This window comes from Magnolia sinica, chromosome 3 (genome assembly GCF_029962835.1).
Source record: "Magnolia sinica isolate HGM2019 chromosome 3, MsV1, whole genome shotgun sequence".
Lineage (NCBI taxonomy): Eukaryota > Viridiplantae > Streptophyta > Magnoliopsida > Magnoliales > Magnoliaceae > Magnolia > Magnolia sinica.
Genome location: NC_080575.1, coordinates 120,088,941 through 120,161,029, shown reverse-complemented (window position 1 = coordinate 120,161,029; position 72,089 = coordinate 120,088,941). Strand labels below are relative to the sequence as shown.

Sequence of the window (72,089 nt, the reverse complement as noted above, 5' to 3'; positions counted from 1 at the left end):
GGCTCATGTTAAGCTCAACTCACTAGCCTATAAAACGACAATTTTCAAATTATAATTGTTAGGTCCCTAGCACTCAAACACAACGGAATATAATATAATGCAATTTGATCATGTAATCCATTTTAAAAATTTCTATTTATGATAATATTAAATTTCTACAATATATATATATATATATATATATAAACAATCTAAATTATACTTGCATGCAATGTGCATGAATGAGATGTTTGTGATACTAATATGTCGATGCTGATTTCTTAAAGCAAGAAGTATCTCCCTTATCTGCTCTGGTACCGGATAATTAAGATATCCCAACACCTACCTTTAGTAGGTGCCAAGGAAGACATATACAATCCACACAAATGAACCACATGTGAGGATAATATAAGAGAATAGAGTGGATTTTTGCTCTCTCGAGGATGTCTAGGGCTATCTCTCTCCTCTAGAATAGGATTATATAAATAGCAGAGAGGGGGAGGGGGATTTTAGGAGTGCACTAGTATGGTGTTTCGTCACTCTATAGACTTCGATGTAACCTACTATAAAAGAAGCCCATCAATTTGCCCCATCCATGCATATACTAATAATTTAATCCATCCACTATAATGGCATATCCACCAATGATCGTATCCCATTCCAATCAAAAGTTGACCATCAGATCTGGGCCATCAGGTTATCATTAAATTTGATTAAAATAAAAGTTCAACGGTTAAAAACCTCTGAAAACCGATTAAAACATTCATAATGCTAGGTTTAATGGAAAAATCACTTGATGAGTTTTTGATATATCTAAATCAAATGCATAAATATGTTCCTAAGTAAACTAGTGGATTCTTTGTTAGCTCATGTAAGAATCAACAACTCTTGATGAAAGTACTCACCTATATATACTTTATTTCCCTCTACATGAACCTCGTCCTCATAGAAAGAGCTAAAGACGACTAGTCAAGATCATGAACCTTACATGTCTTCAGGTCATCTTTCATGCGTAATCAATGCATGATTTCATGATCACAGTACAAACTAATGAGCCTCCAAACTGTTGACTTGATCTCTATCTATCAATGTGAGTGCCAAATGTCCGAACATGAATCATTTGTTCATGTCACACTCTTGTGTAAGGTAAAGGCAATGCATAAACTGACACCAAGTCAACTCTCGATAGTGGAGACTATCCATCTTGACCCAACTCAGTTCTCTCACATAAGATGATTGTACGTCTCATAAACTAATGCTCACAGGTGTGTCTCACATGCTTGTGATGGTCATTGTCTAATAATGTACTGAGATCCATGAACCACGACTATCCTAGGTCATTGTCCACCATGTTTAATGTCAAGTTCCCAAGGACTCCCGAGGAATTACTCATAAAAAAAACCTAATAAATATAAGATGAGCAACACTAAATCCATCCAAGTTATATTGCATGTCCAATTTAGGACCCAATGTCACTATGATTAACGACTGAGATACGTCCAATTACATCCACGTGTCTAGTAGATTAGGGCACAGATAGTTTTCTAGTTCCAATGGGGGTTAACATTGCAAACTTCTATCTTTCTATATTATTTGTTGTGTGAACATTTTCCAAGGCATTCATCTCCCGTTGCTGCCACTTCAAGACAACCAAACACATATCAAACCTATTGTACAGTTTGCATGCACAAATGTCATCCAGACTCTTCATTCCTTGGGCTACACCACTAATTGGGCATTAACCCAAAATTACATTTACGAGACAATCTCAACCATCTAATCAGTGGACTACTTTCTTAATATTTATGAGCCATGACTCTTGAGTGTCCATTCCTACAAAACTGAATAGATAACTAGTGCTATGCACTAGAGAGTGCATTGTGGAAACTGTATTAATGGATTTAGATTTAGATTTAGATTCGGAGATAACATGGCAATAGGTGTGGTATGTGTTTGGCTGTCTTGTAGTGGCAACAATGGGAGATGAATGCCTTGGATAATGTTCACACTGAGCTATGTTTAGATCCATTTTTTTGGATCTTAACAGCAATGGGGGCGGTGAATGAGGTTTCTATATGGTGTTATCAATGATAAGGTTGACAATTGATACTATGGGGTCTAATGGAAATTTGACTGTGATGAATGGGCAAACGATTTAAGAGGAGAGAATATGCACCATTTTTTAAGATTGTCATGCACCAATCATAGGGAAAAACATTTTTAATCTTTCTCTTTTTCTTTTTTTGATAACAGGGTGTTGGGTCTCCCCTTTTCCTTTTCACATAAAAAATCAACATGCATTCCAATCAAAATATCCTAGACACACCAAAAACATACACTTACCTTCTTTTATCTTTATTTTGAAACTCTCTCTTATTCATCTATCTTTTTTATTTTATTTTGCCTATCCGATGTCTTAAACCCTACATAATAAAGTTATGTGTTGTTTATTTTTGTCATTTTTCTTAATTGAAGTCTTAAACTTTGTGAAGCACGGCTAGATAAAATAATACCAAAACTCTGTTGAATATCTCAAAAAAAAAAAAAAAAAAAACATAAAATCCTGTAAAGCAAATATTGCATGTTGTGCGGGTAAAAGAGGGTGCCTAACCCTTCATTTTTTATAACCAAGGCCTTTATCCAGAATATACGGCCATGGACCAACCACAGGAGTCACTTGAGTTAAAGAATCTTACGATTCCTCGACCTTTAAAGTAATTCTACGATTTGTAGCTGACCGTAGATTCTAAACTTCATTTGGCTGAAAATTAAAAGTAACTTTATATCTAAGTCAATTTTACATTTCATCGATGTAATTGATAAGCAGAAGTAAAGACAACCACCGCTTATGCCACGGGCGGCGTTCACATTATACGGAAGAGTTGAAAATTTTGTAGGAGATCTTAATAGACATACATCAATCCATCTATAATATTTAAGGCTATACATATGTATTATATACTCTAATAATTACGATTAGGATCATTCTATTAGTATTTTTTTTTTCCAATGATGGTGACCTGACAATGCGGGCCTTGTCCAAGTATGTTCTATGGACGACAAACAATGTAAGGGTGTGAAACTTGTATTTCTCCAGAGGCCCTAGACTAGCCCCAGCCAGCCAAACCCAGCCAGATGCTAATATATTAATGATTTTAAGACTTGGACCTGGGCGGATCTATAGGGTTCAACACTATAAGTCACCTAGATGAGTCTTCAAAGTTGGCCCGGTTGAGCCCTTGACTCCGGTGGGTAAGAAGTCAACAGGGACCAAACCAATCGATCAATTCACTTTAGGGCCAGTTTGGTTTTCCTATTTCTTACGTAATGCAAAGCAAATGAGACATCATTATCATCCCAAGGTGTTTGTTTAAATTGAAATTATGGCCTCTAAATCAAGAGTCAAGATAAAAGGAATTGTAATAAATACATTTTTACATTATAAAATTATAATTTTTACCGGTGAAACAAATTGTGAGAACAAATTTATCATTGCAGTCAAATGTAGAAGATGCTTGAACATAATTAGAATAGAGTAAATATTAACCATTCTAGCCAACTACCGTTAACGTTGTAATTGGAAAACAAACACCCCGATAGGCCTTTTTTTAGCATGGTTATATGGACTGGGCAGTTGGCAGTTTCACCCAAACATATCTGGCCTAAACACTCAACTTGTGCTTAACCTAACCCACAAGTGCTGAAGCTTAACCCAATCTCAAGTTGAAAGTTGAGTGCCGGCCATCGCTTCCCACCCAAGATTTCTGATCAAGCACCGTTTGGATGTAATGGTGCAACGTGGGTGGGGCTGAGTTGGGTTGGTTTGGGTTAGGTTGAGGGTCAACTCAAGCCCCATCTGACTTCAAGAGGACCCAACTTGTAGCCAGACCCAACCATAATTCCAACCTGAGGTTCTCAATCATAACCTAAAATGAATTCATCCATACTTAACCCTAAACCAAGCTGATCCAACCCAAATGCATGTGATTATTTCCAACCCAATCTAACACTATCTGTATTTGCTCAGCCCAAACCCAATCTGATTTCAAATTAGGTTAGATTCCAATCCTAACTGGCAGGCGTGGCAATGGGCGAGCTCATGCCTAAATTATGATTGGTGGACCAGTATTCGGCTTGACCTATTCAAAATTTTGAATTTGCTTGGCCTGTGTGCCTGGCACACTTGCCAGCCTTACCGGTTACCCGCTTTTGCCTAGCCACGGGGTTTTATAGCTGTCCATCCATTTTGCCCTATCATTTTAGGGTATCAGCCAAAAATAAGGTAGATCCGAGGCTCAAGTGGTCCCCACCATAGGAAGCAGCGGTGATAATAACACCTACCATTGAAACCTTTCTAGGGCCCACTGTGATGGTTAGTTTCCATTTAACCTGTTCATAAGGTCACCTAGACCTGGATGGAGGGAAAATATAAATATTAGCTTAATATAAAACTTCTGTGGCTCTAAAAAAGTTTTCAACTATAAGTACTAATCCCCAATTTGTGGTCCACTTGAGCATTGGAACTGTCTCATTTCTAGGCCTGTGCCCTAAAACTACAAGGAAAAACGGATGGACGGTATGGATAAAACCCATACATCACGGTGGCCCCAGGGCACCCTACATGGGCACAGTCAGGTTCGAGTTGACCCGATGCCCAGTTACAGCTCCATTTGGATGCTCACAAGAGCGTGTACGTTGTTTTTCAGATTTGTTCTTCGCATTAACTGAGAAAAATAGATTCGCCATGAACTCAAAATAGTACCGTTAAGCAAGGATAGGCTGTAATTGCTAAAAGTGAACAGACGGATCCAATCAGAAGATGATCTTTTCCTAAGGATGGTTATAAACAAAAATGAAAAACCTGTCGACGATCGTGTTATGGCTTGTCAATCCAACGGTTCACGTCGCCTGGCTTAATGTTACCTACCGTTGTCTATACATGGTGATCGCCACCTGATAGATGGTCTTCATCATCCGTCCGTGAGATACCCCCAGGCACTGTACGACATCTCCACTTGGCACAGACACGCGAAAACACACGTGAGTAAGTTCCAGGCCATTAATAAGGTACTGGTCGAAAAATCAGACTGGTCCCCGATCATGTGAGAGTCACATTGTTTGAAAAAAAGCGTGTACTACGTGCTGACTGGAAAGGCGAGATTTTCTTTTTTGATAATGATAACAATGCATCCTACCTGATGAATGGTCCAGATTTCAAAAGAGTGTTCCATGCTGCCAGATGTGCCGCGAATCCACCTGTCCATCTAACGCGAGCGCGTTCCCGTTAGTAATTCTCGGATCTCCTCCTTCGTACAGAAAATCCTCCTTTCTCAACGGCGGGTTGCTTTCCTCGTGAGAGTGTCCGTCCGTGTGTTTGTTTGGATGGATTTGCAGGGTCTTACTCCCGCCTTAGAGCGGTTATGGATAGAAGAAGTCCGTTACCTTCACTCTCTCTGGCGACACGGCCCACCTCCAAACAATAACCCTAACCCTAACCCTAACCCTAATCTCCGTCCATTGAATTCCACCTCCTTCAAGAAGGAGAGCCAAGCGAGTAAGACAGAGAAGAGATTGCAGAAGAAGAAAGAGAAAAGAGAGAAGAGATTGCAGAAGTTAAAGCTAGCTCGGCAGCAATCAGATCTACAAACCCCACTCAATCGTGTCGATCGGACAGTTTCCGAAATAGAATGGCCCGTCCAACCTCCCCCGCCTCAGCAGCCCCAGACTGGTTGGGGCGATCTCAAACCGCAGCCTGCTGGCGCGACTACCCGACTTGCCACTGCCGAAGAACAGGCGAAGTTCACCGCCATCCAATTGCAGCGGTGGGTCTTGAAATCCTGCCGGGATTTCTTTAAAAAGGAGGGTTCGGATGGGGAGAGCGAAGATGACGAAGAAGACGATGATCTGATGGATGATGATGAAGGAGACTGTGGGAACTTCAAGTTCTTTTTAGGGCTGTTTACGGAAAATGGAGAATTGAGGAATTATTATGAGAAGAATTGGGAGCAGGGGGAGTTCTTTTGTCTGGTTTGTGGAGGGATTGGGGAGAAGATTGGAAAGAGATTTGGGAATTGCGTTGCACTGGTTCAGCATTCGACAGCTATTGCCAAGACAAAGAGGAGAGGAGCGCATCGAGCTTTTGGAAAGGCCGTTTGTCGGGTTCTTGGTTGGAACATGGATCGGCTTCCCAGCATTGTGCTGGATATCGGAGAGCCCCTTGGTCGCTCCTTGGCGAAAGCCAGTTCCGAGGTAAATGCTTCTGTTTCTGCCTAAGCTGCTTTCTGTATAAGTGGGTGTGCCTTCCTGTGATCCAGACTGTTAGGCTGGTGGGCCCCACTGTGGATGGACGATGCTCCAGAGACCCTAATCATAGAATCCAAATTGTCTGGTAATTGTTCTGTAAATGGGTGGTTAGGAATGTTGCCTAAAACACAAAACCCCCCACAGTTCCTGTTCTGGATTGAGCATTCCTAATTATGGGTCATTTGCGATCCAGATTGCTACTTTTAGTGACCCAAAATAGTGGCCCTTTATTCTTTGTATTGATTAAGTTATTGCAATTTTCTATTCACAATGTAGAGATTTATACTTATATTTATTTGGTTATAGGACTAAGCATGCAGGGCTGTAATAATAACATTCATCATTTCATATATAAATTGCAATGTGATTTCATATAGAAAACTATATTGTGTATGCATTGGAGTGACACACATATTCCTATCTCTGGCGTACTATGTACCAAAGTGACCCACGATCCAGGTAGCCTTGGTGGTTAGAAAGAAAATATGGCCAAATGTCCATAGGCAATGGGAAAGACAGCCCACCAAACCAATCAGTTGGATGACATTATTCTATGGAGAAGATTGTCCATCTTGTTGCCACCCAAGGTGGGGCTCACCACATCAATCATCTTAATCACTGAATGATGGACCTATTTGCTCAAAATGCTGGCCAGAATGAAAATGCTGGTCATTAGGCAGTGTATAATGTGGAATACCTCTTTTATCAGTTATATGATGGGTTAACTTCTATGAGAAGGTTCACCTTGTGGTGAAATGATGGTGGATGACAATGTACGTTCTGCCTATTAATGCTTCTGTTGACTCCTTCCTGGTCTGGGGTTGGACCTGGGCTTGGCAAGGACATATCATAACGTTCTTGATCAACCAGAAGACCCCCCTAACACACCCGCGCAAGGGTCTGGAAATCTCATCAACTGCTGCTAGTGGTGCTGCTTAAACTGGCTCTGTGAATTTCATCTCGTGGTGAAATGATGGAGAGAATGACGATGTACCTTCGGCCCATTAACAGCGTTGAGCAACTTTGTTAGGTTTCAGAAGGGCATTACTACTATCTTCATCAGATGAGAGTTTTTTTTTTTTTTTTTTTTTAACCCCTTTCTTTCTTTCTTTCTTTCTTTTGATTTTTAGTTGATATAATAATTTCATGCTTTCTCTCTATGCATTCGGGTGAAATTTAAGCTTATGCAATACACAATGCAGGAGGGTGTGAAGGAAGATGGTGTCAATGATCAGAAGGAAGATCTTCAGAAGGAAGATACAGAGTCTGTGGAAGCAGATATGGAGAACTGATGGGTTGTACAGTGAGATGAGTATCGTAGGAGTTTTTCATTGTTAACTTCTTGGGGCATGACAGAGGATGTTCTTGGAAGCGATATATTCATTTGTTGATGCGCCGCTTGAGTTCGTGACTGCTGTAAGTTATCAAAGTAGCTCAACTGTTAGTTGGTGAGTAAATAATGTTGGGTCTAATGTATTGGACACTAGTTTGTATTGCAACGACTTACTGAAGTAGTTGACTCTTAATTGGTGAGTAGTAGTACTGTAGGCATAAGCTCTGATTATCTAAAAGGCATTGTACCTAATAGGTCTTGTGCAGTGGAAAATCAAATTAAGGAGGCATTTTCCTATGTATTTTTATTATTATTTATGCAAGTGACTGTTTCCCTTAAACGGTGTATTTGTGTCGTTTTGTGTGAAGTGCATACCTGTGGATTGAGTTTTACATCCCATTCTATTCTTTCAATCTTACTTCCTGTTACTTTGGAAAATGCATCTAATGAGATCTCACTGAAACCAACTGTAGACAATTCATAAAGAATAAGTAATGACCTACCCCATTAATCCTGGATAGATATTTATGGAACTCTATAGTAGTTGATCTTCATTGTCATCATCATTGTCATTGTCTAATTGTTATCCCAACTAACAGGCAACTCTACAGTAGTTGACCACTTGCTAAAGTTCAACTGTATGACAGTGGTTTTTCATTCCTTCACTACTGGCTGACAACTAAGATTGCTCTCTCTAGTATTCAGCCTTACAGCAATCAAACTTCAGATAAACCACTTAAAAGGCTATTCCTTGCGCAGGATTGGGCTTTTATAAGGCATTGTTTTAGGAAGGCTGGTTCAGTCACATCAAAAAAGAGGAACTTCCTAATGCTCGTGTAATTATGAAAGATATTGAGATGTTCACGTCTGTCCCTAACAATTGGTCTGAATTTATTTATTTTTAAAAGTTGATGAGCGTATTTAGGGTGATTGATGGAGGTGTAAGATGTCAGATGCATACAGATAACAATTAAAATAGTTGAAATGTGATGTCAAACAACAGTCCAAAAATATAATATTAAAGAAAGTCCAAAATATGTTAAAGATACATGTCAGTGGCAATGTGGATCAAGAGCAGCAAGATTATATTTGAAAAAAAAATAAATAAATAAATTAAAGAAAAAAAGTAAAGAAGAAGAATAAGAAGTAAGAAACACTAGGGCCTACAGTCTAGATGCCCAAATTGCGATGCAAAACCAAAAACAAAGCCTTCTTGCGGTTCTTCCCCCAAACTGGGGGGTTTGAACTAGCTTGAGTCTTCTATCAGTTGCCAGCAGAAATGTTTGAACAATAATCTTACATCTTATGGGGTTGACCCATTTGTATCTTTTTCATGAAGATTATATCCAAAAGTACTGAACTGGTGTAGGATCTTCTTTGCCTGCAAAACCATGCAAATTTATGACATGTCAACACCAAAACCTTTTTAAGATTACCATGTAAGGAGGATTTCTTTTTCAAAGAATTTGATGAAAGCTTTTGTGCGTGTGCACGCATATAGTTGTACTAATAGTGTGCTTTTTAAAAAGGTGACCGAACATTTGATTAAAATATTAAATAGTGTGACCACAAGCAAGTTGTCGGATGAGTCAGCTGTATGTTGTCAAACGATGTAAAGTGTTGGTGCATAACTCCCTCATGCAGTCATGCGACTGGAAGGTTTTGAAACAAGAGCAATGTATTCTCCCACATTACGATAGCCTCAGAAACACGTGCATCGCAACCAAGAGCTTAAGCTATTTTTCATGGGTAAAGTGTCCAAGAGCATTTTACTATCGGCAAGTACGCCATGCAATGGGGACTTGGAAGAGGTTATTTGAAATTGTGGGAGCTTGTAAGCCTCCATTTTATGGGAAGCAACAGCAATTGCATTAAACTCGATGGTGGTGGTTTATTGTTGTTGTTGTTGTTGTTGTTATGGCTGCTCATTCTCATTATGGGTACAAGGTCCACAACTTGCAGTGATTTGTCAGCCAATGGCATTGTCCTGGACAATATTGGAACCATTTCTTGTATTTATCAAGTATTTTAATGGAATATATTACTGTTATGGTTCCACTAATCTAATCAGTGCCAGTGCTGAAGTGAGCCATGCTTTGAAAAGATGTATCGGGGTGAATAGTGAATCTGAGTCAAAATTGTTGGAATGTATGCATTTTATGGTTTGTTTATTGCTCATTGTTATTCTTTATACATAGAATGGATATGATATGGATAGATTCCTTGGGAGACTTCGTCAAGGTCTTTGTATCCCTAAGAAATGTAGTACAAGTTCAATGTGTAATATATTGTGAAGCGTAGGACAAGTTCAATGTATAATATATTGTGAAGCATAACTCATTGGCGTAGATTATTATCATGGCCAAGATAAGTCAAGATAGCTCAATCTATGGCCTATTAGGCATGATAAATTGGGATAGCTCAATCTACGAGCTATTAGACGTGGTCCGACTCTTTTGTGTATGATGTCTCCTTATTGTGGAATATTGTACCCACATTGTACCCACTGGTGTGTGTTCATGTTTACACATTGATTAGATTTAAGAAGTCAAATTGAATTTAACTGTCTCATATTAGCTTGCATTTCCTATACTTGTTAGGTTTATCCTTGGACTTGAGAGAATATAGGGTTTTAGTGAGGATTTGATAGATTGCTTTAATTCACTAACATAGCCTCTTAAGTGGACCATATAAATTGGGTTGTCGATCCTATTCTCATGGGGATTAAAATTCTCAACAAAGGATTTACGACCCTTGTGAGTTTAACTTTCTATCAGGAATCAAAATGATCGATTAATATGATTGGCCAAACTAATTTTATAAATTGTTTTAATTAAATAATTGATTATGAAACTATGATGTGCATTGTTGCATTGTTTTACAAAACCGATTGTTCATTTTTTTTTTTTGGATGATCAATCATGGTTGAGGGATATGATAGGCATGGGACAGTGAGCCTTAAGGTGGTATGTAGAGGATATAAGAGCGAATTCGATCTAGTCGGTAACACTGAGTTCGATCAGGCCATGACTGTAGGGCCCACCTTGATGTATTTGTTGTATATCCAAGCCGTCCATCCATTTTTCCCACTCATTTTAGGGCATGAGCCCAAAAATGAAGCAAATTCGAATCCCAAGTGGATCACACCACAAAAAAATAGTGGTGATTGAAAGTCATTGTTAAAAGGTTGTTGTCGGCGGGTCCTTACACTTGCTCCGGTGGTAGACTCTCAAGAGTTTCAACTCCTGGTCAACAGTTTGAGTGCCCATAGGTGGTGAAATCACACTACGGTGTGAGTGTGTGGGGGTGTGTGTGCGTGTGTAAAAAAAAATGAAAAAATGAAAAAAAAGGTTGTTGTGGGCCACAAAAGTTTTGGATCAAGTTGATATTTATGTTTACCCTTCATCCAAGCTTTTGTGACCTTATAATAAATTGGATGGCAAATAAACATTATGGTGGGCTTTAGGAAGTTTTTAATGGTGGGCGATCAATCACCACTCTTGTGGTGTGATCCACTTGAGATTTGGATTTGCTTAATTTTTGGGCATCAGCCCTAAAATGAATCATCATAATGGATGGACGGTGTGGATTTATAACACATACATCAAGGTGTGCCTCAAGGTCATGGCTTGACCTAACTCAATGTCACCTTGGCCAGACCAATCCACTCCCAGAAGATATTTTTATAATATAGCATGGGACAAGGTGATCATATACATTCGTGTAATGTGTACCTGGAATTATCTAAACTTGGATGGTTAGGCAAGAATATAATAAGTGTTGCCTATAATTTAAATAAACAAAAAATAATTGCCCTAGATGGATCCCTATATGACAAGGAGAGCTTGATGGCAAAGGATAATAAGTTTATAAACATATGAGAGTATCTTAGGGAATTCAATACTGTTTTTTCCTCGAGGAAAACGTCATTGGCACATAGTTTAGAAATGTTAGGGTTGCTAGTTAGAAAGTTGGAGAGAGAAAGAGCGAGCACCAATTGTCTTCTGTTATCGGTAAAAGTATAGTTGGTTCTTATTCATATATACCTAAAAGTAGATATGATGTATTTAGTTCACTTTCGCCAGGAGCAAACACTTTTAAAAAAACATGAAACACTGTTTTGCATGTGTTTTGATGCAGCATGTAGCATCCATTGGTGTTATAAGTTCATGCTTGTTTTGGGTCCTTCTCTTGCTCCGGTGGTAGACTCCTAAGGAGTATCAACACCTGGTCAAGGGTTCGAGTACCCATAGGTGGTGAAATCCCCATAGGTGGTGAAATCCCACTAAGGCGTGAGTGTGTAGGTAGTGGTGTGTGTGCGTGTGTTTAAAAAAAATAATTTGAGAGTACTCACCATCCATTGCTCAGCTGGTGTGTTAAAAAAAAAAGAAGTTTTGAGAGTACTCACCATCCATTGCTCACCTGATAAGCAGACTGGCCTGATTTTTATGCTGGATGATCATCCGACTGGGGCCCACTGTTTTCATGGTAAGTAAGTTTAGAAACATGTTAACGCTAGAACTGGCGGTGCTATTGCCCGTAAGTGATGAGATTTTTTATTTTTTATTTTTTTTCTTTTAATTGGGAACACTGAATCATTACCCCATTGTAAAAACTGGAAACCCCATCAGCTGTCCACAAACGTTTGAAACCGGCATTATATTATGTGTAATGATCCTAGCAAATGAGTTGTGATGGACACTTGGAGAGGGAGAATCATCGATCTTAACTGTCCATGTAGTCTGCTCTTCGTTGGACGCCATGCCAAAATCATACCCAGTTGAGTGATTCTGTCATGAAGACAAGTATCAGATGGTTGGATTCTTGAAAGACTAGTAGCAATTCATCTAGGAAGTCCACGTGGACTGTCTAATTTGATAATGGGAAATGGTACTATGAGGTCGATCTCATGGGAACTTCCCGTGAGGTCGAGCTGTGTGGGCCCCCACCATGACGTGTGTCGAACATCAACACCTTGCATTTGATGTGTCTTCTTTAGGTCACCGGACACCCCAAAAATCAGGCTTATACAGAACTTAGGTGGGCCATAACATTTAAAACCTTGTGAAGACATGCATAAAACATATAAAAGCACTTGGCTGGTCCCACCTATGGGACACACACAATGAATAGGCTGGATTTGTGAACCACATCTGGGTGGGCCCGATAAATGATTATGAATGTTTTAATGGGAGGGTAACCTTTCTCAACTGTTGTATGTGGTGTGGCCCCTCAAGTTATGGATTGTCTTGATTTTTAAGTCCGTGGCCTACCATAGAATGGTGCATCTGACTGATGGGATAGATGTTCGACACACATCACGGTGGGGCCCACACATTTCGACGATATGGGAAATTCCCATGAGATCGACCTTATAGTACCATTTCCCTTTGATAATTTGGATTTTGTCATGCCACTACAACGGATCAACCATTTTTTTCAAGCCAGGGGCGGAATGCGTATGGTCGTCCCATAACCGTAGATTTGGCTTCTGTGGCCCAGGTGGTGTTGACCAGATGGACAGTCCAGATCGATGAACAGAATGGTGTCTGGATGCACTCGTTTGCACACATAGGGCCACTATTTTGGAGATCTAACCGTTTATCAGAAGGAATCAACAAAGATTACCTAAAATATCCAGGTATGATAGTTGTAGAGAGGCATATCAATGGTTGGGAGTACGACTCTTTCTGAAATTCATTCCTCGTGGAAGAGAGTTCGTAGCAAAAAGCACGCACCCTGTTTTAAATGCAATTTCAAAAATATTAATTTTTAAAAAAATGTCAATTAAATTGCTATTAAACAGACCAATAAGGCCTGTTTGGGACCTTCAATTTAGAATGCATTGGAATCTAAATTACAATTACATTAGAATTAAGGTGATTCTAAATCTGCATTTGTGTTTGGTTGAAATGTATTGGTATCTAAATTTCCAGTTTGGAGGCTTGTATTTGGAGGGGGTAGGAGTTTCTTCAGTATATTCACAGGAATTACATTTGATTAACTAAATCAACTTTCATATCTCAAATTAGTATATAGATTGTAATAAGCTCATTAAAATATGCAATTTGGCCAGAAAAGAGGAAATTTTGAGTTGTAGTTGGGGTACAAATGCACTGATCATAGACAAGAAACTCATTGATGTTTTCTAACCATTCATTTAGATGTCCAATGTTTGTTCAATTAATATGATTTTAGTGTTGCAGCCGATAATTAAATTGTTTTTGATATCATCATCATGCCATGTGTTTAATGGATTAGTAGCCTATAAAGACACATTTGTTACCTTTGCGATTCTTCTACTATAAGAAAGGAAAAAAAAATAAATGCATTTCCTTTAGATTACATTAGAACCTTAACATCTTGTGTAGATATCAAAATACACCAAAAATGTATATTAGAAATACTTTTGAATCCATTTAGTTTCAAATCTAGGGCTGTCAAATGCAAATATAAAAAAAAAAAAAAAACCAGCTATTTGAATTTGAAATACATTCATTTACCACCAAATCTAAGGTACCAAACAGGGTGTTAATATCTTATGTGATCTAAGGTACCAAACAGGGTGTTAATATCTTATGTGGTTTACGAGATTTTTTATGCCTTGGCAGAGCTGATTGGCCGGGACTCTGACTTTGCATATGGTGCATGCATTTACTCAAATTAAAATTGGGTAAATTATGTAATCTCAGGGCTGCAGTCCCCAAATCAAATTGGTTGAGAAATCAGAACCTTGGATCTATGGAGATTGATATTTTTTGTTTTTAATTGGCCATTGAATTTTCATCAATTTGATAGTAAGCTAACCAAGTGAGCCTAATTTTTTGCTCATGATAAATCTAAAATAGACTCATAATTTGGAGAGTTTATATCTCCAAGTAATTTAAAGGTACTTTTTTTTTTCTCTTAAAATACTCACACCCACACCACATGGGTGCTCGATCCCAGGATCTGTGTTGAAGCAGTCTGCATACCACTGAGCCATGGAGTCGGTCGGACCCAAGTAATTAAAAGATGCTTGCATATCATCTACCACAGTTTTCTCAATGATTTCTTTATGAATGTCCGGATGGGTTATTTTTGAAGCCTGTAGAAGTAGCATACAAGCCTTACTACAGTTTCATGTACATAAATCCAAACCCTCCAAATAGTGGTTTTTAATGCACACAGTCATTTATAATTCGCATCGTTGGCCAGCATGCGAGGCGTGGGTGGTAGAAGGAGCCTTGGAACTTTAGAATTTGTCAGTCTTAAAATTTTACCAATCCCATATTAGCCTAGGGTCAAACTATAGTCTAAATTATGGCTTAACCCGCAACTAAACATGACTAAGGAAGAAGGCTCAGTTAAAGGTTGGCCCTATGCTAATTGTTGTATGATGTGGTACCCCTGTGGCAGGTTTGCATAGAGTTAGATGATGAGGTAATTTTCTAGGCACAATTGGGTAGGGTGGTGGTAAAGGGTGTTGACTAAGTTTGTTAAGTTAGCCATTATAATTGAATTATAACAATGCCCCTAAAAAAAGTCTCCTATTCACAACCAAATGTCCTTCCTAGTAGGGAGAACTACAACATACAAGAAAATCCTCTCTCTCTCTCTCTCTCTCTCTCTCTCTCTCTCTCTCTCTCTCTCTCTCTTATTTTTATGGTTGTTTGGTTGAACCTACTGTAATGGAAATAGAAAATATTCGACATAAATAAATCTGTATAAAGGAACCCTACACTTAGAAAGTATATTTTCTTTGTCGGCATGAATAGATCACAGATAGTCATTGGGTCGAAGCGCATATGTTGTCATCATCTTTGAGATAATTCACACCCTTCAGTGCAATGAACCAATGCTAAAGGTAACTAACACGACTATCTCCGAGTATACATCTCTCCAGCAAAAGATATTTTTATAGTGTGCATAGGCTGCAAGAAATCTAACACCAACACCATACCACACAATATATTACGTACCTTCTCTTTGCCTAACACATAATTAGAAAAAAAATAATAATAATAAATAAAAATCAATCAAAAAACAGAAAGAGAAGAAAATCACAAGTGGCCCACATCTAATGGCGGCCAATATAAAAAGAAGCCCGTCCAGGCCAATCAGGGTCCGATTGCACCCTCCATGTGCACAAGTATATGTAGGTGTGCACATGCGCACATGCTCAGTTAAAGGTTTCCCAACCAGGTTTCTCCACGGGGTTGAGCTTGCGCGCGTATACCGGTAAATACTTGATGAGAATTTATGTTAGACATAGGTATATAAATTCATTTTCATCTCTCATTCTATCCGATATGAAACTAAAGAAATACACAAAAAGGAAAAGGCCAAACAAAAAAACTTGTTTTTACAAACTATTAAAGTTTTGTTGAAATACACATAACATGTTTTTTAAAGGAGTTTGAGTTATGTAATAGTACTACAAATATTATACAACAACAATCATAGAATTAAACCTAGATTGAATCCTTTGCAATGTTAGTTTAACTTGTGTGAGGGCCTTTACTACCTTAAGGACAAAGCAATCTGTAATTTAAGTTCGGTATGTGTCTCGCCAATTTCTTTTCTAACATAAGCTTTTTGGCTTTACTACCTTAAGGACAATGCAATTTGTAATGGAATTTAGGTTATATATTTTTCAAGTCAATTTCTTACCTAACATAAACATTTTGGATAAATCCTAAATACAAAGTATCACATTCACATTAGTTTTGAAGTTTGAATAGAGCTACATTAGTACCATAGGTACACATGCATCAAGAAAAATCTTGCTTACCTCGGTTAGTTACCTACTAGGTCTAGTTTTTCTAATGTGGGAAAACAACTTAGGTTTTGTTTGGGAGCTATTGGAGTGCTGTGGAATTCAAAACCAGAAATGCGTTGAAATTTTATAATATATTTACAAGAATTTGGATATAATTACTAAATCAACTTAACATCCGAAATAAGTATACATATGTGATATTTGATAAAATGATTGTAATAAGTCTATTAAAATACATACTTTGCCCAAAAATAATGAAATTGTAAGCCTTGGTTTGCCACAAGTATAAGATCACAAACGAAGGGCTCATCAATATTTTTTAACCATTGATTTATACGGCCAATGTTTGGACCATTTAGATCATTTTAGTGATGAAGGCGGTAATTAGATTGTTTTAAAGTATTATTAGTGTGCCACACATGTAATTTATTAGTAACCTAACAACATTTTTATTATATGTGTGACTCCCTTGCCTTTTAAAAGGAGAAAAAATGGATTTCACTTCGATCATGTTAGAAATTTTTAGTAAAAGGGTGAGATTTTAAAACACATCAAATTTGTATATTTCAATTATCTTCAAATTTATGTTGTCAAATTACTTTTGAAATCTAAATGCGCTCAAACATACATAAATTGGTATTGCCAAATGACCTTTAAGAGGTGTTTGATTTTTCAAATCCTCTTATAAATACCCTTGAATAGATAATCATTATTTACCTTTGTAATTTTAATTGTGTTCCCAGGGATAATTTTTTATTATAGATCTGACCTACCCCCCGCCTTTTTTTATTCGACCCGAACAGAACCTACCTTACCAAACTAGACCTCTACCCCTACGGACAAACCAATAAAGATAAAAATACCCTTACTATTTCTAATTGTTTTACCCTAAAACTAAGGGTATTTTTGTCCAAAACCCTCTTTTCATAACTTAAAAATCTACTTTCGTAACATAAGTTTTCGAACGTCGAAAAAAAAAGGCATAAAAGGAAAGCGTCTACCGTGCCAACTTTTCCCGTTCCCAATGTAATATCGAGAAGCATCATTTTACATCTTTACTTGAGGCAGAAAACATATAAAGAGTAGGGCCCACTGTGATATATGTGACTTATCCACACCGTCCATCCCTTCTGCAAGCTCATTTAGGGCATGATTTGAAAAATGAGGTAAATCCAAAGTTCAAGTGAACTACTCTACATCAAAACAATGGGATTTGAACACCTACTATTGGATGAAGCTAATATTTTAGTTTTCCGTTTATGAACATGTTAAATGACAAACAAATATCAATGTGGGCCGTAAGAAGGAAATAACTTTGAATGGCAGGCATCTTTAGAACCATTGTTCATGTTGGGTGGTCGTCTTGAGCTTTGGATCTGTCTTGTTTTTTTGGCCCATGCCCTAAAATGCTTTGGTAATTGAAATGGATGGACGGCCTGGATAAGTCACATAAATCGCAGTGGCCCCCACAAATTTAAGCAAGCCATTTCTAGATTGATTTTCAACGAGGAAATAATTAATGAAATAATAACTCATTTTCAGTGCATTTACATGGGGATTTGAAAAGACAAACACCTTCTTATTGTGCATGAAATACACACCATCCGTATGGTATACCATCCTTGATTTGGCTCAATCTCAAAACTCAGGATGATTTAACGGCTAGGTGAGCCAACCCACCAAATTATATCTAAAACCTGTAAATTCATGTGTCGCCCCACCTCAGTTTTAGTTGAATACGGTGATTTTTGTGTGATCCTTTCATTCCCATGACGTACAAAAGATGAATTGAATGGCTAGCATCATCATGCATAGAAACTAATGGTGCACTCCTCATCCCAACTGTTTCCTTTGGTGCAGTCCATTAGAACATTTGAGTGTTGATTTTGGATTCCACCGAACACTATACAGTATACCTGATGGACGGGTTGGATGTTATTGAAGTTCCACCCACGTCTCTGTAACCCAGTGAGTAATCTCGCTTGGGGCACGTTAGCACGGTTTTGGGTTCCTTTTCTCCACCCAATAGGGGTGTACACGGACCGAGCTAGCTCGGTTGGCTCGCGTGACTTGGCTCGAAAATCTCGGCTTGACCCGGTTCAAAGCTGAGTTCGAATCGAGTCGAGTTGATTTTTAGAGCTCGAAAATGAGTTCGAGCCAAGTTCAAGCTTGCCCCATCTCGACTCAACTCGGATCGAATCCAGCTCGAACTCGGCTCGACTCGGTTTGACTCGGTGCAAGGGTATATATACTCTTAAAAAAAAAAAAAAAAAACATACTTACTTACATTTACTCCTTTTCCCTCACCCGGCTACACAAACCCTAATCTCTTTAGCCCTTTTCCTTACCCGACGCCCCTAAACTCTAACCCGAGTTCGAGCTCCCCTCTTCGGGTCTTCCTCCTTCTCTCTCTAGTCTCTCCCTCCTCTCTCAGGCGCTCACCCCGGTCTTCCTCCCTTTGATATTGATGTTGCTCACCAAGTGTTTGATGAAATGACCCAATGAAGTGTGGCTGGTGGCAAGGAAGATATGTATATGAAACCAATACCCTTTTTTTCTTGATTTTTATGTTGCTTAGAAGGTATTTGATAAAATACCTGTAAAACCATTGCTGTTGTCTTATATACATTGATATTTTGAAGGTGCAGTCTAGGTGTTTGTGAAAATGTTGCACAGGCGAACTCGGCTTGATCTTGGCTCGAACTCGGCTCTGGCCCGAACTGCTAACCGAATCGAGCTGAGCTGACTAGTCAAGCTCGAGGATCGAGCAGAGCCGAGTTCGAACTGAGGTCAGCTAGTGGCCGAGTCGAGTCAAGCTAAGGCCATCTCGACTCGGTTCGACTTGATGTACACCCCTACCACCCATATTATAACGATAAAAGAGATAAACCATGATACACGTGCCTTTTTCACCCACGTGTTAAAGATCCAGGCCTTGTACCTAGTGGCTCTTTGTGTCCGAAAATCTGATGTGCCATAAGTATCCATTTTATATGGGCCATTTAGGATTTTCCTTCTCAGTAGCTCGTTTCCTTCAACAAATGCAATCCACCTGACATGCATGTGAGACTAATTTACGGAATAATGCATTTAAAATGACGGTTGTACCTAATGGGACTCGGATTGCGTCCTACCTTGCCCGTCTGTAGCTAGGAACAGGCAAGAGCTTTGAGTGGACACTATGATGTATGATGTATGTGTCTTATCCACACCGTTCATCCAATTTTTGGTATCATTTTAGAATATGGACCCAAAAATAAGGTACATCCATATCTTAGGTGGACCACATCAGAGGAAGCGGCGGATATATTGATTCTCACCATTGAAACTTTTCTAGGGACCACCGCAATGTTTATTTCCCATCTAACTTATTCATAAAGTTACATATACATAGACTGAAAACACAAATATCAACTCCATCCAAAATTTCCGTGGCCTCCAAGAATTTCTCAACGGCAAGAGCCTTTGATCTGTCTCATTTTTAAGCTTATGCACTAAAATGATATGAAAAAAATGGATGGACGATGTAGATAAGACTCATACATCTCCTGCCCGTTCCTAGTTAGAGACAGGTGGGGGTAGGACGCAGACCACGTCCGGCTGGATGATTCACGGAGTGGATTGGCTGGTGTACCACACACCAGTTATATAGCTGGTGTATTGATGTCAGTAAGTTTTGTGAGTCTCATTCATTTGGCGAGCTTATCTTAAGGCTTGAGCAAAAAAATAAGACAGATCTAAAGAACAAGTAGGCCACACTGCAAAAAGCAGTAGGGGGTTGAACATATACCATTGAAATCCTACTGGAGGTTATAGAAGTTTCAAATCAATATGAAATTTGTTTTTCCTCTACATCCATGTAACTTTATTAACAGATTGGATGGAAAATAGACGTTACGATGGGCCTACGAATTTTTAAACAGTGAAAATCATTATCCTTGCAGCTATTTTCAGTGTGGTCCATTTGAGCTTTGGATATGATTTATTTTTTGTCTAATGCTCTAAATGGATCTAAAAAAATGGATGAACGGTGTGTATATAATAAATACATCATTGTGGGGGCCATGTAGCTTTGATCTGCTTTGAACCGTTCGTACAACCCGAGGCTCGCACGACACGTATCTAGACCAGCTGTATAGCTGGTGTGTGGTACAACAGCCAATCCGCTTCCGATGATACCCGCAAGTCTGATAGATGGCGTGTCATGCAAGCAAGAGAAATTTACGACTGTGGACCCCACCTTTTATCCATTGGATATTCTTGAAACAATACAAACTTAGAATACGCAGTTAGACCTCCTCGTACGGACGACAAATTTCAGGACGAAAATACCCCGCCTTTCACGGAAACGGATTGGGTACGCCTCCTGCCACCCGCCCATGATGGATAGTCAGTGGTACGTGGGCCTCACCATGATGTTTACTTTTCATCCATGCTGTCCATATATTTTTTGAGATCATTTTATGGTATGAGACCAAAAAGGAGGTATATCCAAGTCTCAAGTGTACCACATTACAGGAAACAGTGTTGAATGAGCGTCAACCATTGGAAACTCAGGTGGAGCCCACTGTGATGTTTGCGAGAAATCCTCCCCATCTAAGTTCATTCATAGGGTCACAAAGACCTGGATGAAGAGGAAAAACAAACTTCAGAATGATCAAAAACTTTTGTAACCCCTGAAAGGGTTTCAATGGTAGACGTTCAATTCCCCACTGCCTTTTACAGTGTGGTCCACTTGGTAGCTAGATCTATCTTATTTTTCGTCTCAAGCCTTAATATGAGCTCGCCAAATAGATGAACGGTTTGGATATAACACAAACCTCATGATTGGACCCACACATGCAACATAGTAAAAAAAAAAAAAAACCACAGACAGTCTGGCAGAAGGCTTTTTTTTTTTTTTTTTTTACTGTGATAACTTTTTCTCCCTTACATTTTTCTCTAATACATAATTATATAAATATGTATATATAAGTATATAAAAATATTTTTTTATCTTTTAATTCATTTCTTTGTCCATGTATTCAACAAGCATATCTCCTAAATTAAAATGATTTGTTTTTTTTTTTTTTTTACACACCCCCACACACTCACACTAGTGGAATTTTACCACCTATGGATACTCAAATGCTTGACCGGGTGTTGAAACTCCTAAGAGTCTACCACCCGAGGGAGAGTAAGGATCCAAACTAGAATGATATACTTAACGTACTATATATGATTTTGGGGTAGGAGAAGTTAATTTAGCGAGGCAAACATGAAAATGAGAGGGCCAAACATGAAAATGAGCAAGGCAAGCATGAAAAAGAGCAGGGCAAACATGAAAAAGAGCGGGGTAAACTAGAAAATCAGCGGGGGAAACATGAAAAGCAGCGGGGCAAACTAGAAAAACAGCGGGGCAAACTAAAATAAGAGCGGGACAAACTAGAAAATCAGCGGGGGAAACATAAAAATCAGCGGGGGAAACATGAAATGCAGCGGGGCAAACATGAAATGCAGCGGGGCAAATTAGAAAATCAGCGGCGGAAACATGAAAAGAAGCGGGGCAAACTAGAAAATCAGCAGAGGAAACATGAAAAGCAGCAGGGCAAACTGAAACATGAGCGGGGCAAACTAGAAAAACAGCGGGGCAAACTAGAAAATCAGCGGGGGAAACATAAAAAGTAGCGGGGCAAACTAGAAAATCAGCGGGGCAAACTAGAAAAACAGCGGGGCAAACTGAAATATGAGTGGGGCAAACTAGAAAATCAGCGGGGGAAACATGAAACGCAGCGGGGCAAACTGAAATATGAGCGGGGCAAACTAGAAAATCAGCGAAGGAAACATGAAAAGCAGCGGGGCAAATAGATTGAGTGTAGATTGTTTGTGTAGAACGTACACTAGTGACGTTGGGTCTCATTTGTCCATGTCATTTCCAAGGACTCAAGCTAACAAGATATGTCGAATTTCTCTCTCCCAAATAGATTACGTTCTATGCTACATGACTTTTTAAAGGGGTAGTCCTATATTTTAGCTTGGTTTTTTAAAGAAAAAAAATGAAGTTCTTTATGATGAATAATCACGTATATAATTAATAAAATCATAGATACAAAAAATAAATCCTATATTGAAATATAATAAACTAATATAATAATGAAAATATTAGCATGCATACACCCGACCAACCCAATCAACCCATCGAGCCCTCTTGTGTTGGGCTTGGGTTGAGAATTCCCAACCCAAGATTGGGTTGGGTTAGGTCAAGGTTTAGGTATAGGAACCTTGGGTTGGGTTAGGGTTGAGCACCAACCCGAACTAACCGGCCCAACTTTCAGCCCTAATTTCATATTTGCCTTACTCAATTTCATGTTTTACCCGCTAAATTTCTAGTTTTCCCCACTCAATTTCATGTTTGCCTCACTTAATTTCATGTTTGCCCCGTTGAATTTTCAGTTTGACCACGAAGTGATTGAAATTGACCACAAACTGAATGAAATGGATTATTGACCATCGACCCGATGGAATCTTGGAAAATAACTAGGTTGGTTGGCTAAATTAGCTTCTCCTACTCTAAAATCATATGTTGTACGTTAAGTAAATCATTCTAGTTTAGGAGATATGCTTGTTAAATAAATAGACAAAGAAATGAATTGAAAGATAGAAAAATATTTTTATATACTTATATATACATATTTACTTAATTATATAGCCCACTATGCAGTATGTGTGAAACCACCTCCATCTATTAGGTCAAAACACTTACTTTCACCATTAGCTATAGGGTCCCACTGACCCTAATTCACTAGCTTCTTTTTCTTTTTCTTTTTTTGTTATAATTCCTACGACATTTTGTGGGTCCCATTATAAGGTACGTGTTATATCCAAACCGTCCATCTATTTGACGAGCTCGTATTAAGGCTTGAGACGAAAAATAAGACAGATCTAGCTATCACCTAGATCCATAGCTCAACTAGCAGACTGAGTGAAAATACCTCGTTTCAACACTTAAGGTCTTGGTATCGATCCTAAGAGCGGGGCAAGCATGAAAAAGAGTGGGGCAAACATAAAAATAAGCAAGGTAAGTATGAAATATGAGTGGGGCAAACTAGAAAAACAGCGGAGCAAACTGAAGTATGAGCGGGGCAAACTAAAAAAACAGCAGGGCAAACTAGAAAAGTAGTGAGAGAAACATGAAAAACAGCTGGGCAAACTATAAAAACAGCGGGGAAAACATGAAAAACAACGGGGGAAACTAGAAAAATAGCGGGGGAAAGATGAAAAACAGTGGGGCAAACTAGAAAAACAGCAGGGAAAACATGAAAAATAATGAGGGAAACATGAAAAACAGTGGGAAAAACATGAAAAACAGCAGGGCAAATTATAAAAACAGCGGGGGAAACATGAAAAACAGCGGGGAAAAGGCTGTTTTTCATGTTTTCTCCGCTGTTTTTCATGTTTCCCCCGCTGTTTTTCTAGTTTCACTTGCTTTTTCTAGTTCCTACTGCTTTTCATATTCTCCCATTGCTTTTCATGTTTTTCCACTGTTTTCTAGTTTGCCTATGCTTTTTCATGTTTCCTCCATTGATTTTCTAGTTTGCCTGCTGCTTTTCATATTTTCCCTACTGCTTTTCATGTTTCCCCTACATTTCAATTTGCCCCGCTCTTTTTCTAGTTTACCCCGCTCATACTTCCATTTGTCATTGCTTTTTCTATTTCGCCCCACTCATATTTCAGTTCACCATTTTTCTAGTTTGCTCCACTGTTTTTCACGGAAATACCCCTCCTTTTCACGTAAACGGATTGGGTACTCCTCCCGCCACCCGCCAATGGGATCGTCTCTGGTCTGTGGGCCCCATCATGATGTATGACTTTCATCCATGCCGTCCATATATTTTTCCAAATCATTTTATGGTATGGTACCAAAAATGAGGTATATCCAAATCTCAACTATACCACATTACAGGAAACAGTGTTGAATGAGCGTCAACCATTAGAAACTCAGGTGGGGCCAACTGTGATGTTTGTGAGAAACCCGCAAAACTTAGGTTGGGCTTGGGTTGAGGTCTCAGGTTATCCGACCTAACCCGAACTCGATCAATATATTAGTTACTTATAAATTATAATTGAGTGTGGATTGTTTGTGTAGAAGGTACACTAGTGATGTCGGGTCTCATTTGTCCACGTCATTTCCAAGGGATCACACCACGGGAAACAATGGGCATAATGATTTCCACTGTTGAAACCATAATGGGCCCAATAGTGATGTTTGTTTGTTATCAAACCTATTCATAAGATCATATAGACATGGATTAATAGAAAAAACAATTATAAGCTTGATCCAAAACTTCTATAGCCCCCAAGAAATGATCAACAATAGACGTTCAATTAAAAATTTCATTTCGTGTGGTCCATTTGAACATTGAATAAGTTTAGATTTATCGGCTTAAGCAATGAAAAAATCTGTTAAGTTCGCCATGCTGATTGTCTAGTTTGCCCCATTGAATTTCATGCTTGCCCTGCTCAATTTCATGTTTGGATTTTCTCTTTCCAACTATCCTTATAAACTTCGTGTGTTGGATAGGTTCTGACGACCCTTGACCTAAATCCTAGGTTGAAGCATTTAATCGGGTTTTCTCTTTCCAAATATCCGTAAAAATGCTATACATATGTTATATTTGAGGAGTATATAAATATGCAAACCCACTGATGTGTATTGTGTTCGACGAAATGCCTGTGTGGGCCTGATAATAACATTACTTGCTAAGTATGGTTGACAAAATGAGTTCAAACTTGGTTTTGCTAAGTGAGGTTGACAAAAAAGAAAAATGCCATCAGGATTATTGTGAAGGAAAAAAACTAAAAACACATTATAAACTCATTGTTGTGACTTGACCCGGTCGACCCCATCTGGCAGTAATGGCCATTGACCCGGTCAAATGGCCATTAACCCGGTCGACCGGGTCAGAGCTTGGCCTATCGCTACGGATTATAACCGTAGCCATAACTATAGTGCTATGCACTTTTTTTCTATTTTCTCTTTTTTTTTTTAATTTTTTTTTTTTACATGGAGAACATTTTCCCCCTTACATTTTTCTATAATACATAATTATGTAAATATGTATATATAAGTACATAAAAATATTTTTCTATCTTTTAATTCATTTCTTTGTCTATTTATTTAACAAGCATATCTCCTAAACTAGAGTGATGTACTTAACTTACCGCATATGATTTTGGGGTAGGAGAAGCTAATTTAGCCAACCAACCTAGTTATTTTCCAAGATTCCATTGGGTCGATGGTCGAAAATCTATTTCATTCATTTCGTGGTCAATTTCAATCACTTCGCGGTCGGGTTGGATCGAGTTGAAAGTCGAGTGGGTTGGTTCGGGTTAGTGCTCAACCCGAACCCAACCTAACCCAATCTTGGGTTGGAAATTCTCAACCCAAGCCCAACCCAAGAGGGCTCGACAAGTTGATTGGGTTGGTCAGATGTATATGTGCTAATATTTTTGTTATTACATTAGTTTATTATATTTCAATATAGGACTTATTTTTTGTATCTATGATTTTATTAATTATATACGTGATTATTCATCATAAAGAACTTCATTTTTTTCTTTTAAAAACCAAGCTAAAATATAGGACTACTCCTTTAAAAAGTCATGTAGCATAGCACGCAATCTATTTGGGAGAGTGAAATCCGGCATATATTATTAGTATGAGTCCTTGGAAATGACTTGGACAAATGAGACCCGACATCACTAGCGTACCTTCTAAACAAACAATCCACACTCAATTATAATTTATAAGTAACTAATATATTGATCGGGTTCGGGTTGGGTCGGCAACCTGAGACCTCAACCTAAGCCCAACGTAAGTTTTATCGGGTTGGTGTTTGTATAGCCCTTTATGTAGGTAGCCCTTTGCACATGTAGGTAGCCCTTCACGTGTCATTAAGGGCCCTTTTTACTATGTAGAGCATCTAAATTGCGGGGCAAACTAGAAAAACAGCGGGGCAAACTTAAGTATGAGCGGGGCAAAGTAGAAAAATAGTGGGGCAAACTTAAGTATGAGCGGAGCAAACTAGAAAAACAGCAGGGCAAACTGAATTATGAGCGGGGCAAACTAGAAAAATAGCAAGGTAAACTAGAGAAACAGCGGAGCAAACTGAATTATGAGCGGGTAAACTAGAAAAACAGCGGGGTAAACTGCATTATGAGCAGGGCAAACTGAATTATGAGCGGGGCAAACTACATTATGAGCGGGGCAAACTAGAAAAACAGCGGGGCAAACTAGAGAAACAGCGGGGCAAACTGAATTATAAGTGGGACAAACTGGAAAAACAGCGGGGCAAACTGAAATATGAGCGGGGCAAACTAGAAAAACAGCGGGGCAAACTAGAGAAACAGCGGGGCAAACTAAATTATGAGCGGGGCAAATTAGAAAAACAGCAGGGCAAACTACATTATGAGCGGGACAAACTAGAAAAACAGCGGGGCAAACTAGAGAAACAGCGGGGCAAACTGAATTATGAGCGGGGTAAACTGCATTATGAGCGGGGCAAACTAGAAAAACAGCGGGGCAAACTAGAGAAACAGCGGGGCAAACTGAATTATGAGCGGGGCAAACTAGAAAAACAGAAGGGCAAACTGAATTATGAGCGGGGTAAACTGAATTATCATAAAATAACATTTTTTTCAGAAGTAATATCACAAAATACTCTAGAAAAACAAAAGCTCTAAACACTCACACATAAAATCTAACAAAATCGAATATCACAGATTAACATTAGGCATGTTTTGATACAATGAATGAAATTCTCTTGCTTCCAACAACAAGCATGAATTCCCGAAAAAGAATCTTTAAGTGTTCTAGATAGTTTATCTCATGTGCCTCTTCATGGATTGGTGATGGATCAAAAATCTCCCCCATAAAAGAATCCCAGCCATTCAACCATTAGACTTCTTTTCCAATAGAAAACAAAATCAACAATATTTAAGTAAAAAAATGATCATCTTGACCCTTTCAGGTAATAGTTTCTGGCCCAAAACAAAAGACACCCCACACTCAACATAGGCGTCTTTATGCCAATGTTAGTGGTTTTGGAATTTTGAGTATTCATGATGTTGTGGTAACTCTTTAAGTAGATATAGATTAACTCATAATATGGCCTGTTCAACTGATATTTTTTCTGTTTTATAGTTGCTACACCAACAAGCTCGTAGCAATTCGATTAGTTAAGATAAAGAAAAGATTTAAAGTCTCCCAACTTATACTTTTCAATATCTTTGGAAGTTTATAAAAGAAAAGGAATAAAAAATTAGTAAAAAAAAAACCATAGCCAAACATACATGCAATTGGAGATTTAAATGCGTTAGAGAGATCTAGAAATGTGTTGGATTGAACCAAAAGGACTTCATCAGGACACTTTGGAAAACTTGGTTCGATTTCATGCAATTGTTCATGAGTGACCGTAGGATGAAAAGTTGGACCGAGTGTCAACAATGCCTTGTCTAATTAGATCGGAGTGTTGAACATGAGGTCATTGACCAGTCCCGACAACAGCACATCTAGATCTTTGGTGAATGACTCTAGATGGAAAGTTAGAGCAGATGAAGAAGAAGATGTGGCCATTGAGATAAGGAAATTGAAAATTTTTGATGCAAGAGAGAAGAAGCAAAGGTAAAAGAAGAGGCGCACAGATTTAGTCTTGTTTATGTATCGGCGACAATACGTGTGCATTAATGAAAGGATGATCATGACTCCTCGTACGATACGATTTTAAATGATGTGTCACATGTACAACTCAAAAGGATGATGCAAAGGATATCTTTCGGTATAGTTTCAGTTAGGTAGAATGAATGGGCAGACAATATGTGGAACAACGATCGATTACATTTATTGTATCGGACAACGGAAAAACGTCGCTTTCACCTTTTTACCAAAGGCGAACTGACATGGGGGAAATGATGTAGCTTATTTCTAGCCATTTTGGAAAAATTCAATAGGAGAGCAACATGTGGCATTGTATGAGAAATAGGATATGGATGAAAAGATCTTCAAGATATGTGGAGCGCTTTTTGTAGAATCATAGCTGACGTAAGTTCAATTTTACACATTAGTAAATGGTCGACAAAGTGATATGGCTGAGTTATTCAAAAGTCTAATGAACAAACCACTGTAGTAATGAGAGAAGGATTTGGAAAGAACAAGCTACAAGAAAACTCTATAAATAGCAGAGGAATCCAACAGAGAAAAAAATGCAATATCCAAACACAATACAATAAAAAAACCAACCAATCCATCAATTTACTTTTATTCCAGCTTATCCTAGAAATAACAATAATCCAACAGCGATAATTCTTAGTTATAATCCAAATATACACTCATACGTTGGATTTGATCTTTATTCAATATCACGTAGTCCTTTCAAGAGACACAATCTTGCAGTTGCTCCTACTAACTGATGGTGAGTTTTTCCTTTCGTTTGATTGATGTTTTTCTAGTTTGCCCCCCTCATAATGCAGTTTGCCCCGCTGTTTTTCTAATTTGCCCCGCTGTTTTACTAGTTTGCCCCGCTCATAATGCAGTTTGCCTCGCTGTTTTTCTAGTTTGCCCCGCTCATAATTCGTTTGCCCCGTTGTTTTTCTAGTTTGCCCTGCTGTTTTTCTAGTTTACCCCGCTCATACTTAAGTTTACCCCGCTCATATTTCAGTTTGCCTCGCTGTTTTTCTAGTTTGCCTCGCTTATAATTCAGTTTGCCTCGCTGTTTTTCTAATTTGTCTCGCTCATATTTCAGTTTGCCCCGCTGTTTTTCTAGTTTGTCTCGCTTATAATTCAGTTTACCCCGTTGTTTTTCTAGTTTGCCCCGCTCATATTTCAGTTTGCCCCGCTCATAATTCAGTTTGCCCTGCTGTTTTTCTAGTTTGCCCCACTCATATTTCAGTTTGCCCCGCTGTTTTTCTAGTTTGCCCCGTTCATATTTAAGTTTGCCCCGCTGTTTTTCTAGTTTGTCTTACTCATATTTCAGTTTGCCCCGCTCATATTTCAGTTTGCCCCGTTGTTTTTCTAGTTTGCTCTGCTCATAATGCAGTTTGCCCTGCTATTTTTCTAATTTGTCTTGCTCATACTTCAGCTTGTCCCGCTGTTTTTCTAGTTTGCCATACTCATATTTCAGTTTGCCCCGTTCGGGTGGTAGACTCTTAGGAGTTTCAACACCCGGTCAAGCGTTCGAGTATCCGTAGGTGGTGAAATTCCACTAGTGTGAGTGTGTGGGGGTGTGTGTTCATGTTTCCCCTGCTAAATTTTATGTTTCCCTCGATCAATTTTCTAATTTGCCCCACTCAATGTTTTCTCAAAGCGATCGTTTTTTATACATCGCAATGGAGAATTACATCGTTTATAGTTGAAAAGAAGAGTCAAAAGAGGTTTTCTAATCTGATGGAATATTAGAAAATAACTAGGTTGGTTGACTAAATTAGCTTCTCCTACCCCAAAATTATATGTGGTAAGTTAAGCAAATCATCCTAGTTCAGGAGATATGCTTGTTAAATAAATAGACAAAGAAATGAATTAAAAGATAGAAAAATATTTATATATACTTATATATACATATTTACATAATTATGTATTAGAGAAAAATTTAAGGGGGAAAAAGATCTCCATGTAAAAAAAAAAAAATAAAATAAAATAAAAAAGAGAGAAAAAAGTGTATAGCATTATAGTTATGGCTACGGTTATACTCCGTAGCCATAGGCCGAGCTCTGACCCGGTCGACCGGGTCCCAGCCCGATCGACCCCAACTCGCTTGCTTCTTTTCTTCTCTTTTTTTTTTTCCCTTTGTAATCCCCACTGATATTTGTGGGTCTCATTATGAGCTATATGTTATATCCAAATCGTTCATCTATTTGACGAACTCATATTAAGGCTTGAGATGAAAAATAAGACAGATCTTGCTAGCAAGGGGACCACACTATAAAAGGCAGTGGGGAATTGAACCTCTACCATTGAAACCCTTTTAGGGGTTACAGAAGTTTTGGATCATTATGAAATTTGTTTTTCCTCTCCGTACAGGTCTTTATGACCCTATGAATGAACTTAGACAGAGAGGATTTCTCACAAACATCACAGTGAGCCCCACCTGAGTTCCCATCGCCCGACCGTCCGTCAACGCTCGTCTCTGCATGCCTGCACGAGGAAGGCAGGGGTATTTTCGTCCTCAAATTCGGTGTCCGTACGAGGAGGTCTTGGTGCGTATGTTAAGTTTGTATTGCTTCGTAAAAACCACTGGATAAAAGGTGGGGTCCACAGTCGTAAATTTCTCTGCAAGCAAGGAAGTCGATTGCCTGTGCCTCCGGCACAGATATTCCTGTGCTCCTGTTGTCGGAAGCTGTGTAGGGCCCACAGAGATGGGCTTGAAAATTTGACTCCCAACGTTGAACGACCAGCGTTGAAAACTTTGTAGGGCCATCTAAGTTTAGTATCCGCATGATATTGTGTCTAGAATTTATCTGAGGGGTAATAACACTATGAACGGTTTGGATGGCATATAAACATTATGGTTCCTGGAAGGTTTCAACTGTTCCCATTGTGTTTTTCTGTGTGGCCCAACCGGGATTTGGATTTGCCTGATTTTTAGATTCATGCCCTGTTGTGTCTTACAAAACTAATGGTTGGAGTGGATTTGTCATGGATTTCTATGTAGGCCACACACACTTCAGATAACAGGGGCACATGAATATCTTCCTGCCCGCAATTTGCGTCCATTCAAGTAATTTAAGTGGACGTTGATTGTGCAGTGATTTATCCGACTATACACGGTGAGTGAACTTTGTGGGGCCACCTTGATGAATGTGTCATTCTTCCCCTCGCTTTTAGGGTGCACACCGGGTGCTATCTCCACCAAGACATAGTTAGAGATGGACAGTCTTGTAAGGAGATTTGTGGGGCCTACCTTAATATATATGTTTTTGGTACATCGTTCATTGATTTTGACATATCATTTTAGCCCATTGAGCCCAAAAATGAGGTAGGTTGAAGGCTCAAGTGGATCACACAAGAAAACAGTGAGAATTGAATTCTTCTCTTTTAAAACTTCCTAAGCTGACAGTGATGTTTATTTTGTCATCCAACCTGTTTATAAGTTCATATAGACTTTAACAAATGGAGGACATAAATATCAGCTTGTTTCAAAACTCTTGCAACCCAAGTTATTTTTTATGATAGTAATTCAATCCTCACTGCCTTTTATACTTGAGTGACGCAGGGGAGGACGTGAGGTCGAGCACCGTCTTCCTCAAGAGGATAACTATTCCAAATCCATGGAACTTCTCTGGACTCCTTACAGAGACTTCTTGAATCCACGAGGAAAAAAAGCAGAAAATAGAAATAAATTCTAATAAATTCGAAATTGATTAATGAATAATTAAAAACGAGTTCACAACCCTTTAAATAAGGGTATCAAGCAATGGGAAAGAAATCATAATCAAACTACAACTCAAACTCCTAGAATCCGCGACTTACTATAAATAGTAAACTTACTATTTATAGACGGTCGTGATGTCTACTAGTGTGCAAGGTTTTCAACCAAAAATAGTAAGTGTCCTATTTGGCTTCACCAAACCGTTCCCCTAATTATTCTAAGCTCTTTTCACGTTGGGCGCAACTCCTAAAGCCCGTCGGATGAAGAGTTATAATCAAACTAAAACTTACTATTTATAGTAAAAACGAAATTAAAACAGGGAAACGATCGTCAATCAAGGGGTTTTTCGCAATTCCGGGCTGCGCAACCCAGCGTAGCGGGTTGGTTGGCTAAAGTAGCTCGTTCTACCCCAAAATCATATATTTTACGTCAGCTAACTCATTCCGGATTGCGAGATACGCCCGATCTAAGGTCCAATGGTCCGGATCACTTCTGTCATCAACCGGGCCTTTTCTGATCCATCTTGGCCATGAAACTGTCTGCGACCCGCTCTACATCATTGAGCCTTGGATATGCTTCCTTTATGCTTGGCATAACTTGGAATGATCTTTCAAAATGAATGGATGTTATGGATAAAGTATATACATCAAGGGGGCTCCACAAATCCCTGACAGGATTGTTCATCTCTAATTAGGTCTGGTGGGGTAGTACCCAATCACACTTACATGAGCCCAAATTAAAGCATTATTCAAATTTTAAATTAATTACACCATAGTAAAGGTGGGGATAATACTCTTGAAATCGGCTAGTATCCATCATAAAGAGTCATTTTTCATGCTTAGTAGTACACACAAAAGTTTGAACACAAGCTCATTGGTTCAAGCATCCATTATGGTACATGTGCGTACGTCTCTTTGGGGTGTGAGTGTGTGAGTTAAAAAACAAAACATTAGATTACATAATACTAATTAAAGAAAAACACAAATGCCACATTGATATTCATAATGCTAGCGTCTTATGCTTACCCTGTTCAAACATCATCTATATAAATCAATGGTTAAAAATTATTGGTTAGTACTTGAATGTGATTACATACTTGTGGCCTATATGTGACTTAGAATTCTGCTAAAATATATATTTCAAGAGACTTATTATAACAATTGTGTCAAACATTATATACATACACTAATTATGAATATTAAAGTTGATTTAGTAATTAAATTCAAATTCCTGTAAATATACATATACGCTGTTACTTTTGAATCACAGGGGATTTTGGGTCCAAGGTGCCTTAGGCAATTGGAGATTTTCAAATCTAGGGCTGTTGTTTCAAAAACATAATGACAAATGAGGCTTATACGTGTAGTAAAACAGCCGCGTATGAAAAATATCCAGCGGTCCTCTTTCATTAAAGAAGTGTCCACAAATCCGACGGTTAAGATTGTTCAACCAAATTGATTTTTTGACTGTGACTTATTCACACTGGGTTCTACAACTTTGGCGGTTTAATTTGAGTCACTGCGTCACACGTACAATTTTCGAGTGCATGCGTATTAAGCATCATGCGCTCTCGGAGTATTAAATAACAGCAAAAGAACCCTCAGCGAGTATAAAACCAGAGAGAGAGAGCGAGAAGGAGATAGAGACGAATCCAAAATCCGAACCCTTGCAAGAAAACTCTGAGAGAGATGGCAGGAATCGGACCCTTGACTCAGGACTGGGAGCCCGTCGTCATCCGCAAGAAAGCTCCGACCTCCGCCGCTAAGAAAGACGAGAAGGCCGTCAACGCCGCCCGTCGCAGCGGCGCCGATATCGAAACCGTTAAGAAATGTATGGCTCCGATTCTTCCTAACCTCTGGTTCTCCCTTAGATTAGGGTTTTATACCAATCTCGACTGATCTGATTCTGTTCTAGATCTTTTGAAGGTCGTTGATTCTAGGTTTTTTTTTTTTCATTGGAGTTGTTTCGTTTCTCTCTTTTCTTTTTCCAGTTTTCAATGCTTCTCTGCAGATCGATCTTCTTGCGCTTTGTATGATCTGGAAAAGATTTTTTACGCTACTCTAACATGCAGTTCGATTACTGAAAATCGAATCAAAATGTTAAGAAGCTAAAAATGCGATGCTGATTAGTCTTATGTTCAATGTATATAATCTGTTAATAGATGAAGATATGTCTGCTGCAGAGTTCTTCTTGTATTCATGAACTGCGGATTTATTAATAGCGAAGTTGATGAATGTTAATTCCAGACGCCCCCATGTGAACAGGATTTGGGACGCTCTGGTGGTCCCCATTTTGAGGATTCTTTAGCTTGAAAATCAGGCTGGTCCGTTTATTGGGTGGGCCATGGATGTATGTAGGAACGGATGGTTAGAAAGATGATAACCAGCGGTCAAAATTCAAAGCATGTGTTGCTTGCCTGATGAGTGGGCTGGCCTTGATTTTTATGACCGGACAGATGCTCTGAGGGGACCGACTGATTTTTGGCTCTTGAGGATGGGGTGTCTGGAATGTGCATTCCCTTTCAAAGCTTGTATCATTAATATATTGATGATGTATTAATTAGGACGTTTGTAGTGATTTTCTAAATGGTTGTATGATTCCTCTCTGGGAACTGATAGATGAGATGGGAAGATTAATAAATTCATCTAAAGATTCGTGGAAGTTGTTTTAGCCCGTCAGACACTGATACTTTCGCCGTCACATTTCTATTTATCTCTCCCCTTTTTTTTATTCACTAGAAAGAGTTCAAAGTGTCATTATTTCTAAGTCTGTTTTGTCTCTCTGTTTATCGATCACGATCTCTTCAACAGAAAATAAGGGCCTGAAGAGAAACTTTCTTTCTACTAGCACATGTGGAATTTGTAAAAATTGTTCTGTTCTAGCATTATATTAGATTCTATCATCATCAGTGTTCAGAGTATCGGTATCATTACATGTATCGATAACTGGGGATACAGACATGTATCGGTATTCACTGATACTCGGAAATATATCCTTGTCTAAGGGAAACATTGGGAACAAGGTGGAATTTTGTAGTGAAGCTTCAGGAGAGGTTAAAAGACATGTTTACACATGTCGGGATCAAAATAATTCAAAAAACAACTATACGTAATAACTTTCTATTTTATAGAGGCCTAACCATGTGTTGTAAAAAATGAATACAAAACGAAGTATAAAATTTGTTGCCAATCAATAGATCGGCGAACTCTAATTAATATATAAAATTTCCATATTAATTGACAGTAAAAAACAAATATTTTTATGGAGGCCTAACCATGTGTTGTCAAAAAAAAAAAAAAAAACAAAGTATAAAATTTGTAGCCAATCAATAGATTGGCCAACTCTAATTAATATATAAATTTTCCATATTAATCGACAGTAAAAAACAAATATTTTCCAATTCAAAATTGAAAAAAAAAAGGATTTCACCAATTTCCCTCATTTTTCACTGAAATGTTTTTTTTTTTTTATATACCACAAATCCATGTGCATTGACATGGATTTCCATTGTAATTTATGCTAACATTAAAAAAAAAGAAGAAGTTTCTATAGATTTTTCACTGCCTTTGAGTTCTAGCCTGTCTTTGTTTCGAGTCAAGACTTCTTCCCAAATCCAAACTTTGACTCAATAAAAACCAAGAGTGACCAAAATCACTTAAGGAACAAGATTCAGAAAATAAAAGATCTAAAAAAATAGAGATTTAATGGGTTTTATTTATTGTTTTTTTCAAAATTCTGTCAATTTTTGCCTATTTACGAATGTTCCCTCATATCGGGGATATTATTGATTGTATTGCTTATACCAGGGAATTTTTATAAGGGATTCTTCTCAAAATATCGTTGATATCGATAATATCACCAAATATTGCTGATATTATTGAAAATATTGGCAATATTTGGAAAATTTTAAATTTCAAGCAGTTTGGGTATCGCTGACGGCAATACCCAATAATATCGGCGATGGTGAACACTGTTCATCACTGGATGAAACAAGTGCAAAAGGTGTTCCTAGAAAGAGTTTGTTTTGGAAGGTCTCCAAGTATCGGGGAATAGCTGTACCTTTTGTGTTTCATTTTCAGCTTTCCTCATTAATGAAGCTGTAAATTGTAAAAGTGCTACTATATAACGTTGAAAGATCTATTATTTTATTAAAACCTGTAAGGGCAATATGACGACATAACTGTGGGAAGTGGATCACAAGAGATTTTAGAATTACTTGAATGGATAAAAACGAAACACAGATAAAAATGCTACTGTGGAAACTCAAGCTGTACTATTCCCAAAAACAATTAAACTTATTTTTGCCACGTGTAATTAACTTGATGTGATTACAATATCAAATGTGTTTTTATCTTATACTCAGAGACTTCAATGGTTGTTTTTCAAAGCACGACACTGAAATATATGACTGTCTTAGATGCCTATTGGTATTTATCTTCTTTCTGTTGCTTTTTTTTTTTTTTTAATTATTGTTTAAAATTTCTTCTTCTTTTTGTTGCTCTTTTAATAAGTACCTCTCATTATATTATTTCACAATCTCTCTCTCTCCACCCCCCCTCTTGCCACTCATCACCAAGGCCACCTCAATGGAAGGTATATATGACAACTGACATGCCTCTTGGTAGTTTACTATTTTCTTGTGCTTTTGTACTCATCATCATCTAAGCCTTATACCAACTAATTGTGGTTGGCTTGAAGTACTAGATCCACAAATTAGAAAATTTTCTTATTCATTTTGTCATTAAATAATTTATAAATATATTGCATGGTGTTACTAATATATCTATTTTAATCCTCATTCTTATTTGTGTTCATGTTGAAATTGGACTGGTTCTTGCTGTCTCAACCATTGTGTATCTCTTTGTTTCAAGGGAACTGTTCTATTTATTATAATTTATAGATCTGCTGTAAATTATGTTGAATTTGATGATTGTAATGAATCATGTGGTTCTCATGTCTTTCTTGATTGTCCAATACATTATGCTTATTGCACATTTTGAGTTCCAGTGCTAATTTTTATGTATGTTTTTGTAGCTAATGCTGGTACGAACAAAGCTGCTTCTAGCAGCACATCTTTGAACACAAGAAAGCTTGATGATGAGACAGAAAATCTTTCCCGTGAGTGTGACATTTTAGCTGTTTTGCTCCTTGATTTCTCAATTTGCCCATAGTCTTTTGCTATTACATGCTGGCTAAACACTACGTATTCCGGCTGATAGTTATTTTTGAAGCTTCTGGATTGATTGTTGATTCCTTTGTAAAGTTTGGAATTGGATATAATTATTGCATATCACTGTTATCATTGGTTCTAGGATTATTTTTGAAAGACCTCTTCACACAACTAATAATGGGTCATTTTTTAAATGGTACTCGCGCGACGCACCACTGCAATTGATTAATTTTGGACCTTGGTTATCACTTTAGGCAAAATTTCTCTAGTACTTGATTTCTTATGTTCTTTTCTGGATATTACTTTTAAAACAAGCTAATGTGCCCAATCTTTGTACAACTGATAAATATGGAGAATATGCATCTCTGAGCATTTTGTCAGCATGGGCGAATAAAATGCTGTTATTCTCACCAGATGACATGAATCATTAGGAACTGATCGCTTGTTTGCAAGATAATAAATCAAACATAGTAGGAGGCATGATAGCTGCAAGGAAAAATACAATGATATCAATTCGTATCAAGTTTTTTTTGAAAGGAAAACGATCAGACGCTCTACCACTGAGCTATGGACCCTCATGCTAGATTTGTTTCAAGATATGGAAGGGCATCATGCAAAAGAAATAAAAAAAAAAATCTACTTCCATCAGGATCATTATTAGAATGAAATGCATCAGTTCGAATTCGAGCTCTGATTTCCAAATCATAACCTAAACTGACCAGCCACTCTGTCTAATCTTCCAACTGCATAAGCTGTAGAGCACAAAGATTGGTTTGCTCAAGGAGGAGAAAGAGAAAACAGAAGGAAGGAAAGAGAAGAACTCTGATGCATGAGTGCTTCAGAAAACAAACAAACAAAAGAAAGAGAGAGAAGCACTCCAATAATATTGTGGATCCGTAGTTTAATGATCAGTGATACTGACATAACTTTTCATAAATGATCTAAAGCTACCTATTAGGCTGCCCTCCATTTTATAGATTCTCAGCAGTTGACATTCCAAGAAGAAGCCAATTGCCACCTATGATTCTCGGATTGCCTCATAGCACATGTGATTAGCTAGTGGGCAACTCAAATGTTCTTGCACATGTGATTAACTAGTGGGAAGTGATCTTGCATGATTGTTGCAAATGGTAATTCGACATGTTAAAAGATTGACTATAAAGTCACGTGTAGCCTATGCTACATGCTAATTTTGTATATGCGACATGCTACATCACCTATGGTACACTCTATGTTGCTTACATTACAAGTTATTTTTCAATAAAACATTAAAATCATTTAGTGTTTTCCATGATTTGTTACATTTTTCATTTTTAATAAAAATTAATTTCTTTTCGGTGATTTTAGTAAGTAATAATATTAAATCAGTTAGGTTGCTCTTTCGTTACCTCTATAACTAATCTTTGCCGATTTTTCCTGTTTATTTTATATTGCATCTGGTCGCACTAGATGTCATTAAATTTCATTACTAAGCAGACTAATTTGGTGCAAAATATCATACAAATTCATGATATTCGGTGCAAACAAGCACAACCTTACCTAAAAATCTAGAAGTAGCATGTAATTTACGCTGCATACTATGCAGCTTAAGCTTCATGCTTCAAAAGAGTGAATGCTATGCTACACACTATTTGCTATTTAAACCACTGGTTGGGAGATGGCAAGTCAAATATTCTTGCGCGATGTTCGTTATGCTTCTCCTTTTCTCTTGGCCTTCCACTCTATTGAAATCATTGAACTTTTAGAGATGCAATTATATTCCAGCCCTACATGTTGACCCCACAGTCATATGTTTGGGAAAATTAAGGAAACAAGCTGCCCACATGTCTTTACTGGAAGTTATAGTGACACCAGCCCATGCACAGGCTATTATGAAAATATTCTTTTGTTAGGGGCATAGAGAGCTGTCAAGAGTCTACTTCTATTTAGAGTACATGTAGTTATCTTTATCTAGTACGCTTTAGAATTTGAAAATAATAGTCCAAGATTTTGTAGATCTCTCCAGGATCCATTGTAGCAGGTCTATATAAGGCCATTTCTTTATGTGTATGAGCTTTTTTTTTTTTTTTTTGGGAATGAAATAAAGAAAAAGGCTTAAGTTTAGCCACCTGATACTGGTTTTCTTGAAGGGTTAGATTCTATCTAATGTGGCATGATGCCACAAATGGGTTTAAGATTTGAGAGATTTGAATTCTAGCCTAGTTATCTTGGCTTCAGCTGCTGATTTCTCCATGGGTTCCACCTCCCTGAGTGTGCCCTTGCATCCCACAGGCCACCCCACTTGAGTTCGATGTGAAAATGCCCTTTGCATTAATTACTCTTGGTAAGGAGTTTCGAACACAAGACCTCCCGCTCTGATACCAATTTGATATAGGACAATTAACCACTTGCTCTAAAAGCACGAACTAATAGAGCATGGCGAATTAATCCCTTTATCTCATAGCCCAGGCCTCAAATCCATGGGTTAGGTCTTCGGCTGAACACTCGTCGTGGGCCTCAAATCCATGGGTTCCGCCTCACACGGGCCCCAAATCCATGGGTTCTGTAGGCCGCCCACCCTGTGTGTGCCCCTGCATCCCACAGGCCACCCCACTTGAGCTTGGTATGAAAATGCCCCCACATTAGTTTTGTTACAAACCTAATTCGGGTGTGATCTGGATCCAAAATCTCTAAGTTTGAGTGCATCTTTTTCTGATTTCTGCTTCTATTGCCTGGCCATGGTTATATTGGGAGCATCATCTGGGTCCAGATCTATATGTGCAGCATCAGATCCAATCTGTGTGGTTGGTCGCGTCATTTTTTATATTGAAGCAAGTTCTGATCAATCAGTGCTTTGCTTCCTTTTTCCTGCCATTATATATCATGTTTGGAAGATGATCTGCATCCATTGGCTGCTGCAACATAAACTAGTACTAGATTGACATTGTGGGAACTGGACTTGATCCAAGGTATTAAAAAATGGTTATGTAGGTCGTTATGTAACAGTAACTGTGGGATCCATTATGCATTTTGGGGCCAATACAGTATTTATTTTATTTTATTTTTAATTTGGCCAAAATGGCTGTTACGGGCCATATTGTAATGGTAATTACAGTGGCTGTTACAGCCACTGTTATCTGTTATTGAATACCTTGATCTGATCTCTCTGCACTTCTGCCATGTCAGTTCCAGATTCTGACTAATTTCAGATCCAGGACCAGTTGCAACTCCTTTTGCATTTTCTTCATCTTCTTATCCCCTCGAAGCACATGCAAAAAACCAAAAAAATAAAGAAAAGAAAAGAAAATAAAAGAAAGGAAAGGAATCTGCATCCAGCCTTATACCCACATCAGAACCGTACATCTAAACCTTTATGCCCTTGTCCAACCCACAAATCCAAAATGCAGGCCCCATCATTTCAAAGCTTAAACCTCACAAATCTTACCCTGCAGCCTGTAACCAGCATCCAACATAGTCCCTGTTTTCACCAAATCGTAAAATCAGATACTGCTCAACCCATTGCATTAACATCCACCCTTTCACTGTCCCTAAATCTGCCCTTTGACCTGCTTAATGCTGTTTCAAAATTCTCCCAGTCTTAGGCGCCAAATCTTTCCACATCCACACCCAGCCAATAAGATCCATAACTTGTTCAAATCAGCCTATGGGCAATTCCCAAATAACCCACCTCCTAGGCCAAACAATCTGCCACATTTTCAGCCCAATTTCCTACCCTAGTTTGTTCTCAAATTTCTTTACGCCCACTAGAAGTGGGATTTCTTATAATACTACAATCATCATCATCATCATTTAAGCCTTATCTGAACTAATTGGGGTTAGCTACATGAATCCTTTTTCGCAATTACACTCTATCAAGGGCCATAAGTTAGATCATAGGTCTCAAGTCTTTTCTTATGACTTATATCCAAGTGTTTTTGGGTTTTCCCCTTGCCCTTTTAGAGCCTTCAACTAATCAACTTGTACTAACTCACCCATTCTATCCAATGCAATTGTTGGTCTCCATTACACATAACCAAACCATCTAAGTTTACTTTCCCTCATTTCATTACCTATTGTTGCTACTCATAGGTTCCCTTTAATGCATCCATTTCTATCCCTATCCTTCCTTATTTTGCCACTCATCCCATGAACATGCTTTTCCTTAACTGCCCAACATTTTGTCCCATAAAGCATGGCTGGCCATATGGCCATCCTGATGTGGACATTCGACCAATTAGAGTATATCAGAGGAGGAGGAGGTCGGCCTAGCCTTCACTTTGGCTCGACGACTTGTACATGGGCTCGGGTGGGCAGCACTGAAGACTTGGAGACCCCACATGCATGATCGTGCGTCTTACATTAGGAGGATGCATGTGGTCTACTTCTTTGAGGAGTTTTGACTGTTAGATCACAGGGACACGGCGATTGGACCGTTAGATTGTGTGGATCCTTCGATCAGGTGGTTGGATCATTTTGATCCTTGATCACTTTGGTCATTAGCATTAGAATAAGCTGATTTTTATGTTTTTGATGATTATTTATAATTTAGGATGAGCTATTTTCAGTTTATTGCATCATGGGACATATGAGGTATTTTTTTTTTTTTAATGAGGGATGTTTTTGTCAAAACACATGTGTTGAGACTATAGGGGGAATGAAAAACACTTATTTTGCTTGTCCTATCCTATAGTGATGGAATGAAAAACAATTCTTTTGCTTGAAAAAGCTCTCTCATGTGATTTGAGATTCTCTTGTGAAAAGAGACTGTGGTATGAATCCAAAGGTGTGAAGCCTAGTTATCATTTTCATCTCTATCATATTCTCTTCTAAAGGGTATTTTTTATTCTCATCTCTTCTCAAATTCTTCTTCTCTACCACTTTTCTTCTATAAATCCTAAATCCATTTACCCTTTCCTTCTAAACCTAAACCCGTTATCTAAATCATTCTTTTCCTAGCCATCACTCCACCCAACCCAACCTGTCACCACCAACCCCATCCGTACGGATAGGGTCATATGACCATACGGTCAGCACCTTCCCTCTGTTTTATTCTCTTTCTTCAATCCATCTTCATATCCTATAAACCCTAGCCTAAAACCCTAGTCCCCAATTCCCTACGAAACCCTAATTCACCAATTCCCTATGAAACCCTAAATCCTTAATTCCCAAATCCTCAATCTTCCATTTTCTCCAAAATTCCCAAAACCCCTTGAAACCCTAAACCTAGAATTGCGCAAATCTGCCCATTGATTTAGAACCATACCTATGCTAACGTGAAAGTTCCAATCTCTCATTGGGCCTTAGATTTTCATGCTTATGTGGTTTATGCTTGTGTGGGATTATGATTTAACGTGAATCTGAATTTTATTATCTACTTGGTACTTTTTTAATAATGGTAGAATGACATGTTATTATATTTGACTTTGAGTAATCCATTAATAATCTCCTACTTCCAAATGGTTAGATCACATGTCTTGCATCACATCCTATAAAATTTCCCTTTCAATTTTAACAGTACATGATGATCACGTAAAACGCACATATCCATTCTTTCACCCTGCTTGAATTCTATGGGCAACATCCTTCTCATTCTCTCCACTCTCATGAAAGTTCTTTGCGAATTCCTCGTTCCTATTTGTATGGCTACTAAATCCACATACTCTGTTTTAGTCCAACTTCTTCTTCTTCTTCTTCTTCTTCTTCTTCTTCTTCTTCTTTTTTTAATTTATTTATTTAAAAATTTTTAAGATGACAAAAATTAGTCCAATTAATTTTAAATCCCTTAGATCCTAAAGGACTCCATAAATTTAGCTTTGTGCTTCCGCCCTCCCTCGTTTTGTTAATCAAAAGTATGTCATATGCAAACAACATATACCGTGGGATCTCTTCTTGCAAATGTCTCATTAACTTGTCTATAACCAATGCGAAAAGGTATGGGCTCAATGCTGACCCCTGGTACAAGCCTATAATAATTAGGAACTCAGTTGTCTCTCCATTAGTGGTCCTCACATCTGTTAGTGTTGTCTCATAAATAACCTCCTTTCTTTCCTAACATGCACCGGATTAACTCTCTAAGGACCCTGTTGTAAGCCTTCTGTAAGTCAATAAAGACCATGTGGAGCTCCTTCCTTTTCTCCTGATATTTCTCTGTCAATTGTTGAAGCAGGAAAATTGTTTCAGTTGCAGACCTCTTCAGGTCGTTTTCCCAAGAATTGCTTGTCTCTCTTTGGAGAAGAATATTATGGTGTCTAAATGCTTCCCATTTATCGGAAATGAAGTAGTTTGGTCCCCTTGTTGAATGGAGACGCTGGATGAGGAAGTGAAGGTATTTGTGAGTCTTCTTGACCGTGTCTGATTGTATTTGTCGGCGAGAGGAGCGGGACAAGATAATTTGGCTAAGGTATAAATCAGGTCACTTATGATCCTTCTATGGGTGGCTTTGAAACCCGTTTGGGGTTGCTTATTGCGTTCACACGACTCGTGTGGCACAATAGGGACCCCTTGAAAGTTGCGGCCTTTGGCTGGCTGGCTGGTTGGTAGGAATAGAGTTCTCATTGTTGACAATCTTCAAAGAAGATCCATGGTGCTCCCCAACGTATGTTATGCATGGTGGACACCGAGTCAATAAACCACCTCTTCATCCATGGTAAGTTTGCTTTGGAGATGTGGACTGTGGAGTTGCCTTATCATGTCTTTTGACCTGTCTTGGGTTATGCCAGAATCAGTTGAGGAGTTGGTTTCAAGTTGGCATGGCGTGGGGATCGGGAGGCAAAAGAGACAGCCCTTTGGAGACTGGCCATGCTTGCCATTTGGTGGGAAAGAAATGGTAGATGTTTTCACAATGTTTCTTGCAAGGAGGTGGTGGTGTCTTCGAAGGTTTAAGTCTTTTTGTATTGGAATGGTCTTCTGTTATAAAGTCCTTAGAAGATTGCAATTTAGATTTTCCACTTAGCCTGTAGCTCGTTGTGCCATCTCGGCACTGTTTCAATAAAATTCCTCCTTATCCTTGGGGGGGAAAAATCATCTCTAGGATCCTTTGTAATAGGTTTATATAAAGACCATTTCTTTATGTGTGAGCAGTTCTTGGAATGAAATCGAAAAAAGTTTTTAAGTTATGAGACTTTTAACTGGTTTTTCTTGGAGGGTGAGATACTCTCTAAATATGGGGCAATGCCAGAAATGGGTTTAGGATTTGAGAGATTTGAATCCTAGCCTAGTTATGTTGGCTGTAACTGCTTATGAGTTATCTAGCCAGCTTGGAGATTTGCTGCTATTTGTTGCTGAGTTTTGTTATAATCTAATGGAGACATGATCCGGATCCAAATCTGTAAGTGGGAGTTTATCCGTTTCAGATCTCACCAGTGTGGTTTTATTAGGAGCACCATCTCAGTTCAGGTATGTTACAGTGTCAGATCCAATCTTTGTGAGGCCGCTTGCATCATTTAACTTCTTCACATAACTTGTATATCCTTCTTTCTTGCCAGCTGTTTACCCGTTCAGTGAATCCTTACCATCATGCCATCAAAACTATTCACAGAATAGAGCCATTGTCTTATTCTTCTCAAATTTCCACCTTTATTTGTTTTTAAGTACTTTAAAGTAGAACCCAATCCTTGTATGAAGGATTTCTATTGAATTAAAAAGCTCATTGGCGACTATTGAGGTGGCTGCTCTTGGCTTCTAGATGCCCGTGCAAAAATTGTCCTTGGAGGCTAAGATCTATTTATGGATGTAAGTAGAAAACCAACTACAGAGAAATGGTCTCACCCCAGTGATTTTTGGAGCTACACTTGAGGGTCGTGTCATTTTAAAATATGATCGTCTTGATTGGCCGGTTGTGAAGCACCAACTGTCTCCTCTGGTCGTGTGAAGTGCCAAGCTCTGTATCTCTTCCTGGTTTCTTCAAAGGCTGGAACATGTTCTTTTTAAAATATGATTTTCTTGATTGCCTGGTTGGATTATTGGTTAGTGTTATCCAAGGTTTCCTTGAACAAATACAAATCCATGGCTCTGTTTTGCTGGCATCTGTTAATTGTAATAGAACCAGCTCTCAGAATCGTCCTTGGAAGATTTTTCTATAATAGTTCATTCACCTGTGTCAGAATATCACTCTCATTTCTAATAATTGTGAACTATAGATGACCGTGTGCCAACTGAACTGAAGAAGAGCATCATGCAAGCTCGAATGGACAAGAAGTTCACGCAGGCTCAACTTGCTCAGGTACATCAAGCTTTAAAATCTTGGTACTTTGTTAAATGTGAACTTGTGGGTGTTTTTCTTTTCCTTCTTCCATGCACTTGAACGTCTCCATCACTATTAATTGCAGATGATTAATGAGAAGCCGCAAGTGATTCAAGAGTACGAGGCTGGGAAGGCCATACCGAATCAACAGATCATCACCAAACTGGAAAGGGTTCTTGGTGTGAAGCTACGGGGAAAGAAGTAAACATGCAACAATGGAGGGATAGCTGTAAAAAAGGGGGAAAAAAGGATGTCACTCAGGGGAAAACTAGGTGCTTTTGCATATTACATAGGGAGTGAGAATAACTGGGACTGGGCAGAGTCTAGTTTGGTGTGTGCATGGAAAGATTAAGCATATGCTTGTGAGAAACTACTCTATGGTGGGTGTGGCCTTTTGTCTGTGTGTGTGTGTGTTTTCCTTTTAAACTATGCGAATCCTTTTATGGGTCTTGTTTGTTATCATGGATTGGTCATATATCCAGGATATTCTCTCCCTCTCCCACTATGTTGTGTGTGTGTGTGTATAATTAGTATTATGAGGTTGAACCTCATGGGAGCTTCCCATGAGGTTGAGCTCTGTGGACCCAACCGTGATGTATGATGGACACCCACACCGTGCATTTGGTAGGTCCCCTCTAGATTTTGGGATGTGCCAAAAATCAGCTGTATCTGAAACTCAGGTGGGCCATACCATCTGAAGCTATGGGAAATCATGCCTAAAATATCTAAAAGCACTAGGTGGGGCCATTTTGAGTTTTGGAATGGCCTAAAATCTGGTGCAATCCTCAGACATGTGGGACATAATGGAGGGGCTGGATGTGTAAACCACATCTCACTGGCTCTTATATTATATACAATCAGGAAGGTTTCTCGATGGCAGACATCCACTTTCAACTGTTGTCTGTGGTGTGGTTCACCAAGTCATGGATTTGCCTATTTTTAGGCCCATGGCTCACTATGGAAGGGTTCATCTGATTAATGGGGTGGATGCCCGTCACGCCATGGTGGGCCCCACAGAGCTCGACCTCATGGGAACTTCCCTCTGTGGGCCCCACCATGTATGTTGGGCATCCCCACCGTGTGTGTGTTGGACATCCATGCCGTGAATTTGGTTGGTCCCCTATAACCATGTCTTAAAAATCAGTCGTATCCAAAGCTCAGGGTGGCCACACAATCTGAAATAATGTAAAATCATGCCTAAAACATCTAAAAGAACTTGATGGGGCCCACCTGTGTTGAAATGACCTGAAATTTGGTAGGTCCCCTCTAGATTTTGGGATGTGCCAAAAATCAGCTGTATCTGAAACTCAGGTGGGCCATACCATCTGAAGCTATGGGAAATCATGCCTAAAATATCTAAAAGCACTAGGTGGGGCCATTTTGAGTTTTGGAATGGCCTAAAATCTGGTGCAATCCTCAGCCATGTGGGACATAATGGAGGGGCTGGATGTGTAAACCACATCTCACTGGCTCTTATATTATATACAATCAGGAAGGTTTCTCGATGGCAGACATCCACTTTCAACTGTTGTCTGTGGTGTGGTTCACCAAGTCATGGATTTGCCTATTTTTAGGCCCATGGCTCACTATGGAAGGGTTCATCTGATTAATGGGGTGGATGCCCGTCACGCCATGGTGGGCCCCACAGAGCTCGACCTCATGGGAACTTCCCTCTGTGGGCCCCACCATGTATGTTGGGCATCCCCACCGTGTGTGTGTTGGACATCCATGCCGTGAATTTGGTTGGTCCCCTATAGCCATGTCTTAAAAATCAGTCGTATCCAAAGCTCAGGTGGGCCACACAATCTGAAATAATGTAAAATCATGCCTAAAACATCTAAAAGAACTTGATGGGGCCCACCTGTGTTGAAATGACCTGAAATTTGGTGAGACCCCTCATCCAAGTGGGACATGCGATGGATGAGTTATATGTCTGAACCGTTTCTCTGGAGGCCCCATAAAAAAAAAATCAGCAAGGTTTCCATGGGTGGGTATCCACTCTCAACAGTTGTCTATGGTTTGGTGCACGTTAAGTCATGGATTAGCCTGATTTTTAGGCCCATCGCTCACCAGGGAGGGGTGCATCGAATTAATGGTGTGGATGTCCAGTACACAATAAAGTGGGGCCCACAGAGCTCGATCTCATGAAACCTTTTTCCCGTGCACACATCATTTATTAGACAATAGGTCATCATTTATTTCCTCCACAGATCTTCCCTTTGCCCTTTTAGAGCCTTGTATCAACCCACTCATAACCCAATCATCAGGCGGGGCAGTTCATGCAATGGTATCATTGAGAAGGTTATCTTAAACCATCTGTTGTTTAGGGTCATAAATCACATGGTTAGAATCGTCAAACCAAAATGTTATTTCGGAATAAGCAATACAAAGTGGGACCTATGGAATCATAAGTAATACAAGGTGGGATGTATGGAATAAAGGTTACCAGATGATAGATGATGATTGGACGTATTTTGTTTCACCAATCAGTCTTCACCATCTAGTTTCCATGCAATTGTTTGCTTGGATTGATTATTTAATACCTAGTTGTTCAAGACTACGAACGGGAGTCCTTAGCAATGTTAATAACTGATGATTGAACTGAATGAAACATATCGATTTGATCATGTACAGTTAGTATACAAGTCACGGCATGGATCTCAGTAGGGCTGTCAATGGGCCGGGCCTGGGGTTGGTTTCAGGCTAGATTTGAACTGTTTCGGGTCAGGCTGGCCCTATTCAAAATTCTGACTTTTCAGGCCCGAGCTTAGCCCATTGACACCCCGTGGGACCAAGTCTTGATTCAAAAGAATTTGCGGGGGAGAGAGAGAGAGAGGCAAAACCCACTATTATTATCCATAGGTTAGGATAGAACATATACAATGCTCAAAAGGCATAAATCAAAGCTGATAATAAACAAAACCAGATGGTGGTAACATCAAATTGGATGCTGATGTATTAACCTGGGGACATCACTCGCAGGCGAGTTTGGTGCCAAAGCTGGTGAGGCAGATGGCAAATGCCTGGAAGGCTGACAATGGCTGCCTGTAATCCATGGTGAACATGTCATCCCCTACTTTCCCAAACTGAAGGAGCACCGTCTCTTCATCTCCTATGGCCCCTGGTTGACTGGGATCAATGGTAGCCACCAGCTGGAAATTCTTGACTGACGCAACTGTCACCCGCCCATGAAAATTCAAGCACCAGCACTGCAAATGTTCATGCCACCTTGGAGCTTTGTTCCTCAGAACCACGCACCCAGCAGGAACTGCAATGTTCTCCTTCTCACAGTTTCTGTGGGGTTCGCCACTGGTTTCCCTGGTTGAGGGGTACTGCAGAGTGCAAAGCATTCTCCTTGGTCCTCTTGACTTCAACAAGTTGAATTTGTAAGAGACATGCCCGATATCGAAGCTGCCTGCTGGAACTTGGGGGCAGATCTGCTTGTTGGCGAAGCGGCGGCTTGCACGACTGCTTGACGGCTTTGCACCATCGTATGGTGGTTGGCTGTCGTAGATTGTGAATCTGGTGCCCAAGAAATCAGAGCTGCAAAACAGAATCAGGCTCAACAGAAAAGAATGAGGAAATCTTAGGTGTTGTTCTAGTAGCTAGCATGCCTCAAAATCTTTTACTGTAGGTCCCTGCCCAGGATTGTTGATAGAATATTGAAGACTACCAAGTCCAATAAAACCCGTTATACTAAGTGTGGCCTTCTTTTTATAAAGTGGAGAGGGCAGCAGCCATAGAGTTCAATAAAAGATCTAGCATTACCAGATTTGGAAATATTGAAAATGACAAGCAGAATGAGAAGAACTATATCAATGGCGATAGACGTTTTGCTTTCTTATTTGGGCAACCTGGTCTATCCTGGCTGATATAGTTCTTATTCTGCATGTCATTTTTCCTAGATCTTTTATTGAAAATTTTATGGCTTTTGCCCTCTTTGCTATTAAAAAAAGAAAAAAATAAAAGAAAAGGCGACACTTGGTATAATAAGCAGTTTTATGGGATATGGTAAAGTAAATATTTATATCAACAATCCCAATCAGGGACCTAAAATGGATGGGCCGGTTAAAGTTTAAACATGTACAATGTGAGGACTTCCACCCAATTGTGTCTTTGAAATTGAGCAATTTATGCTTTGCTTCATGATTAGATGGATTTGCTAAAATATGCAATTTAGACAAGCTTTCAAGGCAATGCAGCCATAGAAGCAGTAGGATGACATAAAAGGACGGAAGCTTATCCATTTCTTTAATGTATGCTTTCTACAACTTCTAGTGGGTGAATGGCAAACATGCATGCAACCAAACAGCCTCATTTATAGAGGTTTATGTGCATACAGTTGACAAAGATGTTTCAGGAAAGAACAAAAAATAAAATTGAAAACGAGAAAAAAAAAGCACTGTATAGTAAAAGAACATAAATTCTGAAGGGAAGAGATCAACCAGGGAACAGAAATTCCACGTCTCCATATAGTTTAATGCAGACATGATATTTGTATGATGATCCAAACCATGCATCCCATGTCCATTGATTGGCCACCAAACAAAAATTTACCTTGATAGGACTACCCTAGCCATCTAAGAAATGAGCTTCTCATGTCATCCGTTGCTTACTTCTCTTTTAGTGCCTACTTGTACAAGTTAAAAGCTTAGGATAATCCAAACAGTGTCATATATATTCTATGGCCCATTCACTTTGTACCTATTGAATGAATGGCATCCATCTCATCCATGCAACTGACATATGTTATAATGATATGAAGGGACAGGAACTTCCATGCCTGCAGGGGCACCAGATCAGCTTCCCAAGTCTGGAAACAGAAAGGAATACCAAGATATGTTTTTGCACTTTTTGCTAACAGAAGTTTCAGGGGAAAATTTGATGCAGGACAATCTGTGCCCATACCCAAACATGAGGGCCTAAAAAAGGAAAAAAGAAGTTGCCCAAATCGCAATTGGTTAGTTCTTCTCAATCCACTGCTTACTATTTTAGTCATCAAATGGCCATTGATTTGGAATAGGAAAGTGCAGAGAGACCCCAGGGGTTGGGGGAAGATTTGTCTTGGCCATGACTAATTGTGTTTCAATCTTGTTTACATTACTACTGGAATTCTAGAACTTTCTAAAATTGTTCAGAGTTGGTCCAAAAAGTTTGGATTCTCAGTCAAAGAAATTAAGAAATTTTCTCCTCCTAGAGAAGTTACAGTTGTTCTACTCAGATCAGGTATGCGGATATTTATTTTGGCTACAACTAGTTGTGTTTGATTCTGGTTTGCATCACTTCAAATTTCAAGAACTTTCTAATGTTGTTGAGAGTTAGTTTGAAAAGTTTTTTATTTTTTATTTTTGAAAGACAACGAAAACTTTATTAAGCAGCTCGCAAAAGCAAGAAAAGAATACAACCCAAGCAAGCTATCCTCAGTGTGAAGAAGTTGCTGGGATAGCTTTGACAAAAACAGACCAACTCAAAACTAAAGATTTAACTTTCCTAATAGCCTCTTCAACATCCACTCCTTCATTCTGAAAACAACATCCATTCCTAATGCCCCAAATAACCCACAAGACAGCCATGAAAGTTAACCTCCCCCATGTCACGCCCACATGAAGTTGCCCACTGACTTCAGCATCGCCCACAAAAAATGCTCCCAGACTTTCCTAGCGAACGAGCAATGCACAAACAGGTGCTCAATTGGCTACACATCTTCCATGAACAAAAGGCATATGTTGGGAAGCATAAGCGATCCCCTCTGAAGATTATCCACTGCGAGGACCTCTTCCGGCCCACAAGTCAGGCAAAAACTGCCACCCAAGGGGGAGCACCATAGAACCAATGGTGATAGGGATACAGCAGAACAGGGGGTTGGTGTGGTGAAGACATTAACATGAATAGCGAGCTGACAGACAAAATGCCAGAGGGATGCACCAGCCACAGCATTGAATCTCTTTCTTGAGAAGGAATGTAATCCTTCAAAAGCTGCAGCATCCCGACGAACTTATCAATCTCTTCATCTGTCATATTCCTGCAACAAGGGGGATTCCAAACAACGTGGCCACCACAAATAGAGAAATGATCCCCCACCGATCCCCCACCACGATAAAGCGATCTGGAGCAAGAGAAGCCGCTCTAGGGAAAATATGTTTAGTCAAAGTTTGCTTGGTTCTGTTTTTCCTTTTTCTATTAACAGGGTAGGCTAGTTGGGTTCTCAGTTAAAGAAAGTAGGTTAAGAAGTTATCTTCCTCTTTTTTTTTTCTTCTTCTTTTCTTTTCTTTTCATTTCTCCTTTTTTAAAACAGTAGCAAGTTAAGAAGTTATGGTTGAGGTTGTACTCAAATTTGAAGTGTACTTGGTGTATGATAGGTTCCAGAAAATTATGTTTTGAATAAGCTGGTTGGGAGTATCTTAATATTAAAATACTGGGTTTTAGAGTTCTTTAATCATTACAAGATTGGTTAACAGTTACAGATTAGATGTACTTTCTGACAATTATTAAGAATTTTACACTTAAGAGGAAGGGTTTATGCTGGGGTATCAACAAATGGTTATGTAACGGCAGTAACAGCTGTTACATAACGGTAACAGTGGCCACCATTACGCATTATGGGGCCACAATGGCCGTTACAGAAAAAATGGTTAGTGATGGTCGTTATAGGGTCAACAGTTTTTTTTGTTTTTGGTTTAGGCCGTAATGGCCTGTATCATAATGGTAATGACGGTGGCCATTATGACCACTGTTACTGTTATTGAATACTTTGGTTTATGCTTATGGGTGTATGGTGCATCCATTCTTTACCTTCACTATTCTCCTTCTTCCTTCTGCATCAATTTTTCTTTTCTCTATGTTACAATTTCAGTGCAATAAAGATTTACTATGTGCCCACGCCCTCGACTAGCAGGGAGATCTAGGCAAAAGTTACACTGATGTCCTAGTTTTGATCCTGCCTGAACTATCTAATTAACCTGAAAAGAAGGAGAGATTTACTAGCACAGAACAGGACAAGAAGAATGCCCTCTACAAGTTAAAATGTGGAACATTCTACTTATATGAATAAGGCAGGGGTGCTAAAGTTTATCCAAGGCTCACCACAACTTCCCCACATACGCATTACTTCCTTGGGACACATCATCAGCATCAATTGATATGATATACTCGGTATGAGCGCCATGCCGAAACCTTCGAGCCACCAACAGAAACTTCCCTATATCCACAGATGCTGCAATAATAAATTGGAACAGCAAGGATTCAATTAGGTTGGAACAGCAACCAAGCAACACCAAAACATTTGTGATAATGAGATGGAAATTACTGAAAAATAAACATGCACTTAAGGATTGAGAATAGGTCTCTCAAGTCAAATTGTAATAACCATCAACAGAAAATAGAAATCCATACATCTGGAAGTTGGAAGGAAATAACTTGTACTCCAACATGGGGCCTGACTGTGTAGGCATGCAAGTCATGTTGGTAACAATGTATTGCTGTTATTTTTATAGACGACTACTCAAGCATGACCTTTCATGTGAGTGGGTGCTTCACTTAGAGGTCTACCTGGCAACTGCCCCTCCATTGACCGTACCCTTTGGGAAGTGAACCTAATGGTTCAGCTGGGCGGGGGTGGGGTGGGGTGGGGTGGGGTTAAAACTAGGTGGGAACATGTTGCCATGTGAGTGGTGCTAATTGAGCCTCTGCCATGGCCAGTTCCCAGGGTAAAATAGGAAGAAAGGTTTATGTCTGGTGGTAACAGATTGTAAAAGCTTAACCAATCTACCATTTAAAAACCGACCCCAAATTGCTGGGAGAAAGGCTAAGATGATGATGATGACGACAGCGACAATGATGGATACATATGTTATGCAGCTATTTATTACTTTAGGTTTAGACTGTCAATACATTGGTAACAGATTGTAAAAGCTTAACCAATCTACCATTTAACCCCAAATTGTTGGGAGAAAGGCTAAGATGATGATGATGATGATGACGACGACGACAGCGACAATGATGGATACATATGTTATAGCCATTATGCAGCTATTTATTAGTTTAGGTTTAGACTGTCAATACATGAATCGGAAGCTCAGTAGTTGGTTCAACGTGACATGGAGCAGATTTCTTGACAAAAGTTGGAGATATGTTGTCTGCCATGCAGGTGAGCTTTGAGTTCATAAACATAATTTTGTGCGTGCGCGTGCTTATCTTCGTTTATTTGTGGTGATTTTTTTTTTTTTTTTGAAAGATATGTTGTGGTGAATTTAACTTCACCTAGTGTGATGTGCAAGCCAATACCAAGCCTGGGTGCGCCAGCCAATTCCTAGACCAGGTAAAGGAGGAGGCTGATGTTAGGTAGGCACCCAATCCTTTTGCAAAGCAGTCACAAGAACTCCTGGTTTGAATCTTGCAGTGGTGGTGGTAGGAGGCTTCTGCCAGCAGGATAGTCAAAGCTTAACAGTGATATGGCTTCTCTTTTCTATTTTCACAGAAATTTGGATTGATTGACTTGTAGAAAATAACAGAAATTAAAGTTGTTTCAGTTCCCAAAATGCAACTAGTGAAAGCCAACACTAAAATGGACTGTGCAAACCTAAATGCCGAAAGATAAAAATAACAAAATTGCACTTCGAGAGACTACCATGATCCACAATATCTTATGTGGCGCAAATTTAGACACAACAGAATATACAAATTATGGATGAAGCTAAAGACGCTAGATTCAATTTGGAACATCATTTAACCAGTTCAGGAAACTCCTGCTCATCCTGCAGAAATACCAGACCATCTCTCCTCCTGTCAACAGCTTTAAGGAAGGCGGGCATCGTCATTGAGTTTGGTGTTCCTCATGACTAACCTCGTACATGAAAATCTTGACTATGAACTATCAATAGAAAATGGTCAGTTTTGTCAATGAGCACCTGTGTTGAAGCCCGGAGGATTTGTCAAGATGAAAATGGATACCAGAAGGTAGAAAAGCTAGGAAAGTAGTTAATGTATTTACAAAGCCCAATATGGGTTTATATACATAGAGAATACAAGTCTCTACATCTAGATACAATCTAATCACCGATATTAATGTAATATACATAGAGATACAATCCTGGATACAACCTATAATTAGAGATATAATCATGATGTTCCCGGGTCATTGCCTTGGCAATATGAAGATGTCGGTGAGCTGTTGTTGAGAAGCAATATGATGAAGTGTGATTTCATATCAGGGTCTAAGCCCAAATGTGTTTCTCAAGAAAGGCATTTCAGCATGATGGAAAATAAACAAAACCTCCACCCTAAGAAAGGCATTTTCGATATAAGGAAAATGGGTTTTCTCGAGGGTTAAGCCCAAATGTGCCACCATCCATCTTCAATTGCCTCACATGTGCCACACATTTCGATTTGCCAAATGAACCACATATCCATCTTTGGTTTTGCACCACCATCCATCTTCTCTTATGCCCCACATGTGCTAATGTGCCACATGTACCACCATTCATCTTCTCTTGCACCTCCCATGTGGAAAGCACTCTACATGCGCCAATGTGCCATCAACCATCTTCAATCGCTCCACGTGTCCATGGTGCCAATGTGCACAAGTGCTGCCATCTCGCTTTAAGTGCTACATGTTAAATGTGCCAATGCATGTCTTGTGCCACATGTGCCACCGTATAGTTTCAAGCACCTCACATGTACTGCATATGCCACAATTCATCTTCAAGCACCCACATATGCTGCATATGCCACATGTACAACTATCCATCTTCAAGCATCCCATGTGCACATGTGCTAATTTGGAACATGCTAGTGAGTAACATTTTTTCTCAAGAATTTTTTTTTTTTTTTTTTTTTTTTTGGGCAAACAACAAATTTGAAAATATATCCTAAATTTCTAGAAAATTCTTATTAAAAAACAAACAAGGAAAAAATGATTCCTTTCCCACAATTTCTTGGAAACAAGTTTTCTGAAGAAACACTATTTCCTTTCCTATGCATTCCATGAACAAAACAGGACGTAAGATTCTGTCAATACTGTATGGTCCCAGGTTGCATTGTAAATGACCACCAAACTTGAGTTTCCAACATCCAGTACACGGTCATTACCACCAAGTGATCACCTTTTCACTCCTCACTGATGACAGCACCATCACAATATCGACCGAAAAACTTCCTTGCAAAAACCACCTTAAATCAAGCTTGGAATCTTGTAGGGTTTTCTCCTCCCTCTAATCTATGCCTAGAGAGAAAAAGTCTGAGTCCCATGATCTACTGCATTCATGTGAATGAAACAGATATGCATAACAATGCATTCATCTCTGTCTTGTGAAAACTCAATCCAATGCATCAAAAAGAGTCTGGTGAGAGAGCATACGGCAGCTGCAAGTATGGATCACCACCTTCCATATGGATTGATGACAAGTTTACAAGTGTTACAAACCATTGAAACCATGGTTTTTCTCATTTTCGTTATCTTAACTATGCTATTTCTGACAGTTTATATCCAATCCAAGCGTCATGTGTATAAAAGCTCAAAAGCTGTGAAGACCCAGCTCTGGTTAATCAAGTGGCTGAGAGAGCCAACTAGCACCCGTAGGAAGCTTCCATATGAGACTATGGCTTCTGTATTTGAGCTTCAGACATCAATATAGGTTTTAGAATGAGCCAGCCTGACAATCGCAAGTTTCCCAAAGTACACTGCCAACGTCAATTTCAACGACTTTGAGAAGTCAATATTTTTCTTCTTGAATTTCTGCATCTCAAGTTACACGCAGCAGGCCTAATTCGATTACTCACACTAATTAACATGAAAGATTAAAATCCCAGTCAAGAAAACATTGGACAACATACAGGCTGAAAAGTAGAGACATGCATTCCATTAAAATTCACTCACTTGGGCTAAGTCCCAGATAAAGGTAATACGTCGAGTTCTTCTTGTTCCTCTTGATAAAACATTGAAGAGGAAGGTCTCTTGGGCCCGGCTGCAAACCAAAAACAAAAAAGCAAAAAAAACAATTCAATCTTAAGAATGATTCTGTTGCCACATTACACATCTATTAAAATCAAAAATAATTTCAAAATGGAAAATCTCGATACAATAAACAAACAACGCGATTACACTAAGAATTCCTAAACATAAAATCAACCAAATATAAGTCTAATTAGGGTAATTCCCCCGATCTGAAATGACGTGATCCAACCGATGGAAGAAACTATGGATTCAAAATTCCCATAAAATTTATTATCCAGGCGAATTCTACCAGATCCGGAACGAGACAATCTCCAAACAGCGATGAACCTGTTTGAGGGAGGAAGGGAAGGTGATCTTCCCGCTGTGCTGTGGCGATCTGACGATGGATCTCGTGACGTCTCTCCACCTCTTGCAGACGCAGGCGCAGGACACGACGTTCTTCCGGAGGGGCCAACGGTCCTCGCTCGATTCGACCCGCTGGATGATGTCGCTGAGGAGCTCGGGTAACATCAGCGACCAGCAATTGTCGTCGGGATCGGAGGCAGAATCATCTCCTTCTCCTCCTTCCTTCTCTTGCACTTCTTCTTCCGCATCATCTTTCTCCAAATTTATGGGTTCAGGGGAGATATTTAAACGGGAGGTGGTGAATTTGGGATTTCTGAAGATGGAGCGAGAGGCAGAGCCCTTCCGGGAGAGAAAGCCTCTTCTCAGAGACATTCTCTCAAACAGAGAGAGGGAGGATTTTTACTTTTTTCTTAGAAGGTGGTTTTGGTATCGACGGGGTATGAATCGAGGGGAGAATGCGACGGGGCTTTGGAGGCATTTTGTGTCCGTTGGAGACACAAAAAATTCGGGGTCCTCCGTCACTGGTACTCTATATATACGGTGAGAGGAATTATGTACTTTCATGTCCTTTTCGTTTAAGCCCTACCCGGTTAATCACCTGTTAACTCACTCCTTTTAACCGGTACGGTCTAGGTCTCGGTTTAAGTAAGCTTATCTCAATACTATTACCCCTCTTGCTTTTTCTTCATTTTCTTCTCATTTCTATATATATTTTTTCTCATCTCGCCACTTATCATCTCAACATTATCATTTCAACTACCCTCGTTCATTTTATCTAAACTCGTTGTTTTATCTTCATGCCCACTCGTATGAGCTGTTTGGATAGGAGTAAATGGAGATGAATAAAAAAAATTTAAGAGTAAATGGAGATAAATAGTATTTCAAATGTATTTCAATGATTGTAAATGAATGTAAATAAAATGAAATGAGAATAAATGAGCATGTAAATGAAATACTCTCTACGAAATAGAATTTGAAAGTAAATAAGGTAAAATCCCTTTTAAGCTCCCTCGAAGAGTCGCATAAGTAAACAAAGGTGATATTACGCACATGTCTGCCACACACGTGGCATGATAATGATACTCTAAAATAATTCAATTATTGTCTACATCACTAAAATCACAGTAATAGAATGATCCAAATCGTTCAAAGGTTAGCCTTTTGGGGGACTGTGGAAGCAAAACACGTATTAAAATAAAAAACATGAAAGATAAACATAACAAAAGATACAAAGGAATATATGATTTCTACGTGAAAAATCCTTGCAGAAAAAAATAACAACAGAAAGCAATAGCAAGTTCACTATAAAAACAAATTACAAGAGATTCATGAACTTACATATGCGAAAACCATTGTTTTCTCACTTCCAAACCTAATTGACTTAGCCCTCCTTATTCTAATATAATCCTGCAATTACACCCATATATATATATATATATATATATATATATATATATATTAGTGATACAATCGGAATATAAAACTAATTACGTAAATACATAAAACTGTGCGCACCGTCGATCTATACATCGATTGACACCGATCAAGCAACCCTCGATCGATCAAGCACCTATGTTTGATCAATCAAACATAGTTTCTTTAATCAATTGACCCGACTTGTTGATCGATCTAACCTGATTGAAATTATCCAAAAACCAATCTGTTTATTTCAGGGTTCATCGATTGATCGAACAAGTTGTTTTGTTAATCAATATCCCATATTTATGATAGATTAGAGACATTTAGACAACAATCTCCACCATGACTTTAATCAATATAAACCATAACTCCAAGCTTCATCTTTGATCGCCTCCATTGTAGCTTTCTCATTGTCGTTTCCTTTCATGCACACTCCGTCTTCATCAAACCTTTGTCAAACCTATATAAGTCGAACATAATTTAAACTTCTCCGTGAGAATTATCTTTGTAAGCTTATCCGATGGATTCACGCTCGCGTGGATCTTCTCAGGAGTAACTTCTCATTCTTTAAGCACTTGTCAAATAAAATGATGATGAACATCGATATATTTAGTTCTAGAATGGTAAATTGAATTCTTTGCCAAGTCGATCGCATTTTCGTTGGCACAATTAATCAGCATGGCCTCCTGCTGAAGGCCCAACTCATTTATTATTCCATGAAATCAAACACCTTCCTCGAAAAGCCTCTGTCACTGCTATATACTCAACTTTGGTTGTGGACAAATCAATAACAGATGAAAGCTTCAACATCTAACTGATCACTCTACTTACTAGTACAAACAAGTAACTGAAAGTCGACCTTCTGTTGTCCATGTTCCCTGCGTAATCAGCGTTCACACAGCCTACCAAGTTTCCTCTAATTTCTCTAATGTTAAGACGTAGTCCACTATACTTCGTAGAAAATGAAGTAGCCATTTCACCGCCTCACAATATTGTTTACCGAGGTTTGACATGTATTTGCTCACAACCCTAACTGCATGTGAAATATCTAGTCTCATAGAGACCATGTTACATATCAAACTGCCAATTGCATTCGAATTGGGCACATGAGGCACAAACTAACTTTCTTCATTTATAATGGGGCATTTTTCTTAAGAAAGCCGAAAGTGAGCAGCATAGGATGTGTTAACCGGTTTAGCCTTATCAATCTCAAACTTTACCAATACCTTCTAAAGTTATTTAACCTGAGATAACTATGACCTTCTCCTCTTACTATTTTTGTGTATATTAATATTGAGAATCCTTCTTGCAACCTTCAAATATTTCATTTCGAATGTCACTAATAACTGAGTCTTCAATATATTGATCTTAAAAATACTATGCATGACTAACAATAAGCATGTCATCAACATATAATAAAAGTATAATGAATTCTCCATCACTCATTGCCCTAAAGTAACCATATTCACTTTTGGTAAACCGCTAACTTGTTATGAAAATATTAAATTTCTTATACTACTATCTAGGCAACTGTTTCAAGTTGTACAATAATATTTTTAACATGCAAACCTTATTTTCTAACCCCTGTATATCGAATCCTTCTGGTTGCTTCATGTAGATATGTTATTCTAATTCTCCAGGTAGGAAAGCAATCTTCACATCCATTTGTTCTATTTCCAAATTGTATTGGGCAACCAACACCAACACAAATATGATAAGTACTAACTTGACAATAGGCGTGAAGAACTTATTAAAATCTATGCCTTTTTTCTAAGCATACTCTTGACAACCAATCTTCTCTTGTATCTATCCTATTTTTTCAATAGATCCACTTATAATTGATCGCTTTACGTCCAATGGAAAACACTACCAACTCTCACGTCTCGTTCTTGTACAAAGAGATCATCTCATCTTGTATTGCCAACATCCACTTTTCAGCATTCAGGTCATCCAATGCTTCTTAAAAGGTAGACAGATCTCCCTCATCCGTAATGAGAGCGAATGCAATATTTGAGTCATCTTTGTATATAAACGGTAATCTGTGATATCTCGGTAAATTTCTCCTCACAGTTTGCTACTCCACCTACTCCTATACCTCTTCTTGTGGTTTGGCTTCATCCTGTGCCTCACATTTTTATATTTCAATGTCAATTATCGTTGACTTTTTTGTTTCCTTGTATTCATCCTTACGGAACAAGGAATCCTTATCAAACCTAATGTCATGACTTTTTGTGATCTTTTGTGTGACTGGGTCATACAACTTGTATCCTTCACACCATCACCATATCTAACAAAAGTATGCTTCTTTGCCCTTTGGTCTGGCCTAGCTCCCTCAACTAACGATACTTAAAAATAAACGTTACAATTAAATACTCATAGCCCTGAGTAGTTTATATCATGACCGCTCTACACTTTTTTTTTAAAAAAAAATTTATAATTAATTGGTGTAGACGGAGACCAATTCACTAAGTAACAAGTCATGTTAACGGCCTCAGTCCATAGCTTATTGCATAATCCATCATTGCTCAACATACTTCGGGTTCTCTCCAATAGAGTTTAATTTATTTGTTTCACCACACCATTCTACTCTATTGTGTGCTTAACCGAATAATCTCACCATCTTTATAAAATTGATTAAATTCCTTTGAAGTGAATTCTCCACCATTGTTTGTCTTTAGTATTTTTAAATTTTGCCCCGTCTGCTTTTTTATCATTACCTTTCATATCTTGAAAATGGCTAAAATATTGGGTTTATGTTTTATAAAGTAATCCAAACTTTTTTAAAGTAGTCATCTATGAATGGGATAAAAATGATGACCCCCCTTGCATACAAAAAATGTGATAGCTCCCATATATCAAAATGCACATAATTCAGATATCATTACATATATGTTTTTCAGATTTAAAAGATAATCGTGATTGTTTACCATATATACAATGCTCGCATATATTAAAATTAACACTTTAAAAGCATGCATCAAGCAACAATCATAAAGTAACTTTATACCGTGCTCACACATGCAGCTTAGGTATGCATGCCGCAAACATGCTGATGTGGACTCCACTACAGACGTTGCAGCTCCACCCATTTTGGTATTCCTGATCAACTTGTAAAGGTTACTACTCCATTCGCTTTCATTATAATGAATGTCCCATTTGAAACATTTAGGACATGATCAAATCCAGTGAACTTGTACCCAATCCATCGAGAGCTCTTAGAGATATCAGATTTTTCCTCGATTTAGGAATGTATCTTACGTTTTTCATAATGCACTCTGTTCCATCAAACATTTTAATGCGCACTAATCCGATTCCAATAACTTTATATGCAAAGTCATTGCCCATAAACACCTAACCACTATCGCACTCGCTGTAACTAGTGAACTAACTTCGCCAAAAAGTCATGTGGTATGAAGCTACTAAATTCAAGATCTACTCGTTGTTGAGATACTAGGATTTGGATGTGGTCAGAACGTCACAACCACTCACCCGCTCACTAGATTCCACTGTGTTAAACTCCTTCAGTGTTTTATATGATTTTTCTCATTTTTTGGGCTTTAGGATTCAAACAATCATTCTTCATATGTCCTTATTTCCCACAATTCCAGCGCTTTATCTTCCATTTACCCTTCATTTACTATCTCCTCAGTGAGCTTTTAGCTATCTTATAAAATTAGTTTTAACTGTCCACTTAACCCATAGAGGAGTGTAAAAACTTAATTTTTTGACCAGAAGATCTAAATTATGTAGGCCACTTGATGGAAAGCTTCTTTTTTAAAAATAAAAAATAAAATAAAAAATTCCTTTTACACACCTACTCACACCACATGAGTATTTGAACCCATGATCTTAGTGTTGAAACTTAAGAGACTTTACCACTGGGCCATGAGTAGGGACCTACTTGATGGAAAGGTATGCTCGTGCCATGTTGTCATGCGTGCTTATATGTGGATGGGCAGCCTACCATGCGTGTTTAACAAACTTTAACTTATATGAACGAGTAACACGGAATTACACCTGTGATATCTTGGATTGTTTGAATGGTGGGATTCACCATTTACCATCAATATGCCAAGGAGAAAATCCAAGCGGTCTACTCTTCCAACCTACCTCTGCTTATGAAGATTTGATGGTTAAAAAAATGTACCTAATGGTCCTCATTTATTGTGCATGTTTAACGCACTTGATGAGCAGGCCAACCTTTGGGTGAGGGGACATTAGAAATGTGGGCCATCAGATGAACAATCCAGATCTTTGAACACCTAGGACATCTCCTACATGAGTATAGAAGTAGTATTTATTTATGTACAATACCCTGTGTATGAGAACTCCCTTGCAACTTATATCCCACCGGTCGCAGATTGGCGAGTCCGGTGTAACAGAACAGTGGGTGAGTCCCTGAGCATGGGCCAGGGAGGGACTCATTGGAGAAAATTTCAGCTCAATTTAACGCATGGTCTAAAAAATGAAGTAGATCTAAATTTTGAGCGAATTACATCACAGGAAACAATGGCAGTTGACAATTAAAAACTTCCTATGAGCAATAAAAGATTTGGATTAAACTGATATTTGTTGTTACCCTTCATCCATCATTTAGGTCTTTATGACTCATCAATAGGTTGGATGGATAATAAATATCTTGATAGCTTTAGGATATTTTTAATGATAGGCATTCCTACAAACACTATCATTGACAATTAATGCCTTCTCGTGAGATAGAGTTTCGAACAAAGTTGATATTTGTTTTCTTCCTTTATTTAAGTCTCCATAACTTAGGTTAGATGGATAATAATAAATATCACGGGGGCCTTAAAAACTTCTTTAATGATATGCGTCCATAAGAAACAATAGCCATGTACAATTAAAAGATTCTTGTGAGCTAGAAAACTTTTGAATCAAGTTGATGAATATTTTCCCTCTTTATTCAAGTTTTTGTAACCTTACCAATAAGTTTCACAAAAAATAAACTTTAAATGAGCCCTGAAAATTTCTAATAATGAGCATTGAATAACCACCGTTTTCCTTTGGTGTGTTAGGATATAGAACACAGCTGGTGTACCACCACACGTGGGAAGCGGATTGGCTAGTGTACCACACACCAACCATATAGCTGGTGTATTGAGGTGAGAAAGTTTCGTGGGTCCCATAATGAGGTATATGTTATATCTAAACCGTCCATCCATTTTGCGAGCTCATCTTAAGGCTTGAGATGAAAAATAAAACAGATCTAACGATTAAGTGGACCACATTACAAAAACGCAATGGGGGATTGAACGTCTGCCATTGAAACCCTTTTGGGGGTTCATAGAAGTTTTGGATCAATATGAAATTTGTTTTTCTTCTTCATCCAGGTCTTTGTGACGTTATGAACAAATTTGATTGAAAATAAATGTTATGGTGGGCCCTACGAAAATTTTAATGGTGAAAATCATTATCTTGGCTGCTATTTGTGGTGTGGTCCAATTGATCTTTGGATATAATTCATTTTTTGGATGGTAATCTAAAATGATCTTGAAAAATGGATGAACGATGTGGATATAATAAATACATCATTGTGGGGCCATGTAACTTTGATCTCCATTGAACCATTCGTACAACTCAGAGCTGGAGGAGCAACAGTAGGGCTACACACGAACCGGGCTAGCCCGGTTAACTCGCTCGACTCAGCCCAAAAAAGCTCGACTTGGCCCAACCCGGAACTGAGTTCAGGTCGGGACGGGCCATTTTCTTCAGCTCGAAATTGAGTTCGGGCCGAGTTCAGATAGGTCCCAGTTCGGCCCGACTTGACCCGAAACTCGACTCGACCTGCCCCGACTCGGTCAAGTGGGGTGTGTGTGTGTGTGTGTGTGTGTATTTCAAAACCGTACCTATCCCTTTCCCCTTTACCCTTCTGGGATAGTTCACCGCCCATCTTTGAAGTGACAATGACTCATCCACCTCACAGATGTATAATTTGAACGGCCTAGATTCATTCAAATACAAAAAGGAATTATAATGTCCTGACTAGTTAGATTTTTCGTGGAGTTTATAATTCAACTATCTAAACTGTTGATCGAGAGCCTTGTGGTGGGATGCAGATTACCTGTCAAAACTCTTCCCATGAACTTGTTGTAAGGTTCAAAACTGGCTCGAACTCGGCCCGATTGCTGACTGGGCCAAGTTCGACTGGTGACCGGGCCGGGCCGGGTTGAGCCCAATTTGACTCGGATCGACTTGTGTACACCCCTAAGTGTCAGCACTCGTCTTCGCATGACACGTACATACACCAGCTATATAGTTGGTGTGTGGTACACCAGCCAATCCGCTTCCCACACATGTAGGGGTGTACACGAACCGAGCTAGCTTGGTTAGCTCACTCGACTTGACTCGAAAAAGCTCGATTCGAGTCGGTTCGAAGCTGAGTTCGAGTCGAGTCGAGCTGATTTTTTGAGCTCAAAAATGAGTTCGAGCCGGCCTCAGCTTGACTCGACTCGAATCGAATCCAGCCCGAATAACTTGAATCGAACTCGGATCGAACCAGTTGGTGACTCAGTTACTTTGCCATTGATGTTACTCACCAACTGTTTGATAAAATGACTCAACGAAATGTGGCTAGTAGCAAGGAGGCTTTGGCCGGTGGCAAACAAGCTATATACATTAAACAAATATATATATATATATATATATATATATATATATATATATATATATATATATATATATATATATATATTTGTTTTTATTTTTGTTTTTATATTACTTAGAAAGTGTTTGATAAAACACCTATGGAACCATTGCCTCTATCATAAAACAGTGGATTTTTGAAGTTGCAGTTTAAGTGTTTGTGAAAATGCCTCAATGGCGAACTCGGGCTCAATCTTGGTTCGAACTTGGCCTGTGCTGACTCCAGTTACGGATAGAGTCGAGCTGGCCAGTCAAACTTGAAGAATGAGTCAAGCCGAGTTCGAGCTGAAGTCAGCCTGTGTTCGAGCCGATTCACAGGGCTGGATGTAGACCCCTACGCACACAAGAGAAGAGAAAGTGGATCCGACTCCCGTCACACTATTCAATCAATCGCACACAACTGGCTACGTTTGATTGGTCAGGACAAATAAAATGTACGATGAAAGCTGACATCGCACATGTGTCAGCGTGACACACCTCTGGATGGATGGGAGCTTTCCTGCATATTAGTTACTCTTCAGGTGGGCTACAGTTAGAACAATTGATGGCCAGAAAGAAAAAATTAGCCATTAATTTACTTGGTACGCTGTGGCCCACTTGGAGAGCACAATTATCTAATTTCTTAGGCAGAAGGCATAAGCATTATTTCCAACCTTACGGAAAGGTCAGATCTAATGCACGTGTTTCATATTGGCATATGTGCCCGCGTGAATGCATACGTCCAGATGCGCGTGGAATTAGCAAACCACGCCATCAGCGTTTCATTTTCATGAGGCGATATGACCACGGTGGCCAACCAGAGGACATCCAACGTCAATCGGCGGGACCCCACACGAATCATGGCCCAATTTTTTTAAATTTTTTTTTCTCATGAACCGTATGGACAGGGGCTCGGCATGGTGGATCCCCCGATCCACCGAGCACTGACTGTGGGGCCACCTTGATGTATATGACTTACATCCACGCTGTCCATTTTGAAAGCTCATTGTAGGTCTCAGAAGAAATAAGCAAATCCAAATCCAAAGTGGACCACACTACAGGAAACAGTGATAATTCGCAATTAAAAACTTTTTGTGGGCTACAATAGTTTTGGATCAAGCCACCTTCATCGAGATCTTTGTGACCTTATCAATAGATTGGACGGAAAATAAATATTCCAGTGGCCCTCAAGATGCTTTTAATAATATTTTAATGGTGGGTATTTAATCACCACTATTTCCTATGGTGTGGTCCACTTAAGATTTGAGTCTACTTCGATTTCGGAATCATGAACTAAAATGAGCTTTCAAAACGGATGGACAACGTGTATATAAGGTATATACATCACCGTGGGTCCCATAGTCAGCGATCCACTCACCTCGGATCCACATAAACCGCTCCCTATTGGCTCGTTTTTGTTAGCTGCTTCTGCGGGTAACCGACCGTAAACTGAAGGGAATTCCCTCTGGCGATTTATGAGCTATGGAATCTCCGTATTGGGCGAGAGAATGAACGGTGGACATCTCATGGAAGTATGTGGTTCTCTGCCTGTCAATGATGTGGACGTAACATTATCCACAGGTTGCAATTGACACACATGACATTCTGTGATTCGAACTTATGGCTGGAGGGCTCTGCTGCTCTGGGTCCAGCTGTGGCCCACCTCCAGTTGTGCGAATTAGAGCCGCATGTAAAGTTGGCCCACAGCACTTAAAATAGAATGAGTGGACCGGACTCCCAGGCACATCTGTGATTCTATGATTCGGCCTTTCAACGGAGGCTAGGGACTTTTGGTACACGGCCGCTCGTGTATATGTTGGTATATTTTAGACTTTGATGCGCTGAGTGTGATTGGGTGATCCATTTTGGCGCTATTATGGTGTCATTTTGATGACAAATGTGCTTTGAGTGTGATGGAGTGATTCATTTTGACACCACTATGGTGCCACTTGATGACAATCGTGCTTTAATTATCATTTCATTAATATTAAATATAAATATTTTAATCATAGATTTTAGATTCGATATCTGCATAATCGTCATTTTGTTAAACACGTGTTAGAAGTTGGAATATTCATATTCAATAAAGATAAATGAAAATTAAAAAACATATATTATTATCTTATTTATTCATTTAAAATCTTATTACATGTCTTGTATTGTTCTTAATTTTAAATTAAATTAAATTTAATTAACATAATTAAAAATAATTTTATAATAATTTCAACAGTATCTCAACTTATGTGGCATAAATGACAAAAGAGTTAGATCGTACGACATGATGAGACTCCTATCATACAATCGCACAACAACACATCGGAGTTAGTTATATTTAATTCAAACTGATCAAACTATGGTCCCATCTTGGATGTATATTAAAACATGAAAGTTCAAACAATGGTCCTATCTCAGATCCTAGATATTTATTAAACGATTCAAAATAAAAATCTTCATATTCTCCTGTTTCAACATCAGAGGTTCTCCCGTTTCGAGGAGACAAATTTCTCACGGTAAAGCCCACCTTTTACAAATGCACCCAAATTTTACTTTCCCAATCTAAACCATTCTGTATGGATGTAGTATTTTCATACGAGAATACCCTTGCATTCAGTACGGTTGCATGATCCATTCTCAAGACCTATAGCTACGGATTATAACCGTAGCTATTATAGCATAAGACATTCCAGATCACGGGCCTTTAATGTAGACCTACACTACCAATATATACGGTTGTATCCGTAGCTATAGGCCTACAGAATGAATCGTGCAACCATGCTGAATGTAAAGGTATTTTCGTCTGAAAATAGTATGTCCGAACAAAATGGTTTAGTTTGATAAAGTAAAGTTTGGAAGCGTTTGGAAAAGATGGTAGGTAAAAGGTGGAGTATATGGTCAGAAATTTCTCTTTTGTGGACGTGATTTAAAATAGGATATTCAACAATTTGATTGGCTTAGTTTTGGATTTTTTTTTTTCTTATTATATGACACGTCCACAATTTCAGAGTGCCTCCGTATCAGGCATCATGATCTGCCAGAATGTTAGATTACTACCTTCTTTTCTAAGAAACGGATTGGGTACTCCCCTGCCACCAGCCAAAGGCTGATGGTCGGTGCTCTACGGGCCCACCATGATGTATGTGTTTCATCCATGCCATCCAAATATATTTATAGATCATTTTATGAAATAAAACCAAAAATGAGCTATATAAAAATCTCAAGTGGACCACATTACACGAAACAGTATTGAATGAATGTTGACCATTTAAAACATTTTGGGGACCATAAAAGTTTTGGATGGAGATGATCTTTTTTTTTTTTTCCCTTCATCTGGCTCTGTATGACCTAATCAACAGATTGGATGTCAAATAAACAGCACAGTGAGCTCTAGGAGGATTTTAATGGTGGATATCCCATCACTATTGTTTTCCTGTGGTGTGGTCTACCTGAGACTAATATCCCTCTTATTCTTTGTTTCAAGTCCGAAAATGATCTTTAAAACTAGATGAACGGAATGGATGAAACACAAAACTAGATGAACCGAATGGATGAAACACATACATCATTGTGGAGTCCACATAGCACCGTCCATCAGCCACGGAGTAGCCAATCCGTTTCCTCTTTTCTAACTAAGGCCTTTGACCCGGTCCCTTGAAGAGACCGAGTTGATACTCCGGCAGACCACGACCCTTGGTGCGCGGGCATTGAGAAATTGTACCACACGCCAACTTAAACTAAACCGTATAAACTGCCAGCGTATCATCCATCTCACTCTGCCAGAGTATCAAGTGTCTCATCCTCTACACTACTCTGCCAGAGTATTAAAGTTTATCTGCACGTGGACATTTGAAATTACACGTTCTGACGGAAGGTTATTCATGTCATCGTGTGAAAGAGCAATGGCAGGATTTAGTAGAGGACGACGGTCTACGGTGCACACTCACGCAGCCACTCATTTACCTCAATCAACTCCAACATGGCGGGCCGCACTTTGGAAGTATCAGATTTATAAGATCATGTTGATCCTAACCAAGTGGCTGATGGTCATCAAAATCTGGTCATAATAAGGAAAAAAAAAAAAATCAAACGGTCAAAGTTCAACGAACGAGATCAAGCAATCAGAACTTAAAATCGATCAATGTGATTAGGAAGAAATCACACATCTACAGTGGTCCAGTAATTTGGACGGTTTAGAATGAGGTCAAAGCATGCTATGTGTGCCGCATATGTATGCATCATCACACTCCACCATTGTCTATCAATTAACTCCCCTCTTCCATCATTTTTAAAACGGTGCTGACTCATCTCCTCACATGGCCCCTCATGGAAAACCATCCAAACCATCCAAATTGTGGGGCACATCGATTAGTAGCTATCGAATGCATGGCCAGAAAATAAATGGTTAGTGGTTCAAAATCCAAGGAACAATTAGAGTGGAGATTAAGGATCATCAGCTACGTGTCACCGCATTGTACCCAGCATGCAAACATAGTCGGAAGATCGGAATCATCTATGTTATTTATGGTAATTTAGTTAAGCCACAGTAATAAATATATGTTTAACAAATGATTCTGACCACTGATATGTTCTGCTGAATGTTGACCGTTGAAAAGAAATCTTTTAATTTCTTGAATTCAATCTACATGAATCAAATGGCGAAATTCATCAATTCGGCGTGATTATTAGATCATGGATCACTCGACACAACTCCCGAAAAGATGGCAGCTCAGACTCTGGATCACCTTGGCCTGTAGGCTGGGCCCAGCCTAAAATTCCCAATGCTTGAGCACACCTACTGTAGGGAGGGCTGTACACGAACCGAGTTAGCTTGGTTATCACCCTTGACTCGACTTGAAAAAGGTCCATACGACGCGGTTCGGAACTGAGCTCAAGCCGAGTTGAGCTGATTTTTTGAGCTCGAAAAAATTTGAATTGAGTTCGAGTTTGTTGGAGCTCAAGTTAACTTAAGATGGAACCCAAGTCGAATCGAACTTGGATGGAACCAATTCGATGACTTGGTTACTTTGATATTGATGTTGCTCACCAAGTGTTTGATGAAACGACTCAACGAAGTGTAGCTAGTGGCAAGGAAGGTATGTATATGAAACAAATATCATTTTTTTTCTTGATTTTTATGTTGTTTAGAAGATGTTTAATGAAATACCAGTAAAACCATTGCTGTTGTTTTATAGATAGTGAGATTTTGAAGATGCAGTCCATGTGTTTGTGAAACTACTGCACAGGCAAACTCGACTCAATCTTAGTTTGAACTTGGCTCAAACTGGCTCGAGCTGTTGACTGAACCGAGCTGAGCTTCCGGTTAGGCTCGAAGACCAAGCCGAGCCGAGTTTGAGCTAGGGTCAGCAAGTGGCCGAGCCAAGTCAAGCTGTGCCCCAGCTCGACTTGGTTCAACTCGTGTACACCTCTAACTATAGGGCTGTCAATGGGCCGGGTAGTCCCAACGTGATTCGGGCTTGGCCTTTGTTGGGCTGGGTTGGGGTGATGTATCAAGCCTGACGGTCGGGCTCGGGCTTACATTAAGAGCCCGATTGTAAATAGGCCGGACTTGGGCTTTTCATCCAAAAGCTATAAACCTGGACTGGCCCGATAGGTTTTTTGCAAACCTAATTTTCTCAATTGTCTTTCATTCTCTTCCTCTCTCTCACACATGAGCGACACCAAATATCATTTATCCACGGAGACATTCAAGGTTCGGGCTCAGGCGGAATCAGCTCAAGCTTTGAGTAAATGTCCTAGGCTAGAATCGGGCTTGACTATTTCAGCCTGTCATCGCCCGGGTTGAATTTGGGCTTAGGTTCAGAGTTGCAGGCTAACCCAGCCCATTGACAGCCCAGCCTGCTGCCGGGAAAAAAATGCCGATGATGCCCGACCAGCCACATTCCAGAAATTTATCAAATCACAGCAAATGTTCCTAATTCATCCCTTGATCAAGCCCAAATCCCTATAGAGTCTATATATTGTATCAAGACCATAATGCTGGCTGTTAAGAATGGCAAAGGGCTGGGTAGCTGGCCCCACCTGGACCAATTGGCCTCTACCATGGGTTGGGCTTAAGTCTTGTATGTATGGCATGATTGATTTTTGGTTTGGGCTCCTGCTCAAGTCATTTTTGCCGAATCTTGGCACGGGCCAGCCCAACCTGAATCGACTTCATACACATGCCATACCTTATTTAGGCAATTCATCCAATCTTGAATGTCAACTGTTTGTTTGGTTCCAATTGATCAGTAAATGAATTAAGAAAATTAAATGGGCAAATAGGGATTTTATCATTATTTGGGCCGAGCGACGTCGGGTTAGGTCCAGATCAAGCCTAACTAATTCTTTTAGGGCTCAAGCTTGGCCCTCATATGCTATGCTCATGTCTGGTTTGTGCTATCTGGGATCTTAAGTGTTGGTCTGGGCTTGGGCCTAGATCTACTGAAACCCAAAGCATTGCTACCCCTAACGTCTGTCACCCGTTTGCGCTACAGGAAGATAGGCTATTACTTTAAATCTTGTTAAGGAGGCAAGAACTCAAATATGAAAACTTTTAGGATGAGGAGAGATGATTTTTCTGTATATAAGTCAAGGCTTGAAGTATATGTAAACTTAAAGGTGTTTCTTAATAAAAGATCACATGCATTGAATAATGACAACATATGCATGTATAGCATTAATGTGGTGAATGTATCTACAAGTTTTTATGAAAGAAAAAAATAAACTACTTTACAGTGTATACAAGCATACACAATTAATTCTATCATATTCCTAGAATATTCATAATGTTAGAGCTGTACAGGAGCCAAATTAAGTCGACCTTTGCCTCAGCTAGAACTCAGCTCGGTTCCGTCAACAACTCCGGCCAACTCGAGCCGAGCTTGAACTCAATCTTCCGAGTCGAGTTTGAGTTCGAGCCAACGAGTTGAGTTTGAGATTGAGTTTTAGAATTTTAAATCTATATAATATAATATAGTTTATTTAAATACATAAATATTTACAAATTATTTATGTCAAATGAATCCCATCTGGGTCAAATCAATTCCAACTTAGTCAAGTTCTGAGGTAATTCAAGTCGAGCTTGGAAAAATTTTCAAGCCCAAAAAATTAACTTAACTCAGCTCGAATTCCATTATGAACGGAATCGAGTTAAGTTTTTACGAGTCAAGTTGCGAGCTAACTCAGTTCGTGTACAACTCTATTCATACATGACAATATTAATGAGAACATTATATGTTTGTGTAGGGAAATGGTAGTACGAGTTCAACCTCATTGAAAGTCACGTGAGATTTAACTGTGTGGGCCCACCATAAATAGAGCCGGATGCAGGGGAAATGGTACTACAGAGTTCAACCTCATTGAAAGTCACGTGAGATTGAACTGTGTGGGCACACCATAAACAGAGCCGGCTGTAATATTCGAAACAGATGGATAGGTTTGGAGCCGTACATTTTTCTTGCAAACTGTGGCCCACCTAACAAGTGGATTAATCTGATTCTTGGGATAGGGCATTGATGTAGCCGTGCCTTTCTGATGGATAGAGTGGATCTCCATGCTGGAAAATATG

At 39.0% G+C, this 72,089-nt stretch overlaps 3 protein-coding genes across 3 annotated transcripts; 2 read left to right on the top strand and 1 right to left on the bottom strand.

The window, feature by feature from the left end:
• The first annotated feature begins 5,252 nt into the window (after nucleotides 1–5,252).
• LOC131240985 (uncharacterized) lies at nucleotides 5,253–7,955 on the top strand. The gene is made up of 2 exons (XM_058239571.1): nucleotides 5,253–6,228; nucleotides 7,485–7,955. The coding sequence occupies exons 1-2, from the start codon at nucleotides 5,362–5,364 to the stop codon at nucleotides 7,572–7,574; spliced, it is 957 nt and encodes a 318-aa protein (XP_058095554.1). The 5' UTR covers nucleotides 5,253–5,361; the 3' UTR covers nucleotides 7,575–7,955.
• A 25,444-nt stretch (nucleotides 7,956–33,399) lies between these two features.
• LOC131240984 (multiprotein-bridging factor 1b) lies at nucleotides 33,400–45,673 on the top strand. Its single transcript, XM_058239570.1, has 4 exons — nucleotides 33,400–33,607; nucleotides 36,812–36,895; nucleotides 45,065–45,147; nucleotides 45,254–45,673. The coding sequence occupies exons 1-4, from the start codon at nucleotides 33,466–33,468 to the stop codon at nucleotides 45,371–45,373; spliced, it is 429 nt and encodes a 142-aa protein (XP_058095553.1). The 5' UTR covers nucleotides 33,400–33,465; the 3' UTR covers nucleotides 45,374–45,673.
• A 2,326-nt stretch (nucleotides 45,674–47,999) lies between these two features.
• On the bottom strand, nucleotides 48,000–56,978 carry LOC131240983 (tubby-like F-box protein 1). The gene is made up of 4 exons (XM_058239568.1): nucleotides 56,447–56,978; nucleotides 56,042–56,129; nucleotides 52,252–52,381; nucleotides 48,000–48,711 (listed from the first exon to the last, which is right to left on the bottom strand). Exons 1-4 carry the CDS (start codon nucleotides 56,834–56,836, stop codon nucleotides 48,141–48,143), a joined length of 1,179 nt encoding a protein of 392 aa, XP_058095551.1. The 5' UTR covers nucleotides 56,837–56,978; the 3' UTR covers nucleotides 48,000–48,140.
• Nucleotides 56,979–72,089: the final 15,111 nt, after the last annotated feature.

Coding starts and splice junctions, on each gene's coding strand:
- LOC131240985 (XM_058239571.1), top strand. CDS start 5,362: ATGGATTTGCAGGGTCTTACTCCCGCCTTAGAGCGGTTATGGATAGAA. Junction 6,229..7,484: donor TGGCGAAAGCCAGTTCCGAG/GTAAATGCTTCT, acceptor TACACAATGCAG/GAGGGTGTGAAGGAAGATGG.
- LOC131240984 (XM_058239570.1), top strand. CDS start 33,466: ATGGCAGGAATCGGACCCTTGACTCAGGACTGGGAGCCCGTCGTCATC. Junction 33,608..36,811: donor TATCGAAACCGTTAAGAAAT/GTATGGCTCCGA, acceptor ATGTTTTTGTAG/CTAATGCTGGTACGAACAAA. Junction 45,148..45,253: donor CGCAGGCTCAACTTGCTCAG/GTACATCAAGCT, acceptor TATTAATTGCAG/ATGATTAATGAGAAGCCGCA.
- LOC131240983 (XM_058239568.1), bottom strand. CDS start 56,836: ATGTCTCTGAGAAGAGGCTTTCTCTCCCGGAAGGGCTCTGCCTCTCGC. Junction 52,382..56,041: donor TTATCTGGGACTTAGCCCAA/GTGAGTGAATTT, acceptor TTATTATTGCAG/CATCTGTGGATATAGGGAAG. Junction 48,712..52,251: donor GCGTATGTGGGGAAGTTGTG/GTGAGCCTTGGA, acceptor TCTGTTTTGCAG/CTCTGATTTCTTGGGCACCA.